Source organism: Solanum stenotomum, chromosome 7 (genome assembly GCF_019186545.1).
Source record: "Solanum stenotomum isolate F172 chromosome 7, ASM1918654v1, whole genome shotgun sequence".
Classification (NCBI taxonomy): domain Eukaryota; kingdom Viridiplantae; phylum Streptophyta; class Magnoliopsida; order Solanales; family Solanaceae; genus Solanum; species Solanum stenotomum.
Window position 1 is genome coordinate 58,016,494 of NC_064288.1, and position 64,951 is coordinate 58,081,444.

General features: G+C 33.4%; 5 protein-coding genes and 1 pseudogene across 11 annotated transcripts; 3 read left to right on the plus strand and 3 right to left on the minus strand.

The window, feature by feature from the left end:
• Nucleotides 1–3,000: 3,000 nt before the first annotated feature.
• On the plus strand, nucleotides 3,001–4,411 carry LOC125871687 (beta-D-glucosyl crocetin beta-1,6-glucosyltransferase-like; annotated as a pseudogene).
• A 1,299-nt stretch (nucleotides 4,412–5,710) lies between these two features.
• Nucleotides 5,711–12,761, minus strand: LOC125871688 (cellulose synthase-like protein G1). Its single transcript, XM_049552334.1, has 8 exons — nucleotides 12,442–12,761; nucleotides 10,956–11,042; nucleotides 10,407–10,514; nucleotides 9,047–9,259; nucleotides 8,188–8,356; nucleotides 7,557–7,735; nucleotides 6,728–7,078; nucleotides 5,711–6,239 (listed from the first exon to the last, which is right to left on the minus strand). Exons 1-8 carry the CDS (start codon nucleotides 12,697–12,699, stop codon nucleotides 5,772–5,774), a joined length of 1,833 nt encoding a protein of 610 aa, XP_049408291.1. The 5' UTR covers nucleotides 12,700–12,761; the 3' UTR covers nucleotides 5,711–5,771.
• A 2,904-nt stretch (nucleotides 12,762–15,665) lies between these two features.
• Nucleotides 15,666–29,379, minus strand: LOC125871689 (uncharacterized). The gene is made up of 8 exons (XM_049552335.1): nucleotides 29,168–29,379; nucleotides 22,429–22,564; nucleotides 20,313–20,382; nucleotides 18,809–19,029; nucleotides 18,186–18,310; nucleotides 17,720–17,763; nucleotides 15,847–16,448; nucleotides 15,666–15,710 (listed from the first exon to the last, which is right to left on the minus strand). The coding sequence occupies exons 2-7, from the start codon at nucleotides 22,522–22,524 to the stop codon at nucleotides 15,886–15,888; spliced, it is 1,119 nt and encodes a 372-aa protein (XP_049408292.1). The 5' UTR covers nucleotides 22,525–22,564; nucleotides 29,168–29,379; the 3' UTR covers nucleotides 15,666–15,710; nucleotides 15,847–15,885.
• Nucleotides 29,380–36,647: 7,268 nt separating this feature from the next.
• LOC125870628 (TNF receptor-associated factor homolog 1b) lies at nucleotides 36,648–48,365 on the plus strand. 6 transcript variants are annotated; one of them, XM_049551098.1, is made up of 13 exons: nucleotides 36,648–36,749; nucleotides 37,393–37,613; nucleotides 39,377–39,488; nucleotides 40,549–40,637; nucleotides 40,729–40,797; nucleotides 40,882–41,011; nucleotides 42,402–42,560; nucleotides 43,144–43,492; nucleotides 44,193–44,305; nucleotides 44,540–44,684; nucleotides 45,517–45,986; nucleotides 46,073–46,256; nucleotides 46,800–48,365. In XM_049551098.1, the coding sequence occupies exons 2-13, from the start codon at nucleotides 37,433–37,435 to the stop codon at nucleotides 48,225–48,227; spliced, it is 3,429 nt and encodes a 1,142-aa protein (XP_049407055.1). In that variant the 5' UTR covers nucleotides 36,648–36,749; nucleotides 37,393–37,432; the 3' UTR covers nucleotides 48,228–48,365. The 6 variants fall into 6 exon arrangements, with proteins under 6 accessions (XP_049407055.1, XP_049407060.1, XP_049407058.1 ...); XM_049551103.1 differs by lacking the exon at nucleotides 39,377–39,488 and having other exon boundaries at nucleotides 36,731–36,749; nucleotides 40,549–40,647; nucleotides 40,872–41,011; XM_049551101.1 differs by lacking the exon at nucleotides 39,377–39,488 and having other exon boundaries at nucleotides 36,731–36,749; nucleotides 40,549–40,647.
• A 2,675-nt stretch (nucleotides 48,366–51,040) lies between these two features.
• LOC125871457 (uncharacterized) lies at nucleotides 51,041–57,050 on the plus strand. Of its 2 annotated transcripts, XM_049552047.1 has the most exons (5): nucleotides 51,041–51,456; nucleotides 53,462–53,509; nucleotides 53,598–53,944; nucleotides 54,036–54,486; nucleotides 55,518–57,050. In XM_049552047.1, exons 1-5 carry the CDS (start codon nucleotides 51,076–51,078, stop codon nucleotides 56,769–56,771), a joined length of 2,481 nt encoding a protein of 826 aa, XP_049408004.1. In that variant the 5' UTR covers nucleotides 51,041–51,075; the 3' UTR covers nucleotides 56,772–57,050. The 2 variants fall into 2 exon arrangements, with proteins under 2 accessions (XP_049408004.1, XP_049408003.1); XM_049552046.1 differs by lacking the exon at nucleotides 53,462–53,509.
• Nucleotides 57,051–62,653: 5,603 nt separating this feature from the next.
• Nucleotides 62,654–63,775, minus strand: LOC125871147 (wound-induced proteinase inhibitor 1-like). The gene is made up of 3 exons (XM_049551737.1): nucleotides 63,662–63,775; nucleotides 63,369–63,458; nucleotides 62,654–62,979 (listed from the first exon to the last, which is right to left on the minus strand). The coding sequence occupies exons 1-3, from the start codon at nucleotides 63,720–63,722 to the stop codon at nucleotides 62,783–62,785; spliced, it is 348 nt and encodes a 115-aa protein (XP_049407694.1). The 5' UTR covers nucleotides 63,723–63,775; the 3' UTR covers nucleotides 62,654–62,782.
• Between the last annotated feature and the right edge of the window lie 1,176 nt (nucleotides 63,776–64,951).

Below are 64,951 nucleotides of genomic sequence, written 5' to 3' on the forward strand. Positions count from 1 at the left end.
AGAAATAGAAAATATTATATAAAAGAAAGAAATATTAATTAGTAAGATGGCAATATATATAGTATGAAGTAAATAGAAGCTAGAAATATAAAATATTATATAAAAGAAAGAAATATTAATAGAAAGAAATAGAAAATATTATATAAAAGAAAGAAATATTAATTAGTAAGATGGCAATTTTTGATTGGTTTGGTGATAGTGAGGAACCACCACTTATTAAGTATGAGATATAGTAATGTTTATAAGGTTTCATTTTAATTTTTAGTATGACGTTAAATCTGTCAAAATCCAACAGGATCCACCATATCTATTCTTTAATAAATTTGCCTGTGGTTTAGCACACAAAAGTACTTTAATTATTTTTGGTCCGGAAGAATGCGACTCCTCAAAAGATCGTAGTGGAATCAAAAATTTTATGAAGGATCTTCAAAAATTACACAAGTATTTATTTTTTGGACCAATAAGTGTACTACAAAATTTACTTTAAGGTTCATGTCTAAAAATAAATGAAGAAGGAAAAAAGGCTTAAATGAGCCAACAAGTGAGGTTTGAACTCGTGACCACCTAAAGCTTGAACTTTCCTCGCATACCAGAAATCACTAGGCTACATCATTTCATTCTTTCAAAGGCGTTCAAATATGTTATTTAACCATTTAGCGTATAATTTCACTTATATATATATAAACCACTTTTTTTAAAAAAAAAATAGGGAAAATTTCAAAAACACGAAATTTTAGCATTAAATAGGGTCATTAGCTACATTTTCAATATTTACAATAAACAGTTATACTTTAGTTTGCTATGGGTTGAATTATGTACTTTTTATTTGGTTTAACTTAACAGAATACAACTAAGAAATAACAAATTAAAAAAAATCAGGGAGAAAACCTTTCAAATTAGGTAATATTAGTGTTGAAAATTCTCATTACTTCGTTACAAAAGATTAGGAGACCAAAAAAAGTGGTTCTCTACTTTCTTCCTCAAACTCTATTATGACTGATAATTTTCATTGGTTTCAATTCTCTAGTGATAATGCTCCTTCTTAAGTTGATTGATCAACGTTTTTGCAATTTATTTTGAATACAAAAATTGAAAGTTTAATTCATATACAATTTATATTGAATACAGAAACTGAAAGGTTTATTTCGAATTCAAATTGTTTTGGAAATAGCAATTGAAAGGTTTATTTCCAATACATTTTGATTTTGATACAAAATTGAATTGATGAATGGATATGAATTTGTATGTAGAAAGTTTCGAATACACATTTGCATAGAATACATTTTAGATGACGTTATACAAATTGTATATTTAATTTAATATAATACACTTTGGAATACAATTGAGGTTCGAAATACATTTTTACTTTGTAATCTGTTTGAGATACAAATAGTCCATGGTTGAATGATTTTGATTTGTTTTTACGTTAGATGATTGGAATACAAAATAATTTAGAATACAATTTAGCTGATCTTCTATATATTCAACTTTGAACATAAACATAAACATATTTTTGGAATACAAAACAAACAAAAATTTTTGATGAAAGATTTTTATGATTTAACAATGAAGCATGGGGGGAATATGAGAACGCGAGTCTTATTTTTTGTTTTAATTTTAGTCCCAAAATGTGGTTATTAGTTGAAAAATATTACGAACTAGATTAGAATACATTTGTTATATAAATAAAATATTCTTCTTTTTAATAATTATTTTAAACTGTAACTGTTTTCAATAAATAAGTTAGAAATTTTGACTAATTTTATAATTTTTCCATAAAAGGTCATTATATAATGTTAAAAACTACCTACTCAGTGACCACGGATATTTTCTGATGACGATAAATTAAAATTTTGTATGTACGTCGTACGTTATAAATAGTGACAAAATAAAAAAAATCGTTAAAAATATTCAAGATTTAATATATACGTATAAAAAATAATTTTATATAAAAAATATAATTTTTTGACAAACGATGTTTAACTGACCACCCTCACCGCATGTAGTAATGCCACTAGTCACAAAATATCATACTTTCATCTCATGTAGTAATGCCACTAGTCACAAAATATCATACTTTCATCTAATATCTTACTGTAGGTGTTGATTTTCTAATCTCTGATTGGCTTTTCACTTAGAAATATTGTAGCATGTTTGTAAGGTTTCATTTTAGTACAGCGTTATATATCTATCAAAATCCAAAAGGATTCACCTTATCTTATCTTTAAATTTGCTTGTGGCTTAGCATACACAAGTACTTCAATCATTTTTGGTCTGGACGATTAGGTTAAAAAAGAAAAAAGAAATAGATTTGGTCCACTTATTTTTTATGAGACAGTTTTAATAGAAGATAGTGATAGAGTCATGAACTTTCCATGCGCATCAGAAATCACTAGGCTACAATACTTCATTGTTTCAGGGGAGTTCAAAATATGTTATTTAATCATTTAACGTATCATTTTACTTATATATACGGTATAATTTTTTACGAAGGATATCCACTTGGACACCCTGAATATATTGTAGCTCCGCCACTGACCGGAGAGAAGTCACGTTCTTGTGGTCGTGTGTAATAACACGTAAAACATGTTCTTAATGAACATTCAAATTTTTATTTTTTTTTAGTTAACTTTTATATATTGACAACGTAAAAGTATCTTTACAAAAAAACATAAAAGTGTTATGAGTCTAAGCATAGCTATATATAGTATATATTTTTTTTGGAATATCAATATATACAAGTTAAATTCTTTTAAATTTTTCACTTTGAATTCTTTCAATTGACAAAATTTTGTTCACGTTACATGTCGATCGAGTCGTGAACATCAAACATTAAAGAGAAAATTCATCAAATCACTCTCAAATTCACTTGAAAATTGTTAAGTGGTATTTTATATTTCTATGTAATTAAATGGTCAAAGTAAATTTCTCTCAAATTCAGAGGTGGTTTGAAAAGACCACATAGCTAAACTTTTCCTACCCTATAAAACTATGAATAATTTCAATAATTATTTCATTCATGGAGAGAACTAAGGGAAATAGTCCTAGTATCCTACTATTTCCATGGTTAGGTTTTGGCCATGTAAATCCCTTTTTGGCACTAGCCAAGAAATTATCAAAAATGAATTTTCACATATATTTTCTTTCTACACCAATTATTCTCAAATCTATCAAGGAAACCCTAGATAAAAACTCAACAAATTATAATCTCTCCATACAACTTGTTGAATTTCACTTGCCTTATTTGCATGAGTTACCTCCTCATTACCATACAACTAATGCCCTCCCTCCCCATCTTAATTCCACTCTTATTCAAGCCTTTCAAATGGCTTCTTCCAAATTTCCAAGCATAATTGAAACCCTAAAACCTAACTTGATTATATATGATGTGTTCCAACCATGGGTAGCAGCTATGGCTTCATCATGCAATATTCATGCTATTATGTTTTATGTTTCTTCAACTTCTGGTCTTGCCTACCTTTACCACCAATTTCTTCATGGGACTTCAAACCTTACATCTTTTGCCTTTTTCTTCATTGTATCTTCGTGACTATGAGATCAAGAAATTAGATATAAAACCAATAAAACCACGCGATGAGAAAGCCTTTGCATACGTGATACTTAAATCCTTTGAACAATCTCACAATATTGTTTTGTTGAACACTTGTAGGGAGATTGAGGGGAAGTATATAGATTATGTTTCTACCATAGGAAAGAAGGAGTTGATACCAATTGGACCACTTATTCGCGAGGTGACCATAGGTGAGGAGGAGAATTGGGGGACAATTCAATCCTGGCTAGATAAGAAGGATCGTTTATCATGTGTTTATGTATCATTTGGAAGTGAAGGCTTCTTGTCAAAGCAAGAAATTGAAGAGATTGCAAAAGGGCTTGAGCTAAGCAAAGTTAGCTTTATTTGGACAATCAAATTTTCAAAAGGGGTGAACACTACAATAGAAAAAATGGTTCCACAAGGTTTTCTTGAAAGTACAAAGGGAAGAGGGATGGTTATTGAAGGATGGGTACCACAAAGTCAAATTTTGAACCATTCAAGCATTGGAGGTTTCGTTACTCATTGTGGATGGAATTCGATGTTAGAAAGCATGAGTTTTGGCATACCAATAATAGCCATGCCTATGAATCATGATCAACCATTGAATTCAAGATTAGTGGAGGAACTTGGCATAGGGGTGGAGGTATTAAGAGGTGAAAATGGGGAAATAATGAAAGAAGAGGTGGCAAAAGGAATAAAGAGGGTGGTAGAGGATAAGACTAGGAAACAAGTTAATTTAAAGGCAATGGAATTGAGTGAAAAGATAAAATTCAAAGGGGAGAAAGCTATTGATGAAGGGGTTAAAAAGTTGTTGAAGCTTTTGTGTTGATTTATAAGGGAATGATGGATGATTGAATTGGATTTGGACACTACATGAGTTGAAACCTTATGTATTGTTTCATAATATTTGTATTGTATTATTTCGTATTGTATTGTTTTAATGAATACAAAGTTTGGATAGATTTACATAATATCACATCTCCATAATTTAAGCGATCAATACGATACAATAGAATTTAAGTAACAATCAAAACAAACTTTGTATTTAGACTAACAATACAATACAACATGCAACAACCATCCAAACAAGGAGTATAAGTATTTTTAGATACTAAAGATTCAAATAAAAGAATTTTATATACAACTAATATCGAATGTTGTAATTTAGCTAGAAATAATTAGCTTCTTGTATGAATTCAAACTCTAGAGAGGATTAATACCTATTATAAGTTGAAATACTTAAGAAATACATATAATGCTTAAATTATTTCAGACATGAACAAGAAACTTTAAAGTTAAAATTCACCATCAAGGAGTATTTTGAGATGAAGGAGATTATATTCCTTTTTCTTTTCCAAAGATCTCGAACTCGATTCCTGAAAAATAGAAAAACTTAATCTTTTCCCTTTATAAGTCCTACTCAACAGACATCTATATTAATCGGAGCAATATTTGGCCAAATAATGGTTAGTTATACATATATAAACATGTCACATGATGATTGATCTATTATTTCCCAAAGAGAAAGATATTAGTGGGCTAAGACAGGACATATTCATCAATAGAGCCTATTTTTTTATTTTTTTTTTATTTTTACTTTTACCCTCCCTAAGAGCTCCCATCCCTTTTGCTCCCTTAGTGACTCGAACTCGCAACCTTCGGGTTGGAAGTGAGGAGTGTTTACCATCCGAGCAACTCCCTCTCGTCCAATAGAGCCTATTAACTTTGACAGTACGTAAAAAAAAATAATATTACACACAACCAGATTGCCACTCCGACAATATTTAAAGGTATTCTTTTTAATAGTAGAATTTGTAATTTTGAAAAAGAAAAATTAAAGACAAGTTACTTTCGAAAAAAAAAAAGAGGAGGCATTTTCTCGAAAGAGAAAAGGGGACAATTTTTGGCACAGGTAAAATAAAATATGGTCTCCCCTTTCATCCACGTGGACTATATTTTTTCTCTTTATGGAAATTAAAAAGAGAGATATACTTCTACAAAACAAAAGATTGATGTCCTTCAAAATTCTAAAAAAATCAAGAAATACGTGCCTTTAATTCCTATTTTTCTTTATTATGAATCAAGATGAAAGGTCGGATGTACATGAGTTAATAATGCAAGAAATTGAAAGCATAAAACATTTGTATTATTGTACCAACATTATTTATACATGATATACACAAATTTGCTTTCTTGTATATAACCAAGAAAACATATTTTACTTGTCTTTCTTTGATACTACTAAACCCTCTAATATAGGATAACTAAGAACCAAAACATAAAAAGAAAGGAAACCTTGTCCAAACATCTCCTCAAAGTTCCTCTCTAAGACTAATCTTTTCATTCCAAATATGAAACATACCACATTAAACACCACTAAAAATGTCAAAGGAACCATAAACAACTTAGCACCTTGGAAATCAAATTTACCCTTTTCATATTTCCTTAATTTCTCTTCATCTATGGCTTTGTTTGTTAACCTGAAATTTGCCTTTGCAACACCTAGCCACTTCATTAAAACATCTAAGCATCCAAATAAGCAAGCTGTGACTGTTTTTATTATCCAAATTCTTTGTTCATTCCACCATGTCCTTAAGTTGCCACCACTAGACAAGACTTCATATAAATGTTCAGCCAAAGATGATAAGAATATGGTTGTGAATAGTGCAAACCATGGGCTTGTCACCTGTAAATAAATAAAGACAATTGAGTGAGTCATGTATATGAATTTTTCAAAAAATAATTATTTTGTGTCTCACACGACTGGCACTAATTCTAATTTAATTTCCAATTAGTATATCACCAAAGATTTGTCGGGATAGATAAAATTCATTTTAATCAAAGGTCTGGAATTCGAGTCTTAGGAATGTAAAATTTTCTTATAGGGAATGCTTCCTCCTTAATGGGCCCCTATGCAACATGATCTGACTTAAACCACACCAATAAATTTCGGATACCAGATGATTAAACAAGAAAATAAACTAGAAATTTCATTAATCACCACTATAGTTCAAGGAAATTTCCATCAAGCCTTTTGGATCGACTTTTCTTTCTCTTGTAATCAATCACTCATATGTCCATTTCGACTTGCAAAACCGGAATTTTCAAACATATTTTTAATGATATTATACTTGAAAAGATACTTGTATATAAGTGATAAAATTAAGTTTTTACCTTGGGAAACACTGGAGTGCCCATCAAGAAGCACAAAGGTGGAACAATGCCATAAAGGAAGCAAGGAATGGAGAGAAAATGTGAGAACATGAAGTATCCATAACACATATTTTGGACTAAAGGCATTTTTGACATGAGCCCATAAGTAAGTGGGCTGTATTTTGAAAGCCCAACTTGTACTAGCCCAGAAGCCCACTTCATTAGTTGGATCAAAGCATCCTTCATATCAATGGTGCTACAACCAAGAAAGCATGGCCTCTTTGGATAAAGATATACTGATTTCCACCCCTTAGAATGCAAGAGATAACCTGTGTATGAGCTCTCTAGTAAACTGTTGTATGAGTACCCTATCTGAAACAACAGTTTAAGCTTTTAGATGAAATAATCACATAATTTAACAAACACAAATACAAAAGTATTAATTGAAGTCGCAAAACAAGCTCATGAATATATGACACATCTAAACCGTCCAAGTTTGGGTTGTCTAATGACTCGTTCAGCTAATTTAGCTCTTTTGACCTACTCAATTTAGTCAATCCAAAAATTGGGCTAAGCAATTTTTTTTTTTAATTTGATGTGTTATATATGACCATAATAAAGAAAAAAAAAGTTTTGTTAGTTCTGTTTGATATAATTAAACATAAAAAGAGTTATCAGGTTTGATTATGATTCATTATTTACTCCATCTTGACTTGGCTCATTTTAATCTTGAATGAGTTAATGACTTGTTTATTTATTCTCTTAACTTAACCATCTTAATTCAGTTCAACCTGCTTATTTAACCTCCCTAAAAATATATATGGACTAGTAATAATAGGATGATACTTACTTCTTTACCCCATCTTGTATTTTCTTCAAATGTGCAAGAAGCAAGAGTTTTAGCTTCATCAATCGTCTCATCACATAGAACATTCTCCCTTCCATTTCTTTGATCATTCAAAGAGTTAATAGAATTGATGAACTTTCTGGAAGCACCAAACTTTTCTTCTGCCTCTTGAAGTGACTCCTCTATGAACCAAATATATTTGATTAATAAATAAAATGTTCATAGAATTATATGCTTAAAAAAAAGAGGAAAAAGGACAAATATATTCCGATCTATCGTAAATAGTATGTAGATACCCTCCGTCATACTTTTGGGACATTGGTGCTTCTGCCATCCAAAAACTAGAGCATATATACCCTTCATTCTAACGGAAGACTAAAAAGGGACATGTGACACAAACTTATCTGTCGATCCAATATTTAATAAATGTCGGGTCGGTGGATAAGATTATGATGTGTATGTCCGTTAGTATAAAGGGTACATATGCTCTAGTTTTTGGACGACATGGGCATCAAATGTCATCCAAAAGTATGACGAATGATATCTGCATACCATTTACGATAGTTTGGGAGTATATCCTTTTTCCCTTAAAAAAAAATAACCACAATTATGTGTAAATTAATAAGATGAAAACCTGATTGATACAATTGAGATTCCCACTTGTATTCTGATTGAGCTTTTAGAAAAAGTGTAGTCATATTATCTTGGTTAATTGGAGTACTATATAATGCTTCTTTCTTCAAATAATAGCCTGTGCCTGCACAAACTGTCCCTCCTACTCCATCCATCCCTTGATACTTATTCTATAAAGAGAGAGAAATGAGATTTTAAGAAGTATATACTGATGATTTAAAAAATATTTATACGATCAGATCATTTATAACATATTATATACAATAACTATAAGTAAACTTATATGATTAGCATTAGTGGGTGATCTAGTAAAAATGGTCACTAACAATGTTAAGCAATATAATAGTATAAAAAATCTTGTTGTAACCTTTGAATTATGAAATGAAATTTATTTTCAAATTTGTATCCACTTAAAAAGTTCTTTAAAAAAAATTAAGTTACATAGCCAAAAAAAGAAGAAGAGATAATTATAGTCCAATTATGTCGTCTTTGATGATCTAATTTACAAAATAGCCAGTAAGTATATAATTTTTTTATATATTTATGAAGTATAAATGTACATATAATATACATAACCAATATATAAGTCTGGATTAGTGCTTGTAATTAAGTTAGGCCAATGCATCAAAAATGAAAGAAACCCGAAAAGGGCCCAGCTGGCCCGGCCCACCCCAAGCCCAACAAAACCACTCTTGACCATTTTTCCCCAAAACCCGGCCCCAATCCGACCCATTGAAAACGGCCAAATGGATCAGGTTTGGCCCGGCCCCGCCCGGTACTCACCCAAAAATTGTAATTGAAAAACTTGTAATATATAGAATACAATTGTTGCAACATATATTAAGAGGATGTGTAGGTACCTTGTATGCTGATCTTGATTGAGAATCATAGATGTCATTTTTACTAACATTATAAAAGGTTTGAGGGAATTGTACATAGGAAAGAGTAGAAGAAATATTTTGATCAAGATGAAAACACATTGCTTGCTTGGCTGAAGAAGGGTCATTGCAATACATGTCACAATCCAAAACAAGCATATATGGTGCATTGCTCATTACCCCTGAAACCCTAAGCTGCATGTCACCACAAACCAATAATAACCATAAGTGATTGTTCAAAAATTGACTGATTTCTAGTAGTGATTGTTCGTGATTTTTTTAATATAGGAAAGTAGCTAGGTTAGTCATACATATTTGCCAAAATAATTTGAATTCATGTGTATGTCTCAATTAACGGGAAAGGTGCTCCTACTAGGGCTAATTCAAACCAAAATTAACCTCTGATTAAAGGATCTCATCATCACAAAGGTAGTATATATATTTTGCAGCTTACCAATCTATATCAGGGGTGGAGCTACAGCCTAGTAAGGGTGGTCAGATGAACACCCTTCGGCGGAAAATTATATAGGGTATATAGGTAAAATATAGTCTAATATCTGTATATTTATTAATTGAACACTCTTTGAAAAAGCAAAGGCAGATGGTCCAGCGGTAGGCACACTCGTCCACCTCATGAAGGTTTGGGGTTCAATTCCCACTAGCTGCATTTTTTAATACAAATCTCTTTTTAAACAAAAAAACACAGAAATTTTTGTGCAGGTTACTCATCGGTAAAAAAAAAATATTTTGTGTACTCACTACGCTAGTGTTAAAAGTGAAGATGAAATGTAAACTCAACCCTAATTATGCTATTAAAACTTTTCTTCCAAATTAAAGTTTTAATGATCAAATATTAAGTGAACGTGGGATNTCAGGGGCGGAGCTACAGCCTAGTAAGGGTGGTCAGATGAACACCCTTCGACGAAAAATTATATCGGGTATATAGGCAAAATATAGTCTAATATCTGTATATTTATTAATTGAACACTCTTTGAAAAAGTAAAGGCAGATGGTCTAGTGGTAGGCACACTCGTCCACCTCATGGAGATTTGGGGTTCAATTCCCACTAGCTGCATTTTTTAATACAAATCTCTTTTTAAACAAAAAAAAGACAGAAATTTTTGTGCAGGTTACTCATCGGTAAAAAAATATATATTTTGTGTACTCACTACGCTAGTGTTAAAAGTGAAGATGAAATGTAAACTCAACCCTAATTATGCTATTAAAACTTTTCTTCCAAATTAAAGTTTTAATGATCAAATATTAAGTGAACGTGGGATACTCTGTGCACTGCATAAACGAAAACCAAAACCTTAATTAATTAGGAGAAAATATTACTTACAAGAGCATTTAAGGCTCCAGCCTTGAAACGATGAGGGCTCGATGGTCGCCTCTCACGTGACATATAAACTAATTGTGGCAATTTGCTTTCCTTATCATCATGTATCACCTGCACCTCATAAATACTTGATTATTATTGTTAATCTCACCTTAATTACATTTTGTAACCCTAAATTTTTCTTACATTTGTGTTAACAAATCAAAAAAATTAAATAAAAAATACTATAAGTTACAATTATCGTCGTATTAATATGATGAAAAAAATATATTTAAATATTGGTTAAAGTCTATACAGTTTAACTCTCGCACTACTAAAAAAACACTATTTTTTTCATTTAAATTTTCTACTAAAAAATATTCAGTGACTCGTAGATATTTTATTTGAATCAATAAGAAAAAAAAAATATGTCTAGCGGCTATTCCTAGTCTTTAAGAATCTATTTTTCTTTATACATTTTTTCAATAATTTGAGATTGAAAAATTATATTTTATAAAATCTCTATTTTTAGTAGTATCAAAAGATAGAAACAAGTAAAAATGAACGAAGAACCTCAATATAGGGTGGTCGATCCATTCTGACGGACCCTTCAACACTACTGGCTTTCTCTACATTTTTCTTGAATACTTCGTATGCCGCCTGCACAATAAAATAATTATATTTCACTATCTTATATATGTATAATAAAAGTCCATATTACCCTTTATAAAACAATAATAATAAAAAAGTTCAACCATGGACAAAATGATTGTTGAAATCGCAATTATAAACAGATAAACTAAAAACATATATTATTTAACTATATTGCGTTTTGGGTCGATAATTTTAAAGAATAATAAAAGTCTCGATGGTTAATGAGACGAGTGGACTCCTTACAAGGTTTGCGTAATCCTTCTCTGTTTAAACTAATTTTAGAGTGTGAGTTAGATTCAAAACCGTAATTTAACATGATATCAGATCTTTTTAATGATGATTTTACTACTTAATAGTAAAAAAATATGATAGGGATCTATGCCAAACCCTATGTCACCACAAGGTGGATTAAAAAAACAAAAAAAAAGTAGGAAGAATAAAGTAATTGATAATGTCATTAAATTTGAAAGAAAAAAAAGTAATATAATTTTGGAGGTAGTTGCTAAAGATGGCGGTTGGTACCATATTATTGTTCTTAAATTAGTCCGCTAAGATTTTGTTGAACAAGGAAAAATTCAAGGTGACTATTGTATGAATATGTTTTTTTTATCCTAGTGTGTTAATTAATAATTTAATACGCTCAAATTAAAATGTTTTAGGTCTAAATCACTTCAAGAGTAGAGAGAGATTGTCAAAAGTTGTGATGGAGCATTGGGTATGTATTTTTTATTTTTTTTTAATTGATGATTTTGAGTTCGAGTCCAAGAAATTGGAGTCACTTTAGATAAGGAGTATTTATGTTTTAACCTTTGTAATGAAACTTTCTGATGCGAATAAGATTAGTTGGATTTCAATGCGATGAAGTTTTGCATCGGTGATGGGAGAAATAATTAGTTTTTTGATAATATCTTGATTAATTCTAATCTTTTGACCTAACTTTTGGAGGTGAAACGTGAGTTAGTCCCTAGATCCATTTTTTAGGGTATCAGAGTCAAGTCTATCATAATTCTTGGTTTACTTGATGTTGGACTTTCATGCTATATTATTCACGCTCTAGATATCTAGTCAAATCATATGAGGGTGTTAAAATCCCCTATCAATTATGGAAATTGGTTTATTTACTGTCATCCTTTACGTAATAACACTTTACTATATAACAATAATATATTTTCTGTGAAATCGATTTTTCATGTTATGTTTTATATATAATAACATTTCATTATAGCAACCAAAAGATAATCATAACAAACAACGTTATTATAAAGAGGTTTGTCTATATATGATTTTGGTCAATCTAATTACCTTGTATACTAACTTTTGGGATTGATTCAGACTGAACGTCTATTTCTGTAGGGTAATATTGGAACATCTTATCATCCAAATTAAAAGGGTAAAAAATAATTACCTTAATATTTTCCTCTTCATTCTTGAATTCATTTCCTCCAAGGATCAAACGTTCATCATCACCAAAAGAAGAGAAAAATGCATCTGGACAAATAGTCTTCACTCCATACTTTCTACAAAAAGGAACCCAAACCCTAGCAAATCCACATGCCTCCTTGATAGCATACAACGTCACGGTGGCACCACCGTCATCGGAGAGATAAACGGAGAGTTTTTTTGATGGATAATCGAGTGACATAGCCGATAAAACCGTGTTCATAACCTCAAGAACCGGTTCCTTAGTAGGATCAGCCGTGCATATAAACACGTCGATGCCCGGTAACTCGGAATCAGCCGGAAGATTTTCCGGCATGACGGACCGAGCTACCGGGTGCCAGCGGAAGGATTGTGTAACTAACCATATTATAGTGAAAATAACCTCAGAAATTGTGATAAGTCCCCATGAAATAATTGATACATCATCTCCTTGTAATAAATTTTTTATTCTATAGTATAGTAACCCTAATATGGCTGAAAAATGTAACAAAATATGGATTCTACTAAATATTGCACGAGGTTGTTGTAATGTGCGTGTATTTAGATTAGGTGCACCCATGACCGATTTCTTTTTTTTGCACTTTGTTTTTGAGTTGGTTTTAATTTATGGAGATGGTATATATTGCTCCTATATATAGGAATTTAAGAAAGAGGGTCTAGGCTAAAAACAAGAACTACTATAAAAAATAAAAAAAAAGGGTCAAAATCGACGGATAGAGTTGGTTGTTAAGGAAAATTGATGTTAAATTAACGGATTATATTGTACATTATCAATTTGCCTGTTTTGTGAAATTGATAAATAGGATCAATTAAAATTGAGGGACAGTTGATCGATGGATAAGGTTGATTTTTCAAAAAAATACACAAAAAATGTAGCTACTTGAAATCAAACTCAGCTATTTTCTATGACTTTATTTGGATAATCGACAATTCGATTATACGTGCTGATCTTTGATCAAATATTTCCATTGTTTTTATTTACTCTTCTTGCAATTTTTTCACTTCAAAAATCGACCATGTATGTCAGTTTTTGTAATAATAATAATAATAATTAAAAATCGAGGGACTGCGGTGATTTTCTTTTTAACATTTTTTCTAAAAGAAAAACCCGATGGACATCTGTCGGTTTTAAAAAGTTTTTTTAAAATAAAATAAAATTGATGGGTAGGGTCGATTTTTTGGACCGACCCTATCCATCATTTTTTTTTTCATTATTTTTAGTAGTGAAGTTGAGGGTTTAATTTTTATGAATTCTGAATTTTACGATAGCTACCTTAAGTAATAATAACTGGATTCGAAATTACAATTTTTATATATATCAAATAAATTCCGTAATATATCATATAAAATATGAATTAAAATTACTAAATCTATCGAATTCATATTTGACCACCTAAAAACAAGTGACAAGTATTTTGTTTTATTGGTAGTGATAAATAATGTTAAATGTTGTGAAACGGCATCCTGGTGAAAAATGACAAAATAAGATTACTTAAAAATGTATAAACGAGCTGTTTTGTGATACTTCTTTTTGTTTCATTTCACTAATAATATTCAATATTTACTATGATTAGATTAATTGAGCACCCAATTTTATAAAAATGTTAAAAAGAGAATAAATATACTTAATTATATTATGTCTTAATTAACACGCTCCTTGTGATGAAATAAGTGTGTTTTATATTTTCCAGGTGAAATAAGTAATTTTTGGATGACGATAAACTATGTGTTGATGTTGTTAAAATGTTAAAGAGTGTCACCTCTTTTATAACCTCTATCTTTCTATTTTTAAAAGACAACAACAAAAGAACGGCAAAAATATATGTATGTGTCAATTTTAAATTTAGTCGAGAGTCTATAAAAAACATTCTTTATATCTTTTATGATTGGAATTAATCTGTGTGCACACTATTATCCTCAGACTTAACTGTAAAATTGTATGTGGTATGTTATTTTCATTTTAAAAATCGAATTATATATGTAGTAGGGTGTTTTTATTATATTATTCATATGTGATGATTGATGAACTAATTCTCACGTATCTTGAATGTTAATTTGTTCGACTGAATTGTCAGCCAAATATACTGTAAATGAAATGAGATCCCTTGCTTTTATATATATATAATTTTAATAAAGGAAAATGATATTTTTAATCTTTTACGTGTAAAAATAAAATTTTCTTTAGTTGTCAGTCACCTCCTAATAGTTGACCTTGTATAAACGAAAACGACTAAAATATTATTATTATTTATTATCCTCCATTTCAAATTGAAAGCCATGTAATGCTAAGATTCTTAATTATGTCGTCTATGAGTATTTAATAGTTAATACCATTAAAGATAATGACTGCAATGTCAATTAGTCCCATTATTTGTCTAAACGTAAGCATGGGATAAGTTTTACTACTATTATTAATTAAATATATTTCCTTTATGCATTTTAGATTAAGTACTCCTTTTACTATACTTTTATGGATAAACTATCTAATTATACGAACATTCAAGTCAGATGCATCTAGATATATATTATTTGCTACCAAATAAAATCAAAATAAGGAGAGAGGCGAGAAACAACAAAAGGGAGGCGAACAAGATTTGTCTATGTATTCAGATACATTCGAATCACACTTGATATACTAGAATCTAGATACATGTACTTGTATGTATCTAGTGTGATTACATATACGGGATACAAGACACATAGGAGAGTAACGAAATACACACCAATTACACCTAATTTTGACCAACGTATCCCGAAATATGCACCAAAGTCTGATAAGATTTGTAATATTGCAGAAAATAGGAATTTTTTGAAGTTTCATCTTTACTCAAACAATGCAATTGGGGCAAATATCCAACACAGAAAGTTTTAAAAAATACATCTAGTACATAACATCAATTTTATCAGTCACAGACACTCTTTGATGAAATATAAGTTGGAAATTTCATCCACAGTTTACACAGCTTTGATGTTGACCGAAAAGATTCAGGAAAGAAGTCTGCATGAATCTCGAACAAGGACAGTATATCACCTCTATCATTTGATGAGTAATCGGAAAAGTTTCATGTAATGGAGATACAAAAAGTAAAGGAGTGACTTGCCATGGCTCCTCAAAAGGCATTCTCCAGCTGAACGTAGAACGTAGAATTTGTTGTGTAGAAAAGAAATACTAACTTGTAGTGATCGTTCTCTAAGCAAGTTCTTCAGGATGTGTTTCTCTCAATCGTATCCTAGCTGGAATCCAGAAATAAATCGCAAATATTATTGAAAACACAGCATATGAAAGGAAAAAACGAGTAAATTCTAAGCATGATCAAAGTGGATTTGAATTAGGACAGCAGCTAAAATTTCAATAGGGGTAAGGAATAACCTCAAAGACAGGAAGGATCAAGCCAAACTTCCGAAGCCATCAATTCTTTGTTGATGTTCCATAGTGTTTTACAAACTTCCATGAAGGTGTAACACCATCAGACAGAGGTCTTTTAGATTCCATAAGCTGTTTGAGCCGACTGATTTTGTTTGCAAGTTCCTCTAAATCAAGAATTGCTTCCTCCAATTCATCGGACTCCAACGAATTGAATGGAATTTCACCACTGGTTTTAAACTTGTTGAGTAGGCCCAACACTTTTTGATCCATATCAGTAGGCCCAACACTTTTTGATGCATCATCTCTAATAGAAGAAATGTTTGCAGCTTCTTTTAGTTCAGCAATGTTTGAAAATTGATCAAGTAACTCTTTGGATTCAGAGCCCCTTTTATCATCCAAGGCAGGTAAAAATTTTGCAGAGCTATGAGCAAAGGAAGATGCATAGGATGTGGTTTCTTTTAACATGTCGTTTGATCTGTTTGCAGCATCTTTTGAAATTGTGACGTCCCTTTGTAGGTAACCAGACAAACGAGTATAGAAAGATGAGTTTGACGACGATCCAGTTCTTGCCTGTCTGCCCCTTCTCCCTTTAACTATAGCATGTCCTACAATTAGAACATCAAAATAAGCTGCAATCATAGTTACAAGCCGAAATCGAGTTGGACTTTTTCAGGTAGATAATTCGTATTTAACAGAAAACAAAGATGTGATAATTTTAGTTGGAATGCATTAAAACTGCGATTCAAGTAAACACTCCTAACAATGTACGACAAGATCCAGAGATCACCAACTGTATAAGCTAAATGAGTGCAGAATGAGATTCAATTAATCAGTTTCTTCTGGGAGAAGTGCACAGAGCTGATCAAGATAAACTTACTTGCACCTAGTGTTCCACACCAAACAACATCAACTTACCCTGGTTAAGTTATTTAACGAGGTGAAAATGTATATTTATTTAATGAGTGGGGGTTAATGTTAACTGCCTATTGATGTGCAATACCACTTGCTTTTACCAGCACAACCAGGTAAGCCTAGGAGATTGAAGAGAGAGCTTTAAAGAGGAATGATAAGCATATTTCAGAATATATATTTACGTCAAAATTAATATATTGGTTTAAACGTAAATCCATCTTAATCTTTTAAAAAATATATATTTGCCTCGAAATACAAAGGTAAGGAAGCATGTTCCAAATTAAGCAATATGAGTGCACATAGTAACATTATTTAAATCATATTTACGACCTATGTCAAAGAAAGAAACAGTAACTATTCCAAAAACTACAGATTGAACCATGACTCTGTGAGAAATCTAGTGATGCAATCCTTCTAGTCAAAGAAAGACGAATTTAAATAACAGACATTCGACGAATAGCTACAGCATCACATGCTTATTGGTAAAGCACTAAAGGGGCCATTTTGGTTTAGAGACGAGTTGTGCAGAGATGAGTAATTTCTTTTTGGATGTTTAGACTGATGTATAGCAATTAGTGCACAAAATAAAGTTTGTCTACTAATATGACGGTTAGTTTTGGATTTTAGTGTAATTAATCCATGTATTACTAAGACCTACATTCATATTCTACACTAATTCCTACATAAAATAACACACAAATTCCTACATAACGTGGGCACATACTAAAGAATTCTAGATTTTATGTGGAGATTAAAACTCCTACCTAGACCAACCAACCCCTAAAGTTTCAAAAAGTTTAGGAGCAAGATCATATTTTCACTGGACCAACAGAATCTATTCATTTACATTACAAAATAAAAAACATCACTTCCCATTACGATCTCTTATGTAATTTTACCCCTATGGGTACAGCAATAAGTTCTTTAACAGTCAATTAAGAAGTTTGTATCACATAATTGCTACCTTGACTAACAAGTTTAAGTAGCTGAGGATATTGGCAAGAACTTCACCAGCCTGCAGTGGTCAAATGACAAGTATACGAAAGAAAATTAAGCACCAGAGGAAGGAGTATACAGAAGAATATAGGTCAAGTAACGTAATTCCAACATAAGAGTAAATGGTTAAAATGATTGAATGCTTCTCTTGAAAAAATTCCTTGACCAAAAAGAAGCAACCGTGCACAGAAAAGCGCCCATTCTTCAATAAACAATCATCACTCAACTATGCCTCAACGCCATATCAATTTGAGTCAGCCATAGAAATCCCCTATATCCATTCTGCTCTACTTAGGCCCATTTCATATAAATACTAAATCATTTTCCTTTCCAGTCAAATTAGGTATTCTTTAATCCCGCAATATATTTCCTTTATCCTTGAATGGATAACATTTTCTAATACTACTAACTAATTGAGATCATAAAAGTTTAAGGAAAGAACCTGTGATGTAGGCATAACCCAACCACACTCCGGAGACCAATCTAAGGATGGACGCAAATCCTTGACAAAGGCGTCATAAGTTTCACCTTCACCCAATGGAGGTGGCAACAACTTAATCTAAAAAGAAAAAAACATGAAGTATTATCATACAAATCATTAGCTAAGATACAGAGCTGTCATGCATGGTGAGTAGAGGATGGATCTTCAAGGAAAAAAATTTAAGAGCACAACTAAAGTTGCTTTTAATTATCACATCGATTTGAAGAAATAAATCTCAAGTAAAAGGCATCATGACAGTCCCCAGAAAGTAGTTGTTTTGCCTAAGGATCTCAATAATCAATCAATCGACCAACTTTCAATCCCAAATAAAGTTGTGGAATCATATGTAATCATTCAGCTCTAGCCAAGTTCATATCATTCCAATACAACGTTAATGATATTGTAAATACACCATAACAGTAAATAGCCTGTATACCTACAATATCCTTAACAACTTTTTGCAGTAATTTATTTCTGAAGGACAACTAGGGGATTCCTAATGCATATAACTGGATATCAGCAGTAAACACACCAACTTATTAATCAGCATGTGTGAAATTTAAACAATACTATTACCTTAGCTTTACCATTGTAAAGTAACTTTGTCACTTGTCCGGACCAATAACAGTCATCGTACAACCAGTCAACCAAATCGCCCTCCCTCCAAGTACCATCAACAACAACAGTTACATCCGAATTTGAGCTGACATCAGACACTATGTTTTTCAAATGGACTGGAGGATACTCAGGTCGCAGCATCAGTTGCCCCATCTGATATAGCTCTGTCCATGCCCATTCTATAATGACAATCACAATGAGTAACATTTACTTGGATATAGTCTGAAAGCAACAGTGTATCCAAATACACAAGTTTCTCAATTCACAAATCAAGAGAACTCTGAACAGTAACTTGTCATGACATATGTGGTTAACCCATACAAAATGCTCATCATTTAAAACACTGAACTCAATAGAGCAGAAATGACCAGTTACAGCTAACTGTCTCCATTTGGTATATCATAATGGTAGGTATTCAAAACTAGCTGAGTTTCGAGTTGTAAGTTAATGTAACCACAACTAGGGAATAGGTAAAAAAATGTTGGAACTGGAGATAATTATGAGAATATAATATAATAAAACAAAATTTGTGAAAGCTTGAAGTAGGAGGCAAGGAAGATGATGAGAATTAGGATTTGTAATTCAGTATTTCTGGGAAAGTGAAACACACCAGTGTACATGCTCATTGACATAAACATCAGCATCTATTGACCAAGAACGGAAGCATTAAAATACAAGTTGTAAAGAGCAAAACTCCATTGATTCCAATGGCATTAACAGAAAAGAAGGTACTAGCTGAAGTTGTTTGACGACAGAAGGCAATAGGGCTAGCAGCACAGTGACACTCTCCCTGACAAACACTAAAAGGTACCTAAAAGATAGATCCAGTAAACTAGGAGGCAGTGTTTCGGCTCACTTACTCTAGATCAATAAACCAGCTCTCAAGAATCAAAAACATGAATAAAAGAACTAATACTACTACATTACACAATTTCTCTGTGATCGGAGATTTATCAACTTTTTTTAGCCTCGGTTGGAACGAACACCAAGAGGATCTGTGTCTAGCTCCAACTCCCAAATTCTGCCGAGGGAAAGAGTAAAGACAACTTCGACATATAAAATGTTTTTCTGTCTACTTCTGATACTGTCAGATATGCCAGGTTTCCAAATGAGTGATAAGAATTTACAACTGCTACAGCCTTGAGATGGAAGTATCTTATGTAACTTTTCACAACAATATTTTGTACATGTATTTAGCAACTACAACTGCAGAACCCACTTGTGGGATTTGACTGGGTAGGTTGTTGTATTTAGTAACTACAAGATATGGCATTAGATGGTAGTCTCTGCATAAAATCTCCATGCATTGTCATTTAAAATTCAGATATCAAGAAAGTAAATTGTCCTGTAAATTAACCATAGAAAATGCACCCATGAATTTAAGATTCGAAATTCCAAGGCATAAGGCATTCTGTTAATTAGCAAGAGCAACAACTTAACCAGAACATATCAGAGAACATACTTTCATCTGGATAGTCAAAGTATTGCAATAAGGCACTCCAATGTCCTCCTCTGCAGCTTATCTCCTGTATCTGATATCATATATATACAAGAAAAGTGTAACTGCATCATAGTCTACTTCTTTAATCAATGAAAAGTCTTTTGTCTAGCAAAAAGCAATTTATTTTTATTGATTACCAGCAAAACAACAATTATTTAAATGCAAAATATGGAAAAGAGTTGAAATCTCTAAAATGAAATGAAAAAAAAAAAAACTAAAATCCTATATCACTGCTAACCCCTATCAGCCCAACAAGTAACAGCAGGCTGATGAAACATTGATTACAAATGTGACAAACTGTCTTAGTCCAAAAGGGTAAGTTCTGATACAATGACTTTAATTTGAGGAGAACTACCAAAAGGTTCAACATAGTAGTTATGGCAGAAGTTTTACAAACTGAAAACTTAAGCAGTTAGGAGTGAAGCAGTCAATGCTCTAAGAACTTGTGAATCTCATTCAAATTCAGGATATTACTGAGCAACCATAAGCGTATGTTTACAACTTTTTTCCATTCTTACTGACAGAAATAAGAAACAATAGCAGTACCCCCAACAAATAGGCGCCAAGTATATGCAGTTCACAGCAAAGCTCTGAAAGAGCGGAAAACACACACATAAAGACATAAAAGAGTTCTTCCTTTGGTTTTTTTTTTTCTGAAACAGCGAGAGGACATAAAATAAGTAAAGAATACAATTAAACTAGAACAAAAGGATGAATAACTTGAGACAAACGGATCGTGACCAAGCTATCCATCCAACAACCACCCCCACCCCCCTAGAATCCACCAAAATATCCCACTAATTCAAGTTTGTACCTTATATTGCACTTCCCACAACCACCTACTGCCTCCGAACTATTGACTAACACCAAACAAACTAAAGCATTATGCATGATAGAAAGCACAGAGCAAGTCCAGAAGATGAAACCCTTTGGTACCAAAACTTTTTTTTTTTTATGAAGATGTTATATTAGCATGGCATCAAGTGGATGCAGAGTAGTTACAGTTGGTACCAAAACTGTTTGTCATGTTTGTAATTGATATGTCATCAACAACAACAACAACAACGGCATTATAGCAACTAAAATATGTATCTTCAACAACTTCATTCTTAGTTGTAATAGAAACCCCTCCCGATAATTGAGATGACATAAGCTGTATATAACTTACTAAATAATGATAAGAAATAAGGCTACATATAATTTTGCATCCATGGAACAGTAAATAGTGGTAATGTTCATAGGATGTGTGGTATCCTGATGATAAATCTATCCTGTCTATGCAGTCCAAGGTCAAATATTTAGCGTGCTACTGTACCCTGTGGCGTATTTTTGTCTTATCATATTCACAAAACTTATACAATGCAATGCTTGTAGATAACTGATCATCATTTTTTCTTCAAGAAAATCTTTTTAGGTCATTGAAGTAGAGGAAAAATAATTCTGCACAAAGCACGGCATCAAAAGTAACAAAAACAACAACATACCCAGTATAATAACATAGGTGGGGTCTGGGGAAGGTGAGGTGTACGCAGACCTTACCACTATCGTTGAGGGGGTAGAGAGACTATTTACAATAGAACTTCGACTCGAGAACAGGTTTGAAAGAAGAAGAAGAATAAAAGGCATTAAAAGTAAGCTCTCAATAAAGTAAAATTCTGACAAGTGGACGACTTTGAATATGCTTATACTTTAGGGTAGGCATGAGCATTTCAGTACAAGTTTAAGAACACTCACTGCACTTCTATTCAAGTCATAAGGATAGCATATTCTGTAACAATTCAAACAGAATATGTCTATCTACTAAAAGAGTAGTGTAAGTTAAGAGCATTGCTAGAGAACCATGTGAAAATTAAGCTCAAAGTTGGCCAAGAAATAAATATACTCTTAGGGCAAATTAACTTGGTAAAGAGAGCAAGAAAACTACATCGAAGTGACCATGAACTTGTTCAAAAAGGACTAGATACAACTAATAAATATTTTTCAACATTTAAAATGAACCTGTTCTATATGCTTAGAATCCAAATAATATAATTTGCAAGACTGAAGCTCATGCTATACTCCTAACGTATTTTAGTACCTTACACTGAAACCACGCTCCACGATATCCATCCTCCAAACACCTTGCTTCAGCTGTTTGCCCTACCTTGAAAGGTAATTGATACTTCTGGTCCATGATATCTTTACTAAACAAGCAGCTTTATCAAACACTGATTCTGCAAAATTGTATGTAAATTTTTAGACAATCATAGTCGTATATACAAATATTGATAATATGAACCACACAACGTCAATGTTGTTTAGGAGTGTACACGGGATTATAATTCATGAATCAAGATCTCAATCATTAAGGCGTCGTTTGATAGAGTGTATAAGAATAGTACTGAATAAGATGTATTAGTAATGTTTTTTTTTTTAAACTGAAGGTGTATTAGTAATGTTGACGTTATTATGCAGGAATTATTTCTTATTCACTGTGTGGTTTGGTGTATTAAGGAGAGTTTTGTCTTTAACCATGCTTATTCATGTATTAATTGCTCTTGTATTGCTAATACCCTGATTTGCTATGTATTAGTTATACACCCTATAATGTTGAATATGGTGTATCTGAAAATCTTACCAAACAAAGGACTTAACAATACCATGACTAATAGATGTATTAGATTCTCTAATACGTCCTACTAAACAACCCCAAGTGTCTTTGATTTTAGTTCTGAATCTTAATCAAATTTTATATTTTTTGATGACTGAGAAATTCGTCTGTGACCCACCCTTTGGACCAATCACAGCCTTCTAAACTCAGTGGATAATGGGCTTGCCCCTCTACCCTTCTCCACTTAAATACCAGGCTTCGCTTTGCATGGTGTGGGGATTGAATCTGCGACCTAAGCCACNGAGAAATCCGTCTGTGACCCGCCCTTTGGACCAATCACAGCCTTCTAAACTCAGTGGATAATGGGCTTGCCCCTCTACCCTTCTCCACTTAAATACCAGGCTTCGCTTTGCATGGTGTGGGGATTGAATCTGCGACCTAAGCCACAAATTTTGATCAATAAGTACGCTTTTTATTTCAATCATTTGATAGGTCTAAATAAATTTGAATGATTAATGTAAATATGGCATTTCACCAATACTCTACTTCCACCACTAACCAGTAACCACCCTCATGGACGCCATTGCTACCGCCCATTATTATCAACTGCCATCCTCGGCCATTGCCATCAACCACTTTTGTCCATAACCACCATCCTCGACAATCACTACAGTCAATTGTCACCACCATTAGCCACCATTTTCAATCATCACCAAAAATTGCCTGTACTGCAACAACCACCATTCACTACCGATAATCACCACCATCAGTCATCATTATATATCGCCAACTATGCTATCAATCATCATCACCATTAGTTATCACTACCATCCACCACAATTATTAATTGCCACCACCATTGTCAACCATCATCACCATTACATACTGATAGTTCCAATGCTCACCTTTCATCTCATTTTTAACAATTCATTCCTAGTTATATTTGCCAACATAAACGTGCCCTTTAACTTGGCTTCAACTGACATCTATGTCTTCCAACTATGGGTGAGCACAAGACACATGCATCCTACATGGCAATTCGTGTCCAACGTGTATTATGGCATGTAATCCACGTGTGCCAAGTTCAAGTGTCTACTTATGCACACCTAAAGTTGGAGAGCATTAGATATCAATTGAGGCCAAGTTAAAGTTAAAGGGCACATTTATATATGCCTTTCTAAAAATTTGCCAATCTTGCCCTAGTATCTGCTTGAAGATCTTGATCTTGGTCACTTGGTTCTATGTTAATTCAAAGAAATCACTGATGCACCTCAATTCAATCTTTTGTCAAATAAAATGACAATTTACTTTAATATGCTTTATTAATTCATGAAAAATTAGGCTCAAAGTATTGAAACTTGATTGTCACATACCAATTTTATGGTGCATCTTTTCCACATCTAATCTTTTGGAGAAGTTGTATGTCATACAAGCTCCTTTCTTCCAATATGTCCAATACATACTTCCTTTGTGAAATGAAAATTCCATTGCTAGATTGTGTCACCTTAATACCTAGAATATAATCGAATTTACCAAGGCCTTTAGTTTGAAAGTGACTAAGATTCAGCTTAAAATGAATAATGTCTTCATTCACTTCGAATCATGTCAAAATATTGGACAATATTTTGCTTAATCGGTCAAACCATGCCCTTGGTAACCATACCCTTGGTGATTACTTGAAAGCATAAGGAGATCGAAAGCCAACATACTAATCCAAACTCCTTCTAAGAAACAAACCTTGACGATTAATCCATGCCGACCTCTTTAACAAGTTCATTGTTTTATAACTGTGGCATCCAAGCCAGCTTGCACACACCTCAACTAATTCCATGGGATACCTATTACCTCCCACTGACAACATGTACCATGTAACTTTGTTCACCAAAGCTAGGATAGACATAAAGAAATCACCTAGTGTTTTTGTCTTAACTGAGAGATGAACCTGAAACATCATGGTTCTCAACCACTTCATTGATCACTAGGTCACACACTTAGATGCATCCCTGCTCAGCAAGTTCATTCTAAAGACATTTTATATATCTAACAGATATAAGTGACCAATGACACATGGTTGCTATTTAATAAGTACACATGTCTACATTCATACACATTTAGGAGTCGTTTGGTAGGCCGCACTAGAAGAAATAGTCAATGTATTATGTAAGGTATTATTTAGTACTATGTTTGGTAGGAATTTGAGCCTGTGTAGTTAATCCGTGGATTGGTTATACCTCCTTCATGGTATTATAGGATGTATTACTAATACCTTCCATTTGGAGGTATTAGTAATACATAGGGTATAATATCATGGGATAAGTCTATGTAAAGACAAAAATATCCCTCAAATCATTTTACTTATTTTGTTTATTTTCTTGATTTTATGATTTATATTTGTACTAGTAAATTTATTTAAATAAATTAGCTTACAAATTATTTAGAGAGAGTTGTTTGTTACTAAATAAATCCAATACAAATCAATACAAATTTGAAATATGAGTTGTTTATTTGTATATGTCATTTGTGATCTTAATTGAACAATTTAAAAAATTACATACATATTAAAATTACAACTTGCATTTTTTATCTGTAAATGTAGATGGTTTATTCAATTTTACCATTGTTGACCGTCTTTTCGATTTTAAAAGTAGATGGTTTATTTTTAAAAAAATTAAAAGTGACATTTTGTGAGTGATCAATTTATTAAGCTGACAATTATTTATCCTCAAATAATTCAAGTGAAAAAATAGCAAACAGGACAACAAAATTGTTCTTCTCATAGCTAGTTAGAAAGGCCATAAAATAATAATATTGTCCGACAATTATCTACCTTGACCGAATTATATAATAATTCAAGGGTATAATTGGAAAGAAGATTCTTATAGAGTTTTAATCCAAACACAAGATGAGGTGGGAAACAATGAACCAAACACTTAATAAAAATAAACCCTGCATTATTAATCCCTGCATTACTAATCCTTGCGTTATTAATTTTTGTACCAAACGACCCCTTAGATTCATTGCAACCAAACAAGGAAAATTACACAAAATATTTTTTAGTTCTACATTTATAGAAAATGTGACGAGAGGGAGTTGCTCGGATGGTAAACACCCCTCACTTCCAACCCGAAGGTTGAGAGTTCAAGTCATCAAGGGAACAAAAGGGGTGGGAGCTCCTAGGGAGGGTAAAAGAAAGTAATAATAATAAAAAAAGAAAATGTACTTACCTTATTAGATATGGATTGATTATCTACCATAATATACACAGTCAGAAGTTTTTTCAACTAAACATACCTCCTTGTTTGGACCATTAAATAAAAAAGAGTTAAATAACATAAAGAAGATTAAAAAGCAAAACTTTGGCATCATAACCAAATGAATGGATAATATACTTGGAATAGAATCACCACAACTTTTAGTCTAGTAGTATCAATAGAGGTATTCAACAAATAAGTGTAAGTTTGATCTCGAAGAGAAATTTGGTTTTGTAATTTAGTACAAATGTTATTTAGGCATGCGACATTTTTCATAGAAATCACCAAAAGTAACCTGGGAGATCCTTATGATAGCATTTTTTTTCAAATTATAAGTAGGCATAGAAAATTACTTCATCAATTTCACTATCCCTCTATTTCCCTTCCCCACACAACAATAACAACATACCTAGTATAGTCCACATATGGGATTTGGAGATGCGTGGTGTGAACGCAGTCTTACCCCTACCTTGTAGATTGTTTCTAATAGACCATCGGCTTGAGTAAAACATAATAAAATCTTACTATCTAGGGTTATGTCCTTAATAATGGAGACCACAATGTTCGACTATCTACCAATCTTCTACCCTAATTCTCAACCTCTATATCTTACTATCTAGAGTTATGTCCTTAATAAGCTGCAAAATGTGTCATATCCATACCTGATATAGTCAACCTCTCGCACATCTGTTTTTCACATGCCTGAACCATCTCAGTCTATATATTCATATATGTCTACCACAAAAATCACTCTCATTTTTTTTTATAACTGAGAAATCCGTCTGTGACCCGCCCTTTGGACCAATCACAACCTTCTAACTCGGTGGATAATGGGCCCGCCCCTCTACACTTAAATATCGGGCTTCGCTTTGCATGGTGTGGGGCTTTAACCTGCGATCTAAGCCACAAATCCTCCACTTTTTGCCACTCGAGCTAGGCTTAGGGGCATCACTCTCATCTTATCTTGAATATCTTTATTTCTAATTTTATCCATTCTTGTATGACCCATCTCAAAGGTGTATGTTGGTATAAATTTAAAATTTTAATTTTACACATGTTTAGTTGGTGGAAACATTTTTTCTAAGAAACAAGTTCCATAAAACGAGGAAAATGATTTTCTTAATAGAAATAAAAGAAGCAAAAACAAGTTCCATAAATAAACATTTGAAGTTCACTATCTCCTACTCACCTAACCAACACCTCCAACCCTCACACCTAACAAGCAATCTTGGTCAATCCAAAATGTTCATAACGAAAATCAAAGAGATTACAAAAAGATAAGGGGATGAAAAAACATGAACAAATTAAACTACATACCTTGGAATATGCAATCAATTTAGGGATCCCAATAAAGCTTCACTCATATATATTCGGCGCAGGTATGTATACTAGTTGAATCTAATATAAGTAGCCAAAAGGTTAACCATTCAAAAGAAACCCTAAAACAAAAGTTATAATTACCATATTGTTTTTTTATACATAGAGGCCCAAGCCCAATATATCTATTAGAGGAGTTGAGAATAATCACTCATGACCTAATAAATTGAGGTTGTCACGTGTTATTAAATGCCTAATAGGTAGGCTTATCTATTTGGTAAACCGCTGATCTAAAGTATTTCAACATCAACCTTCAAGGGTCGTTTGATTGGAACAACTTATCCAGGGTTAAATTAAACTACATATCTTAGGATATGCAACCAATTTAGGGATCCCAATAAAGTTTCTTTCGTATATATTCGTGCGGGTACATCTATTAATTGAATCGAATATAAGTAGTCAAAAGGTTAACCATTGAGAAAAAACCCTAACCAAAAGTTATAATTCTCATGTTGTCCTTCTAATACATAGAGGCTCAAGTCCAATATATCTATTGGAGGATTTGAGAATAATCACTCAAGACCCAATAAATTGAGGTTGGCACGTGTTATTAAACGCTTAATAAATATTCATACATATTGGGCGTTTAATAACACGTGGCAACCTCAATTTATTGGGTCATGAGTGATTATTCTCAATTCCCCTAATAGATATATTGGGCTTGGGCCTATACGTATAATAATTAATAAGGACAAGATGAGAATTATAACTTTTGTTTTAGGTTTTCTTCTCAGTGGTTAACTTTATGCCTATTTATATTAGATTCAACTAGTATACTTATCTGCATTGAATAAATATGAAAGAAACTTTATTGGATCCCTAAATAGGTTGCATATTCCAAGGTATGTAGTTTAATTTAATCTTGAGATATAACCAAATGACCCCATAAAGTTGAAGTCAAAATACTATAGATTAGCGGTTTACCAAATAGATAAGTGTATCTATAAGGCGTTTAATAACATGTGACAACCTCAATTTATTAGGTCATTAGTGATTATCATCAACTTCTCTAATAAATATATTTGGTTTCAGACTCTATATATAAAAGGACAATATGAGAATTATAATTTTTGTTTTAGGATTTCTTCTTAATGACTAACCTTTTGGCTACTTATATCAGATTCAATTAGTATACGTACCCGGGTTGAATATATATGAGTGAAGCTTTATTTGGATTCCTAAATTGGTTGCATATTCCAATGTATATAGTTTAATTTGTTCATGTTTTTTCATCCTCCATCTTCTTGTACTTCTGAATTCTCTTTGATTTTGGTTATCAACATTATGGATTGGCCAAAATTGCTTGTTGGGTGAGATGGTTGAGGGTTGGGGGGCGTTGGTTGGTTGAGTAGAAGATACTGAACTTGAAATGTTTACTTATGAAACTTGTTTTTGCTATATTTCTATTAAGAAAATTATTTTCCTCATTTTAAGAAAATTATTTCTTAGAAAAATGTTTACACCAACTAATATATGTACCAGCATCAAATATATATGAATGAAATTTTATTGCTGCATATTCCAAACTATATACCTAACCATACCTCGAATCAAACATAGAATAAAAATAATGCTACATTTTATACTGAGAATTATACCTTATACCTCACGCCAAACGATTCTTGAATGCTTTGCATCATTCCACCTCGAATGCAAATTGCAGCCATAACTTTCCAGTTCCGGCGAGAGAAACACGAATCTGAACCTTCTCTTCTTAGAGTGAAGTCACATTTTTGCAGAGAATTGCGCGACGGAGTCAGAATTTTCATTATGAAATTGTTGGACAGAGTGCACAATAGTACCGTCGATTTGCCGCCGCCGCCTCCCAAATTAAGAATAGTCTGAAGGTAAATTAGGGGTAATTAAAAATTCGGCTTAGGGCCTGTTTGAAAGGACACCCTGGTAATTGGATTTGGTGTAATTGGTGTAATTACACTGTCTTGTCCTGTTTGGAAGGACAGGTNAGTTAGTGTCTTTTCCAACATATCCTCATCTTTTATAACTTCCCCACATAATTTTAATTGGGAAGCGATTCTAAATACAGCAGAGTTATACTCAATTACGGTTTTATGATCTTGAAACCGTAAGTGCATCCACTCATAACGAGCCCTTGGCAATACCGTTGCCTTGAGGTGGTCATACCTCCCTTTCAAACCTATCCACAATTCAAGTGGATCTTTCATTGTTAAGTATTCAACCTTCAGGCTTTCATCAAGATGATGACGAAGGAAAATCATAGCTTTCGCTTTATCCTGACTTGATGCCTTATTTTCTTCGATTATACAATCACCATGACCCTTAGCGGCAAGGTGAATTTCAGCATCAAGTACCCATGACAAATAGTTCTTTCCAGAAATGTCAAGTGCCACAAATTCAAGTTTTGATAAATTCGACATGATGAAAACTATCATAAAATAGTTGAGTTAATAACATGATTTTAATTTCTTTATGATGAAGATAAATTAATATTTCAAATGATTAAGAATTAGTATAAAATATATCATATGCATGAATATGGGATGTTACAAAAGCATGTAAACTCATAAAGTATGAAACGGTAAATTTAATATGTATTCTAATTATTTTACTATATTTATTACTAGTTCAATAGTTATTAACGCCAAAGCTACCGTAAGATTTTAAGTCATATTTAATATAATACTATTATTCTTTATGACACACCAATATCTATCATAAATTTATGACAAGAAATTAAAATACTTACGATTATTCTAACTAGCATGTTATCATATATCCTGGTATTTAATTTAGAGTTATAAGTTACTAGCATATAAACAACATAAAAATATAAACCTGAAACGTATTGATTATTATGCCTAGTAAAGTATCATACAAATACCTAAAGCAAGTTATATATGCAGTAATTAAATCGTTGATCAAAGACTTATGTAAGTCCTATTAGATATGTTATAAACATATAAATGTATACCTGACTCGAAAAGAAAATTGATTAACTTTTTAGGGAAAAAGATAATTCCGAATTAGGTCTTAATTGNTAATTACAGTGTAATTACACTGTGGCAACCAAACAGGTCAGTGTAATTACTAGACAGTGTAATTACTAGGATGGTAATTACTACCCTAGTAATTACACCAATTCCAATTACCAGGTGGCTTTCCAAACAGACCCTTAATGTTTAAGGGGGTAATTTTTGGATTTTCTCAAAATATATGTATTAACTATTAAGTACACTTCTATTTCTGATGTATAAAAATGACAAAAGAATTTTTTTCAATTAAATGGTATTTTTCATTAAAGATGTCAATTTTAGAGAAATATTTTCATTAAAGATGTCAATTTAGAGAAATAATGTCAAGACCTATTTACTTTTTCTATTTTTTTTAAAAAAAATAAGATTTCCCTCAAGTATTGTAATTGTTACAATTCTATAAATAATAAACATTCCTTTAAGATTAATTAAGAGTTTGCGATTTTTGTTTTATGTAGAAATTAACTTAAATTTCATGTAAACAAGGCGTTATAAGTTATTTTCTTGACGTTTTAAATGCATATATTTAGAAGATTATTAAGTTTTTATATTACTTTTTGACTTATTAATAATGTAAGTATGTGTGAGTATATTTACATACATAAACACAAAACACACGCAGGACTATAACATCTATAGCTTTGTGCATAATTCATAACTTAATTTTGATATTCATCTAGTTCAAATAAATGATATTTGGATAGAAATGAATTATTTGTTGTAATAGAATGTCCAAAGGTTTAAATATGTATAATTATTAAATATAAAAAGTAAATATATGAGTCGTCAAATAGATCTTGAGGGGTTAACAATGATTGTGATGGAATTGATAATATATCTACACCTTTAATTAGTTAGAGATCTCAAAGCATTGCGTATGAAACTTCTTATGATAATATTAGAAAAATACTATATTTCAACATGATTATTTATCATTATTTATTAAAATTCAAAGACACATGTTATTTCACTTTGCATCTTTCCTTTCTCTTTGACTTATTAGCTTCTTCATATTGACTTCTCACTTTATGTTTAAACCACATTTCTTCTCCCTTTCCATCATCCTTTTCCTTTGTTGAGCTTGATTTCAAAAAGACAAAACATTCCAAGTGCATAAAAAAGAAATAGCAAATATATGATAATAGTCGATCGAGAGATAATTCTATATCTAAAGAATTTTACCAATGCAATCTTTCTTGTCTTCGATGATTATAGATATCTTTCGGTGCCTATTAATTACATAATTCAACATCAAGTGTATCAGGAATAACATATTGTTGTAGATTGATTTGCACATTTTTCGTAAGATCCTACATGAAAACAGTATCATTATGTTGTATCCTTCTTTTCTGCTATCAATCTCCCACAAGTGGTTCAAAGAGGCACCATAACTCCAAGAAGAATCTTCAAAGCTTCAACGCATAGCCACAATGACACTCGGTCTTTTCATAACAATGTAACAACATATAATGATATCACTTATTAATCACCTTTTTTTACGCCTAACAACATAATAGCTCACGATAAAAATATGTATTTTAATAGAGTCACTCAGCATTCCTTTATACGCCAAGTTTAAATTAATGTAATCATCTTTTCTCGACAAAAAATAATACTAATAATATACTAACTATAAATGGACAAAGGCTAAAAATATCAGTAAAAAAAGGAAAAAAATAATTGTATAAGGAATGGATTATTTATTTATGGGAAAAGGGCCTGATATACCCCTCTACTTTGTTATTTGGAGCTGATATGCCCCTCGTTATGAAAGTGGCTCATATATACCCTTACCGTCCTACCGTTACAAAATGAGCTCACATATATCATTCATGTAACGGAAGTGAAAAAAATTAGTTTTAAATTTATATTTTTGACTTTTGATTCTTTTTTAAAAAATATTTAGGGGTATATATGATTTTTCTAGAAAATTTCAAGGTATATTTTAATTTTTTTTTGACACAATTTTTTTTTTGATTTTTTGATTATCATTATTTGAGTTTCCTATTCTTATTCTTATTTTATTTTTTCTTTCATTCCTTAGTATAAAGAAAAAAAATTAAAACTATTTTTTTTGTGGCTATATTATAATGTAATTTAGTTTTTGTATTTGAAGAAAAAAATTGGGTCATCTATAATAAATTTTACAAGAATATTAACAAAACTTAAATAAATTTGACCATCAAAGTAATTGTCACGACCCGAGTCTACACCCTGGACGTGGCCGACACTCAAGAACCATTGTTGGTCCCCAAGCGAACCCTCATCCTGGTTGACTACAAGCGGAAGACTAACTTAAGCATGCAAAAGCTTAAAAGCTGAATAAATATTCATGAAACTGGAATACAAAACTTTAACTCAAATGAACAACTTAGAATAAAAATAATATATTTGACTCGCCATAAAATAGGCAACTTAAGTCTTTAAAACATTTAATAAAATAAATGAATAATACAGACTTCTCAACTATATTGACTATCTATGAAACCTCTAACTGATAAAGATGGAAGTCGGGACAAGACTCACGACATCCTAACAACTGATATAACTGAAACGTAAATAGAATCCTCCGGAAACAAGGAGGCTCACCATAGCTAACTCGAACTCTCGGATGTATCAACGAAGCTCCTGTTGATGATCCTGAATACATGTGTCTGCATCATGAGAAGATGCAGGCCAAATGGCTCAGTACGTGGAATGTACGAGCATGTAAGAGGAATTCTAAAGCATAAACATAAGCTTGAACTTTAATGAAAAAGAGACATACTTACCTCTTTTCAAACTTACTCAACTCAAGGAATACTCAAGGATACTCACAACTACTCAAACTTACTCAACTTAGAAGTACTCAAGGATAAGATACTCAACTCAAAGATATGATACTGAACTTTGGATACTCAACTCAATATAAAGCAACAATACACATGCAATATATAGAAAGCCTTTAAAACAGTAGAAAACAACTTAGTTCGTTAAATAAAATGCAATAACAAACTCAACTTTACTCATATAATAAAGTAATATAGTTTTTGTGGGAGATTCTCTAACTGACAACCACCACTATAAGCCTAAGTGGTGATACAACATCTTGCCCACGCTATCAGAACCGTCCTATACTTTTCCATCATATAGAACGCTTAACTTAGTGGATCCACTAGCTTAACTTATGTGATCATCTAAAAAGTATGACCCATTAATACCCATGATGGCTACATGGTTTATGGAGACTTGAGTTAATATGAACTTGCATCCCCATATCGGTGCTCAATACTACTCCCAAAAATGTACTTAGCTCATATGTTTTAAAAACAAACTTCTTTGTTTGGTTTGAGATAATTACTCAAAACTTAACTTAAAAGTTCTCTTGGAAACCATAGTTTCCTCTTTACTGAAAAACTAGCTCAAAGGCTCTTTTGAAATCTCAGTTTCCTTTCTTGTTTAAATGTGAAAACATTTACTCTTTGGGAATACATAGTCCCGATATACTTTTTTGAAAAAATGAACTCAACTCTTTACTCTTTACTCTTTGCTTAACTCAAAACTTGAGTCTTAACACAAAGTTAAAACATTTGTAAAAGACTTCTTAGAATATGGTTCATGCCGAATTATGGACGTGAACGACTCAATGCAAGGTTCTTCAATAGCCGAAGATAGAACTCAATACTTGGAACTCAAGAACTTCAATAATACTACTCACTTCAAAAATGCTCAACTCGGAGGGTTCATGCGGAATTTATGAGCATGAACTACTCAACTCAAGGACTCAAAGATACTTCTCGTCTCAAGACTGCTCGACTTATAGGGTTCATGCGGAAATATGGACATGAATAACCCAACTCAACGACTTCATGGGTAACATGTAATAGTCCCATGATTAGGAATGAAATCTCAAATGGGTTAGAAACTCAATACTTAAGACTTAGGACATGAAGATATTACTCCTCTCAAAGATACTAAACTGATAGAGTACATGCAGAATTAATGGGCATGAACGACTTGACTCGTAAGTCTACATAACATTATGGAACTCATGATACAACTCTTCTCATTCTCATACTTACTTCCTCACAACTTAGTTCAAACCAATAGTTGATCTCAAAGGGTTCACAATCGAACTCAAAGGCTTTCTTGAACTCTACTCTTAACTCTTTTTTGAATGTGAATTATGATTTCAAGAGTTATATTTCATGATATGAAGAATCTAGGTGATAGTGTAGACTCATAAATACATTATCCTCACTCTCATTCTTACTTACTTGAGTTTTGAAACAAGTTACTAGAAGTTATAGAAGACTCCTCAAAAGGGCTCAAACGGACTTTCTTAGAATGTTCGAATGAATGCTCAAAACTTAACTCTTTAACTCTACCTTGAATATGAATTATGGAATCAATGTTATGATCATGTTAGGAATGATGTTAGGTGTTTAGAAGTAGCTTAGAGTAGTTAGAATCGAAAAGGAGTGAATGTGCACTTTAAACGAACTCAAACGGGGCAAACCGTCGACAAACTAGAGGGGCAGGAGACCTTGGGGCTATGGGTGGCGCGGAGCGCCAGCCCCTAACATTCAGATGAGGGTTTGGGGCACTCTGGCAGGCGCATCACGCTAGGCCCCCAACCCAAAAAATTTGACTAACTTCTTTGCTCGTTTTCTCACCCTAACTTGCCTAGAATCGAACGATTTCTTCCCAAATCACTTAGAATCAATTACTTAACATAAGTACTCTCTAATCTACTCAATACATCCCTTAAAACACTCACTTTGATCTGAAGAAATCATCCAAAACCCAACACAACAAGATTTAGAATGAACTTCAAGAACACCTATCAATAACTTATTAAGAACTCTAATCTTTCAACTTCAAGAATGAAATTTGCGCTGAAAATAACATGTTTGGCGTGTGGGTGAACAAACCCAACACTATGGAAGCTTACATACCTCTTAGGGATCAAACCCATGGCGAAAATCTGCAACAACACGCAAGAATCTCGACGAACGCTTGATCCTCTCCTCTTTTCTCTTCTTTTCTCTTCTTGAACTCTCAACTAAAACCCTAGGTGTAAACTAGGATTATAAAACTGAACCTAATCATATTAGACCCCTAAAATATTACTAAAAACTAATTAAATCTGATTGGGTAAGGAAAAGACCAAAATACCCCTCTAAAATTCGGTTTTGACTTTCCTTGACTGACAACCTAACTTCAAAAGGCCATATCTCACTCATCTGACCTCAAAACTTAGCAAACTCGGCGGCGTTGGAAAGATAATTCAAAGGTCTTTCTTACGGTATCTGGTATCACACCTAACTCATCTTAAGTTGGAAGTTATGGTCGTTTGAAGTAACTCATACTTAGCTTAACTTGCAAAATTTCAGATTTTACTATTTCCAATTTAATTCTTTTTGGAACTCAAGGTGCTACATCTAGTGACCTTAACACTTAAGAAATTTTTAATTCCTCGGTAAAATCCTACTCACAACGAAGGATGGTTCAAGTCTTAGCTCAAAAATTTTCTGGGGTGTTACAATAATAAATCTAAATTAGTCATTGAAACAAAAAAAAGTTTTTTAAAAAATAATATATGTTTGAGGAGGATTAAATATACCCATATGGGATTATATATATTTTTAAATAATTAAAAAAATTAAACTAAAATTAATTTTTTCACTTCCGTTAGAGGAAAAGGGTACATGTGAGTCATTTATATAACAGTAGGGGTATATATAAGCCCTTTTTATAACGAGCAGTATATCAGTTCTAAATGACAAAGTTGAGGATTTCCCTTTATTTATTGTAAAAAGAGAAACCCCTAAAAATTGTTATAGACAAAAAAGGAGAAAAGGATGAAATTGTCATAAAAGGGAAAAATTTGAAAATAACAAAAAAGAAAAGAAAAGGAAATGAAAACCTAAATATGTTAAAGAAGGAGCCGAAAAACGAAAGAAATATTTATTTATTTTTATAGTATATAAGAAATATAGAAATACACAAATGTCACTAATTCTGTGAATTATAAAAGAGTTTAATTTAATATATATATATATATATATATATATATATATATATATATATTTCCGCCTTTGTTCAGCAGGTTTCTTCCACCTCTCAAATCTCTCTCTACACAGCTTCCATTTTTCACCATTGACAAAAGCTTTGTTCTTTGCTTCAGGTTTGCTTCTTTTCTTCGATCTACTCTTGTTGTTGTCATTTTATTAATTTAGTTATGATTTTTAACCAATTCTTTTTCTTAATTCTAGCTCCCCTTTACTTTTTCTTGTGTTTTAGGGTCTATTTTGTGCAATTCGTTTTTTTTGATCGTTCTTGATATCTGGGTTGTTGATTTTTGTACTTGCCTTGATGGGTTTTGGTCCAATTGGGTTTTGGTAAATTAGTAAAAAAGAATCTTTTTTGTGTTTTGGTGAATTTGCTGATTGGGTTTGGAGTATAATTCTATTTTTGTTTTTGGGGTTCTTTTTTATTTTGTGGAAGGTAGTTTGAATTAGGGTTTATTGGGAGTTATCCTAATGTGGGTTTTCAGGAATTGTAATAATTGTGAATTAGAATTGTCATTTTATTTGGAATATGTACCAATTTTTGTTGTTGCATTGCTTTCTATGAAAGAAATCCTTGTCGTTTCTTTGAATTATTAATTTATTATCTATGCATATGGATAAACTGGAGTTTACAATCCAAGGATATTGGTTCAGCGTTTTGTGTTGGGTTTACCTTTTGTGTTTAAGTCTGTGAAAGTGGGAAAATGAAGATTTTTGTGTTTATATTAAATGTGGTTTAATCTTTTTTGGATGGAAAAGGCGAAGCTTTTAATAGTTTGGTGGGAGTTGTGGGGTGAGAATGGCTTCAAGTGCATCTGAGGAAGCAGGTAGTGCAAGGTCTTTGGAGGGACTGTCAAATGGGCATCAGAGATGCCAATCTAGTGAAGCGTTGGCTGAATGGAGGTCTTCGGAGCAGGTGGAAAATGGGATTCCATCAACTTCGCCTCCTTACTGGGATAGTGATGACAATGAAGATGCGGGTAAGCTGCTTGCCATTTTCTATGCTTTATTTTTCTTTCTTTTGAAGTCTTGTTTTGATTCTTGAAAGACGCTGCTTGCCATTTTTGATGTTTGCTCCATACTTTTTATTCTTTTAAGATCTTTTGAAGTTCTGTTGGTTTCTTGAAGTTGCATAGTTGAGGAATGAGTTTCAGGAGACTAGTATTTAGTTGAGGGAAGTTGCACCATTCATAAGATAGATTGGCAGTTGCTTGCAGTTCTTTAATTTTGGACTTACCTGCATCCACTGTTTTTCTTTTCTACAAAAGATTGTGTGGAATCATTGTATACTTATTTTTGGATTGATATCTCCTTTCCGTTTTGGTGTCAGAGCTCTGAATATGAACGCTTAGAGTTTGAGTCTTGTTAATAGTGGTTTAATTATTTTAATTTTTTGTTCAGATTTACTAAACTGCTCACTTTGAAGATGAACTCTTAGAATATCAATTAAATTGATTGCTTATGAACTATACCTGTCATTGGTGGGTGGACTTTCTCTTGGTTTGCATGCTAGACTATATCAGCTTTCTACAGGAATAGGATTTTACATAGGGGATCCTTTGTTTTTGTTTTTGTATCGAGGGATCCCAGATAATGTAATCTACAAAACTATCTCAGTGCTTGCTCTGTTTCAAAGCTATACTTATCATTGGTGGCCCTTATGGGAATTTCTCGGTGATGTGAATTAATTATCCGGTTCTAAGTTTGACAGGGTGTTCAGTAATCTGTTGTTTGATAGAAAACTTGATTGATTTTTGGTTTTAAAAATCCTTTATTTATGGGAGATTTTAAATCTTATTACAGGATTGAGGTGGTGGTTATTTTGTTTTTAAATCAATGTATAAATTTTCTTCTTGAAGAAAGTAGCTTGTTGATTGGTGTCTATAACTCTATATATATTGTTTCGAAATATGCTACAGGCAGGCTGTTATAATTTATAATGAGTCCTCATCTCAAAGTGTGTTCTTCGTATTCATGTTGTATCAACAAGAATAGTTTTTGGGACAGGCTTCACCATCTCATTTCAAAACTTGTCTAAAACTGCCTGCTATTTGATAGTAGACCAAACCCATGTACATGCTTCCTTCTCCTAAATCAGTTCCATAATTCTCTATCCAACCTCGTCTACATCTATACGCTTTTATATTGTCACCAAGTCTGCTGATAATGCATTCCAACCTCTTTTTGATGTCCTCTTTCAAGTTAGTAAATGTAAAGTGAACAAGACTAGTGTCTCAATGTATAAGTTGTAGGAGGTTTCAAGAGGTTTCGTGACCATTGGTAGTGCTACTGCTATCTCAGACCTAAGAAATAATGTGAAGTAGATACTACCTGAAGTAACTTCTTCTCCATGGTGGAATATGGTGTTTCACAATTGTTATCTCATGAGATTCAATTACACTATAATTGAAGAGTAGTTTGCTAGTACAGCTCCTTTATTCCGTCTTATATTTGATTTCTTCATTTTGGGGTGGGGGCTGATGCCGTACTGTTGATAAAAAGAAGTAGAAGTAACTAACCATAACTGTTTATCAACCTGATTTCGATTATGCATGTGTTTCTTAATTGGCATAACTGAGACTGTGAGTTGCGTGTGCTTCTAGGTTGTGAGACTACTACTGATATTTCTTCAGAAGTTTCTTCCTTACACTTCACCATCTCTGTCCTTCTGTATCCTTTTATGTGCTTATTGTGGAAGCCCCTTTGTATTATTTATTCAGTTATCCTCGTTTATTGTTCTTAGGACCTAAACCTTCCGAGCTTTATGGGAAATATACCTGGAAGATTGATAAGTTTTCACAAATAAACAAGAGAGAACTTCGGAGTAATGCATTTGAGGTTGGAGGCTACAAATGGTATGATATCCTTGGGAAGAATTATTTTGACACATACTTGTTTGGTGGCCCTTGCATGTGTTCTCATCCTTCTTTTTGACTGGAAAGGATTTTATGCATTCTCATCTTCTTGTAGAACGAGATATGTATTGTCCAATGAGGCAAATTCTGCATGTCCAGTGTGTATCAATTTCAAAAACTATCTGCTGATGCTTTTGATATGTCTATGGTTTCCTACCTGGATAAAGTTAATTATAGTGGGAAGAATTGGACTTCCCTATTTTCTACCGATAGAGTTAGGCAATAAGAAGTTTGCGGAGAGTTATTTATGTGCGTACTTTTAAGTAGTTTGGATCATGTTACGTTGGTTTAGAAGAGGAGCCAGGACATAAGAAAGAGAAGAGAAAAGGGTTATTCCCGGTGCTCTCTTTGAAAATAAAATCAGATGAGCACATAACTCATCTATGTAATAGAAAATTGCGGAGTATGTTGTTTATATGTGCATATTTTGTTTTTGGTTCGGACCATGTTAGGTTTGGATAGATAAGGAACCAGGAGTAGGATGTAACAAAAGAGAAGAGGAAAGGGTTTTGCGGTGCTCTTGTTTGGAAGTAAAAGCAGAGGAATGCGCACCTTGTGCAGTCATCTTTACAATCCTATTTGAAGTTGTATGAACGTAAGGAATTAAATCCATTTTTACTTCCTGGTGCATACTTAATAGGTGACGTGTGAAAAGTTAGGAGCCTTGTCCCTGCATCCCTGCACTACCTGTATTTAGAGAGAGATTGCATGACTCCTTACACTGTTAGTTTACTCTTAGAAAATAGGCTGACTACTGCTGGAGTTTGATCATTAGGTTATCCATTTCATTGATGTAGAGGTAATCATAGACACTGTTATCTTGCTTTCTGTGAAGTTTTGTAGTTTGGGTTGTACCAAGTTTGATATTCTTACACCCTTATTGCACGTTTACTATAATCTTGTATGCTTGTTTATTCCTCTTATTATTGAATGATAATTACCAGTTCAGGAATTGTAAAATTACTGACAAATGCTTGATGTGATTAACTGATTGTGGCAGGTATATTTTGATTTACCCTCAAGGATGTGATGTCTGCAATCATCTCTCTTTGTTTCTGTGTGTGGCTAATCATGACAAGCTCCTTCCAGGTGTGATAATGTTGGTAATTCACTCCAAACTGTCTTCAAAGTGTTATTGTAGAGGTGATGTTGATATTTTCTTGTCTTTTGATAAGAACAGGTTGGAGTCATTTTGCCCAATTCACTATTGCTGTGGTGAACAAAGATCCTAAGAAGTCCAAGTATTCGGGTGGGTAAACTACATTTGATCTTTTGCAATGGATCTTGAAAAATCTTTGCATGTTCTTGTTAACACAATTGCAGATTTCTGCAGATACACTACATCGATTCTGGAAGAAAGAGCATGATTGGGGTTGGAAAAAGTTTATGGAGCTTTCAAAAGTTTTAGAAGGGTTTATTGATGCTGATACCCTCATAATTAAAGCTCAAGTTCAAGTTATCAGGTATTTTATCATTTTAATTTGTCTATATTTCATTTTTATATCAATTTATGTATCTTACATTACCTATGGCATGGTTGGCTATAGCCTAATAGCATGAAATTCCACCACCATTTGCTAGTCTATTTACGCGTTTGGTAAACACCAAAGTCCAAAAGTGTTCATATGCCAAAATCAGTCAAAAGCCATAAGTTGGTCACCCCAACTTGACTTTTCAACTTATAGGCACTTTTGGTTTGCCTAAGCCTTTTACTATTTTCTCTCTCTCCATTTTATTTCTTTCATTCATCCTATTCCAAATAAAAGTATGTTCAAATAAATTCATTGGAAATCGCTTTAATGACATTTTAGTTATTTTAATAGAGAAGTGCGTATCAACACTTCTTTCACCAAACACATTAACGATTTATTATCAGTTTCAATACTTTTATCCAAACACACAAGTATTTATTTATAAAATCGGTTTCACCACTTTAAAGTGTTTTTCAGCACTTGATATTTATTTTTAATCATCTAACCTACATGGACTTAAGTTAATGTGATTCCTCTTCGTGCTTGGAAGCTTTAAAAGGACTAGTTGGTTCAACTTTTTCATTCAACATAGGTTCACATATAAAAATTGTATCAGACAGAATGAGGTCAACATGGATCTGAACATGCCATAGATGTTTGACATGGACACACTGACATAGATTTTCTATCAGGTGTTTGACACAACACAATGGATTTTTGGTTTTCAATATTTTCCTCTTATAGCATGTATGGGTTTGAATGGAACTGAAACACATTCTTGTATCAAAATTTATGATTATAGCCCGTTAACTTTATAACAAATTATCTTTTCCTCGCATAGATAGTTTCAGTGGTGTTACTAGGATTTGTATATCTCAGGAAGAATGAGACGCAAAATAGGAGTTTCAAACATGCTGATTTCATAGGTATTTGTTGGTCAAACCATGAAAAGAAAAGAAAAGTTGGGAGATCAATGATTTGTGGAACCTGTTTGTTGTGTATGTCTGGATGGGTCATGTTAAACATTGTTCTTATTTCTTAACATGGACATGATGATGTGTAGAAATGTCGCTATTTTGTATATATTAGAGTTTGAACCCCATAGCCACTTGCACGTAGGTAGACCTAGGAGACATGTTAGTCTTTTTATATGAAGAGTCAAAGACAACATTATTTTGTAAGTTTTGTCTATCTTTTAAGTTATCGGATTAACTTTTTATTCAGTTTATCCATCATCCCATTATTCTTGAGCATAAAGTGCTCCTTTCTTTAGAATAATCTGTCTTCTATAGTATTGAGTATACTAAGCTATTTCGTGGATGTCATGATGGATCTCAAATGGTGATCCTGACCCCATTCTGCCTACGCTCTTTGTTTGTAGGGAGAGAGCTGATCGGCCCTTCCGTTGTCTTGACTGTCAATACAGGAGGGAGCTTGTTAGAGTATATTTAACCAATGTTGAACAGATCTGCCGCCGTTTCGTGGAAGAGCATCGAGGAAAACTTGGAAAGTTGATAGAGGATAAAGCTAGATGGTCGAGGTAAGGTGTAAAGTTTCTCAATTGTTTATCTGGTTTTTGATGTGATTCTAGATGCAAGAACAATAAGTTGAACCACAATCAAACAAGCAATACAAGATAACAAGTATATGATTAAGAAATAGAAAGAGAGGGGGAAGAGATTTAGAAGAAAGAAAGGATAGTCTAGCAAATAAAAGACATAAATTACTAGAACAAATCCTCCATAAATTCACACAAAGAGTATTTCTCTATCTTCAAACTTAGCTCACCCTAATATGAAGACTTAAAGACTATTTATACTAGTCTTGTAAAAAGAGGTAAACTACAAGAATGATCCAACATCCTTGATGACCTATGTGGTTGTCATCACTTCCTTGATTTGCATCTGGTTTTAGAGACTGTTAGATACTAATATCTATGTTTTGTTGTGTCTTATTTAGATACTTCAGTTGTGGTTATGAATATGGGTAATATTTTATATTGAATGACATATTTGTTCCCCTTAATCCTCATGTAGGTAATGCAATATATGTTTGCTTTGGATTTGTGATTTTTTAGCATTTTGACATAACATTCTGACTTCTCACTTGACATGGAAATTCAGTTTCTGTGCTTTTTGGCTGGGAATGGACCCAAATTCTAGGCGCCGAATGACCCGGGAGAAATCGCATTCGATTTTGAAAGTGGTGGTCAAACACTTCTTCATTGAAAAAGAGGTTACATCTACTGTCGTGATGGACTCTTTGTACAGTGGGCTTAAGGCAATTGAAGGCCAGACTAAAGGAAAGAAAGGGAAGGGGAAATATTTGGATGCAGAAGAACAGCTGGTTCCTATTGTTCGTTTGGACAACGACATGTTTGTCTTGGTGGATGACGTCTTGCTATTGCTTGAGAGGGCTGCCTTGGAACCGCTGCCTCCTAAGGATGAGAAAGGTCCCCAAAACCGTACAAAGGTAAGTCACAGAATTCCATGGTTGAAGCCGTATTAAGAAATGCTACAAAATTATGGCTTCAATTGCACCGCCTACTGCAGTTATGTTTTCCTTCATTGCTGAAACTATGGGACTCACGATTGATACTGTTGTTAGCAAGCTTCTATTTGTCTTTTCTATTATTGGACTAGGGTGTCTTGTTATTGCCACCCACAGATTTGTTTCCTTGTTTTAGCAAAATCTAGACTTAGCCCTTCTCTCAAGGTTTTATAATAGACAAATTTGCTTCAGTAATATTCCCTATATGTGGACAAACATTTCTTATGATTAATTGACATGTTCGGTTACATCTGAAGCTGCTTTTGTGGATAAGTTACTGAATGTGAGTAAGAATGAGATTGAGCTTTTGGCTAGTGGTAGAAGGAATTATCAAGTGATCAGGCAACAAGGCTAATAATTGTGAGTGTACTTTGGTTGTTATGGATGATATTTGAACTGGATCCTATTTCAATGCCTATGATAACTGAAAGAATCGTGTATATGGCTAAGAATCAGTCTAGTCAGAGTCACTTCTCTTACTTCCACTTCTTTTTCGTATCACGTACTCCTCGTTCTCTCTCTCTTGAGGAAAAGAAGGGAAAGAAAGACAAGCACTTGTTCTTTTCTTCGTAGTGTATATCTATCCATTCTTATTTACTTATTGTACTATTCTTTGTTTTAGGATGGTGCTTCTGGAGAGGACTTTAACAAAGATTCCATTGAGCGTGACGAGAGGTGCCTAACTGAACTAGGTCGTCGAACCATTGAAATATTTGTCCTTGCACATATTTTCAGGTAACCATCATCACTGTTGCTATTGAAATGGCTATCCACGGCTCATCTAGTTAATCTATTCTCGTCATTTAAAGTTAGAAGGTCAAAATAGGTTCTTTTACCTCAAATTCGGAAGCAGCTGCATTTGCTGCATTTATGTGGAATGATGTTGTACATTATGTCAAGATTTGTGTTAGTTTTTGATGGTTAACAATGACCTGATTATACTGATAAAACAAAATTTACCTTCTGTAGTAAAATAGAGGTTTCGTATCAGGAAGCTGTTGCTTTAAAGAGGCAAGAGGAGCTCATCCGTGAAGAGGAGGCTGCTTGGCTGGCTGAAACTGAGCAGAAAGCTAAAAAAACATCTGACAAGGAAAAGAAGTTGAAGAAAAAGCAGGTACATGTCCTTCTGCATATGTTTATAGTATTTGATTACACAGGTGAGATATGGGAACTATATTTATTTTTAATATGCTGGAACATCTGTTTAAGTGAGGCTACCAGATCAGTGTTAAAAAGACTCCTGTATCTTTTACATTGTCTTTGTTACCTGGTACACATTGCTGAGTCCTTGCATGGTATGGAAAATTAAAAATTACTTTGCCAGCTAAGAGATGCTGGGCTTTAGGTATTAAAGTTTGAGTTTCTGTTATCAGCTATTTAACTTTAGGGGACGAGAGGCAAAGTTATCCTTTGCTTGGAGTTCTTTTTATGCACAAATTGTGGTTATAGGTAATGCTGAAGCAAGGACCTCTGTTGTGTCAGCTCAAGTATTTATCTTTAGTTTGAAAGAAAAGTCTTGGCTTTCAATTATTGACATCATTAATGTAGTTTCTATGCTGTATTAGATTAGATGATTGCATATTCTTCCTTTGCACCACCTAAATTTTGTTTTCTTTAGAGATATCATCATCGAGCTTGTCTGATTAAAGCTGCTTATGAAGAAAGACAATATTCTCCATGAAAATGAGAAGAAAACATGTGTATAATAGCAGGAAAAAGAAAAGAAAGGAATAACAGAAAATAAACAAAATGAAAAAAGATTAAGGAGAAACTAACAAGAATGTGCTGAGGCAGATTAAAAGTTGTAGATTTTGCCAACTAGTTTGTGCGCAACTCTTAACTGTCCATTGAGGTTTAGTGAACATATTATCCATTTCGCCACCTGAAGAAAGTGCTTTGTGTAGAATATTGTAGATACACTTTATCATTCTTACCTTGTATTTCAGGGTAAACAGAAAAAGAATATTCGCAAAACGAAGGATAAGGGAAGGGATGAAAAAACTTGTATAATTGAGCAAGAGAAGGCTGAACAAGATGGGTGTATTCTAGATGGAAATGATTACGAGATTGAGAAGTCAGAGACAGAGCTGGAGAAACCAGATATGCTGGAAAATGGTTCAGATGTTTCTGATTCAGTCGATTGTGTCCCAGAAGTAAACCACCTTGATTTTGAAGACAGAGGTGCATGTCCTGTCAACTGGGATACTGACACCTCTGAAATGCATCCTTCCACAGAAATTAACTGCTGTGGGTTAAATGGCCTTTCAGCTGCACAGAATGGTATTTCAGGAAGAAGTCTTTCTGTTATTGATGATAGTTCGTCAACGTGTTCTACAGACTCAGTTCCTTCAGTGGCTATGAATGCGCCTTACAGAGGGACTTCTTCGAACCATAAAAACCAGAAATCACCTAGCAGGTAACCTTCTTAAAATTTTTGGGCATCGATAAATATCTTTTATGTTGTCTCTGGTTTTTCTAATTGTTGGTGTCTCAACTTTTCAGAGTGGTTAACCACAGAAGCAAGTCAACCAGTAGTACGACTGACTGGGCTAGTGAAATACATAGGCAGCCATTAGATGCTCTTCCAGATATAGGGAAGCTAACTAATACAACTGTAAGTCGTAGGGCAACTAGATCCGAGTCCCAGGCTATAGCGCATTCGCACGAGTGGGAAGTGCTGAAGAAGGTTTGTCATTTTCTCCCATTATGCATTCATCTCTTACTCCACGGAATTGACTGGGTTTCATCCTAGTAAAAAAGCTTTACTAAGGAATGCGTGTTGTGACACTTAAAAGCATATTCATGGATCTTTTTCTTCTTTATTTTTTTGGGTGGGGGTGGGGGTGGGGTGGCCTGTCCCTATCTTTCAGTGTTTCCTTCATGTTTCTTTATATAGTTAACAGAAAGAGGATGAAAGAAACTGAATAATCTCAGAAGCTGAGTGTCCGGTTCTTCTTCCTATTTTTGGAGTAAAACCCCATGTATTCCTGAAATATTGATGAACTGACTAGTTCTTTTGCTCTAAGCTGTTTACCTTGTAAACGGAGGAGATATAGAAAGTGTGCCATGCTTGATTTATAAGATTCTATAATCCATATGCTCAATTATTCTTTCTGCTAGTTGTCATTTTTGGATTTTAGAGGCAACTTCTTTACTGTGGATGCCATGATTCTGCTTATGTTGTTTCACAGTGAATTCCAACTTTCATGCCACACTTTCTTGTATGCAGGAAGTAATAGTTTCACAGCAGAGAAAGCTGAGTGAGCCTGATTCAGAGAGACCTCCCTTGGAGAAGCCACATGTCATATCTCATCCTAGTAGCCCTTTAAAAGGTGCAGCGTCTGCCATTCAGTTGAAATCAGAGCTGAAGGTCTTGGCCACAAGTGATCCAAACTCTTTAAAAAAATTGTCCTTGAACAGTTCTAAGCTGACTCATAAATCAACTACTTCGACTAATTTAGCCGAAACTGCTGTGTCCTTTAAGGCTGATCCTAATAAAGGTATAGAACGGCAAGTGGCGGAGAAGCCCTCAGTGCATTCAGTATCCATTACACCTCAGAACTTCCAATCTCATCAAGTGACTGCCTCTGCGACAATGGAGAAGCCCAAACCTCAAGTTCCTGCCCTGTCCAGACCCTTGAATGGTCCTGTAGTACCTGGGCCTAGGCCTGCTGCCTCTGTTGTTTCTATGGTTCCAACGTCACCAATACTGGCCCGTTCAGTGAGTGCAGCAGGTCAATTGGGCTCTGACCCTTCACCAGCAACCCACAGTTATGTTCCTCAGTCCTATCGAAATGCAATTGTGGGTAATCCTGTTTCTGGAAATGCGACTGGTTTTAGTCAACCCTATTCTCCAAGTTCAATGGTTAACTGTTCGCAGCCATACCCTCAATCACCTTCGCGGATTTCTGGGCCGTTATTCTTACCACAGGGATCAGAAAGAACAGAACCTAGTTGTATCAGACCAAGTTATCCATATGGAATAAGTCATGATACCCTGCTGAATGGAGTTCAATGGCAGAGTTCCCAGAGGGATAGCAGGAGTATATCTCGGGATCATCCTTCTATACTAAACGAGTTTCAAAACTTTGATGTGTTCCAGCCTGTAAGTAGAACCCATGATCCCATCCCATCCGAGTTTCCAGCCTGCACGTCTGGACGCCAGTCCCAGAGTGCACTGGCTGATGAATTTCCACATCTTGATATCATTAATGACTTGCTGGATGATGAGCAAGGAATTGGAAGGACTTCGATGCCCGCCATAGGCTTTCAAAGTTATAGCAATGGGTCACACAATCTAAATCGGCATTTCTCTTTCCCTGGTGATATAATGTCCACTGACTTAGGTCCTTCAACAAGTTCCAATAGGTTTGAGCGAACACGGAGTTATCATGATGACATCCAGCATAATTTTTATGAAGGCCCTTTAGACAGTGCAAGGGATATGATTCGTCAGCCTAATCTGCGATTTATAAGTGGGCAGATTGATGGGTTAGTACCAAACCAGTGGCAAATGATGGGTTCTGATCCATCTTTTCTTGGAATGGGGACTGCAGAAAACGATCCCAGTTACCGGTATAACGTCCCTGACTACTCAAACATGTCTTCTGGTGGTGTAAATGGCTATAGAGTATATAGGCCTCCAAATGGTCTTTGACAACAAGCTATGGTTGGCTGTATTAAGTTGTAATAATGTACTAGAGGAAAGCATTTGGTATTGGGATAGTGGAGTGTGAGGTTGTAAGTTGTAACCCTCTGGCAAGTGAAATATTTTGTAAAGAGTGATTCTGCCCTTGATGGTTTTTCTATATTGATTAGCTTTAAAAAAATTGGCTTTTCCTATAACTCCAATTGGAGGTTTGATGTTTTATAAGTTTGGCCTTCTCTTTCTTTTTAGTTTCCCATTCGATGTCCGCTATCCGCATTAGAGCCCGATTATTTTGAATTCGCACTGTGTAGGGCTCATTTGGGGGAAGCACTCCCTACCAATGATTTTTCATATTCAGGGCTTGAACTCGAGATTTTTGGTTAAGGGAGGAGAAATTCCATCTGCTGCACGACATCCATTGGGGGTGTTTGGCCTTCTCTTTTATGATGATACTAAACCTTGATTGGAAACTGTCAATGGGGTAATATGGTAGCACAGTTCAATAACTAGGCCTATCGATCGTTTCTAAACATAGCTAGGTGAAATTTCACGAGATATATAACAATAATATAATATAATTAGAACTTGTTGTCAAACATTTCGTCATGATTCTATATTAAAGTACTACAAATTTTCTTCTATAAGTTTAAGCTATTAAAAGAGTAATTTTTTTTTACTTAATTATACTTTCTCCTTAATTACATCTAGGCTTATATCTTTTTCACGAGTCACACATGTGTAGAAATCTTCTTTAATAATGGGGTGCCGCTAATGTGGCGGTGAGACTCGAACCTTGTGAGTTGTGACCTACTTCAATATACCATATTGAATTATATGATTAACTCATCTAAATTTTTATTTAATTAAGTACATATTCATTCAAAGCCAATAGCTAATAATGTATATAACTTAAAACTCTATTTTAGTACTACATTTTCCAACCTAACCTTCTTTAAAGTGTCCATGTATTTGGATTTGTAACAAATTTAAGGAATACCAACCTTCTAATTACTTCGTTATTCTTACCACGTAACATTGCCAAATCAACACTTAATAACAAATTTTGCTAAAGTCAAATATAGAATAACAAAAATATAATAATAATATTATTTTTAATAAAAATAAAACATAGTAGTAAGTCATTAGTCATTAAAACACGTTATGTTTTATAGAAATCCCTTGCCTATAAATACACTCAATGACATCCCATAATCACAAAAAAACATTAACAAGAATTATGAATTCCAAGAGAAGATTCATTTCGTTACTTCTTATTGTCTTTATTATTTTAACTACAAATACCATATTATTATTATTATTAGCAGAAGGTGCAAGGCCTAATTTGGATATGGCTGAATTTATAGAGAAAGAAGCTATTCTACTCAAGGCATCGTTGCCACGAGGTCGAGTTCCACGATCTCGTTCTTCCCCTTGCACCAACATTCCCGGGCGTGGTCGTAGTGGCTCTTGCTATTGAAAAAAAACGAATTCAGAATTTAAATTTTAAAATTTTGAGGTCGAGTTTCACAATCTCGTTTTTCTCCTTGCTCCAACATGTCTATCCACCGCCGCAGTGAGTGACTCTTGTCATTTGAACATGTGAATGTTATCGTGCATCGACAATGTCTTGAGACAAATTCAGAATTTGAATATTAGAATTATTGTATTTATTTAATGAATTTGTTAAGTACAAGGTTTAAGTAGTGACTAGAATAGGGTAAACCAATTTTATCTTGTCCGAGATAAGTTTAGAATTTTTTATCTTGTCCGACTAATTTTTGTCTTGTCCGGACAAAATTATGTAGGAAAAAAAATATGTCTATGAGTTCTGAAATTGAACTTATGTCTCTATCGACATAAGTTAGGTAGAAACTAAGACATAACTTGTGTTATGAATTTTTTTAGTTGTAACATTTTAATAAAGTGGAACTTGTGCTTTTATCAACTTAAGTTCCGTAGGAACTTGTTGGCTTTGAACTAAACTTATACTTTTAACGACATAAATTCTATAGGAATTAAGAGACATAATTTGCTATGTTTTATAAAGTATAACTTGTGTTATATTACGATATGAAAAATATAATCATTTACTTAGCAAGTTTCTTTTTGTTTTTTAAAAACATCAAAGATATTTTCGATTACCTTTTTATTATTTAGTGAACAAAAATTAAAGATCACTGCAAAACTTAAAGACCAACTCAAAATAGTAGTTCATCTGTCATAATTTATGTGACGTTATTTATCCAATCACAAAGAACTTTATTATAATTATCAAATTACCCTTATTAAAATCACACTTGATTTTTCTTCAACATAAGTAGGATCCAACAAGGTTAAAATAGAGATGACACTGTATAATAATTGTTCACTATTGACTTGACACACACCTTAGGAAACAATAAGTAATATTACTATATTACCCTTTGAATATATTCAATTTAATGTTTTGAGAAATGTATTCGATATTGAATAGTATTGGGAAAAAGGACAAATATACCCCCGAACTATCGTAAATGATACGCAGATACTCTTTGTCATACTTTTGGGACATTAGTGTCCCTATCGTCCGTTAGTATAAAAGGTATATCTACTCTAGTTTTTGGACGTCAGGGGTACCAATGTCCCAAAAATATGACGGAGGATATCTGTATAACATTTACGATAGTTTGGTCCTTTTTCCCAATAATATTTAATACCAAGAATAACATTGATACAAAAGTAATGGACAAGTAAAAATGACCGGATGGACGGATGGTCAAATAAGAAAACGTAATATTGACTTGTATATATAGATGTACGTTTTCTCTTCCCACTCTAGCACAAAGTGCAAACTCAATTCTGCACAGTAGAGCCCCAAATGGCGGCACCCCAAATCGATTTCAACAGTGAAAATCAAGAACCAAAATCAAAGGTTGTGTATTTAAACTACAGGCGAATGCCAGCAGCAATCTTTCGGAAGAAGTACTGGGATTGGAATAGCATGGTGGCGGTATGTAAACTTACAATGGTTGGAAAATTCTTTATACCTAAACCAAAGATGACTAAAATTCGTGTTAGTTTCCAGGCGAAACTCTCTCTTAAAGGGGTAGTGAAAATTAGGTCTTATGATTCTTACCATGTGCTTCTTGATTTCACTGCTGACGAGGACTATCAGTCTGTTTTGTTGAAAGAGAGGGTTGTTGTTGCTGGTGCAATGATGGAGGTTTTTCGGTGGACTCCTGAGTTTCATGATCAATTTGTGAGTTTTGTTGCTCCTGCTGCTTTAATTTTATTGATGATGGTAAATCATTTATTTCTGATATTTGATGAGTCGGACAGGATATAAATTGAAAATATTTATATGTAATCTGGAGAAACACTATAGGGTAAGTGGCGTCGAGGGAGAAGGGGCGATGAAGTGGGGCACGGGAAGGGCGAGTAGGGGGTGGGGTGAGTGGGCAAGGTGGATGTGGGTGGAGGCACTATGGCCTGGGGGAGTGAGAGGTGGTGTTAGGGGTAGGGATAGGGATAGGGAGTGAGTGTAATGTCGAAGTCAGAATTTTCACTAAGGGGTTCAAAATATGAGCTGGTTAACACACGAAGAAGTCGAATGCAGTTCAACATCTACTATATATCTATAAAAATAATTTTAGTTATGTATAAACAATATAGTTTTCGAGGGTTCGGATGAATCCCTCGACCTTACTTGGCTCTGCTCCAGAATGGGTGGGAGGTGGTGTGTGTGTGTGGGGGGGGGTGAGGGGTTGGGTTTGGACGAGAGGTAGGGATAATGGGGGTGAGAACTGAGGAAGGAGAGTAGATAATCAACATTATCTTGAATTTTGAAGAACTTGTTTTCTTGACAATAATATTTATCAAAGACCAACCAAACATGAGGAAGTTGGAACTCCTCCTCCATCCAAATACACCTTCCATTGAACCTATTTGATTAGACGAGATGTTAGACATGTCACTATATTTGTGTGGTTATGTTACAAGACTTCTGAAACTTGTTGTATTACATATGACAACATAACACATGTGTTGTTATAGAAAAATGTCATTCAACGTAAAATGAGAAGCTTAAGTTAAATTCTTTTCATAGTTAGAAAGGGTTATTCTTTGTTGAACAAACTAAAAAGGAAATATGATTACATAAACTTGAAAGGATGGAGTAAAATATTTGTTTTAAGCAAGGAAGGGTGAAGTATTGTTGGTCCCAAGTAATGTAAAGGAGGTGGGATGTGTAATTTGGCACCGGTCAAAAGTAATATATATATATATATATATATTTTTATTTTTTTTTGGATGACCGTGGTGTTTGGGCTAGCTTTTGCTCACCTCTACTAATTCCAAGGAAACCTGTCACCTGCCACCGGCAACAGGTAGCAACAAGTACCAGATAATTTTATCCACCAAGGGTAGGACAAATGGGAAGAATCACCTAGTGTATTTTGTCTCCGCTGAGTTTTTAACCTGTGACCTCAGGCTTCTCAATCACTTCATTAACCACTAGGCCACACCCTTGTGTGCTTGAAAATAATTAAATTTTGATGAAACAGTTTGATTGCCTTAGTTATTTTTATTTCAAGTAAGGAACTCTACCTGGATGAGTATGATTTCACTACGTATAGTCCGTCTCTAGCTGTGGCGGAACCAGGAATTTTATAGAAGCAAATTCCTAAAAAAATATGTCACACGTGAGATAAGAACCTATGACCTAAAGCAATTTTTGAACCCTCTTTGCCACTTTTTCCTTATATGAAAGAGCAATTATACCTTTGCTTGGAAGTGTTGTATTGCAATTATAGGAGATGATGGACCAAAAAACTTTTTATGTGTGCGCTTTAGTATTTACAATTGTTCTACTATCTTTGGAGTGAAAACTGAAGTTTTGGTTTTTAGTTATTGGCACCATTAGTGTAGTTTCTATTATGTATTAGACAATAGCATATATTGCTATTGTACTGCCTAGCTTTTGCTTTCTTTGGAGGTTTCATCGTTGAGCTTGACTGTAAAAGGTTTGCTTATGCAGAAATGTGCTGATCATTGAGAAAATATGTTGTAGTAATGCAATATAGAAATCTATCAACAAAATAAGTTAATGCAATATAAAAGTAGTAAATGTTGTTTAATCATCTGTCATTCTTGGGTACCTGCCTAAAAACAAAGATCTAAAAATTGAAGAATCAAATGAAAGAGGGGTAAAGAGAAAAATGACTGTTCTGGGATAAATTTTAACGTTGTAGCCTTTTGTCAGCTAGTTTGTGCTGAAGCTCTCAGTTGACAGTTTTTGTTTGAGTTCCAAGAAGGTTAGTGAAAATTCTTAAATTCATTTTGCCTCCTGAAAAAAGTAAATAGTGAATTGATGTAATTTTTCATGGTTACCTCGGAATGTAGAGAGAAGCATTTGGTGTGGTGGAGCTAGATAATACCAAAAGAGATGAACATATTGGTGGTGGAAATGAGTACGGGACAGAGGAGTCTAATTCAGTAGATTGTGTCCCAGAAGTAATTCATTCTGATTCCGAGGACAGAGTTGCAAGTCCTATCCAGTGTGAAAACTCTAAATTACCTTCTTCCGTGGGAATTAGTTGCAGTGGGTTTAGTGGGCTTTCATCTGCTCCATACAGAATTTCTGGAAGAATTCCTTCTGTTACATATGAAAGTTCATCGATGTGTTCCACAGACTTAGTTCCTTTAAGGGGGACTTATTTGAACCACAATAATCTAAAGTCATATAGCAGGTAACCTTTTCTGCCATTCATTTTTTGCATCCGGATTTGAATATCTGTTGTGTGTATGATGGTTCTAATTCCTGGTGCTTTGACTTTTCAGAGAGTGGAATTATGGAAGTAAGCCAATTAGTGAAGCAACTGATTTGGCTTGTGAAACACTTAGTCAGCCATTATATGCTCTTTCAATTGTCGAGCGCCATGAGAATCAGAAATCAAGACCTCCAATCAAAGTGCAACATTCGACCTATATGGGATACCCAACAGTAACCTTTCCAAGGAGCTATGGTGAAAGCTTAGTATCCGATTATAAGCTCACTTTGCTTGGGAATTTCTCCTATAGGAGGCCAAAAATGAACGAAATTCGGGCTGATTTCAAAGCACAGAACCCTCTGAATGGCCAAGTAAAGATTAGGAATTGTTCTTCTCGGCAAGTATTGATTTTATTCACCAATGAAGAGGATTACTACACTGTTTTGTACAAGAAAGCGTTCATTGTTGCTGGTGCCCTCATGCAGATTTCCTGGTCGTCTCCAGATTTCCACCATGAAGTAGTGAGTACTTTGAATCCTGTTTGAGTACATCTATCATTTTTAGCATGGCACCTCTTCTAATGGGAAGCTCTGTCATAACCGGTGGCTCCCATTAGAAAAGCTTTAGCCATAGTCTTTTGCATGTCTATGGTTTTTTATTTTGCATGGGTATGATATCTGAACTTCCTTTTATGTACAATTTATCACATATTGTATGTGATGATACCAAGACAATGTTCGGCAAGAGGTTTTGTCTAGTAGAAGACTTACTACTAAACCAGACCAAGGAGATCTTAGTTGTCTGTGCTCTAGTATTTACTTTTGGTGTGATATTCTTGGTTTAGATATTTTGTTTCAGTTTTTTTCTAAAGCTAGCATACCACCAGGCATAGTTCCTTGGCGGCTTATTTTATTAATGTTAATATAATAATAATAACAAAAGCTCCAATAAGAAGCACAAGTAAGGGAGGCTAGGCCTAACCTTACTGTAGTGGTGTCAAAGGTGCGCTTAAAGCGCACTTAAGCCCTGAAGTTAGGTGCAAAGCCTGTTGAGCGCTTCGCCTCACTTTAAGGCTCAAGAGATACTTTTCCTTGCCTATGAGTGCAACGTTAAAGATGTGACATTAAACAATTGATATTTCTTTGTCCATATATTTGTTGTTCATGCTTATGATTATTAATCTTGGACTACACAATATCTTTAGTATTTTTTCACCATTTGCAGATTTTTTCAGTAAAGCCCCACTTTAATTGCGTGTTGTGCTTAAAGCTCCAAAGGACCTTGTAGCTCTTTTGCCCTTAAAGCTCCAAAGGACCTTGTAGCTCTTTTGTGCTTAAAGCTCCAAAGGACCTTATAGCTCTTTTACGCTTTTGATAACACTGCGGGAATCATAGTTAGCTTGGTGGCTTATTAGCTTTAGTTGTTGGCATCATATTGTAATTTCTGTGAGGTTTTCGACAATTGCATATGTTGCTGCTGTACTTCCTAGCTATTGCTTTTTTATAAATTTTATATCATTGAGCTTGACTGATAAAAAGAACTGCTTATGCAGAAACAGAATATTTATCCTGATTTCAGATTAAGTGATGCAAAATCTGTTAATTGGAATACAGACACCTCTAAGCTGCATCCTTCTATAAATGGCCTTTCAGCCCCTGCTACAGATGAAAAGGCCATGTCACTACAAGTGCCTGCCGTGTCCCAATGCTTGAATGTTCCTTCAATACGTCCACCATTACCATTATTGGCTCATTCAGTAAGTGTTGCTGGTCAATTGTGTGCTGATCGTTTAACAACTCCAGGTATTTATGTTCCTCAGTCTTATCCGAAAGGAATTGTGGCCAGTCCTTTTTTTGGAAGAAACGAACAAGCTGGCCGTGGAAGCACCTTTCCCAGCCCTAGCCAAGCCCTGGATCAGAGCAGTCTTACTCAGCAGCATAACCAACTCAATTCATATAAGGAACCAAAAATGACTGTCAGGATAGCACAATTACAACCACCATCAACAACCTCAGTAAGTGACACTACCAGCTCAATCCGATACCGAGAATGTCTCAAGAATCATGCTGCAAGCATGGGAGGACATGCTCTCGATGGATGTGGAGAATTCATGCCTAGTGGAGAAGAAGGGACCCCAGGAGCTCTGAAATGTGCAGCTTGTAATTGCCACCAAAATTTTCACAGGAAAGAGATTGACGATTACCAACAGATGGATGATGTTGGGTCACATTCTAGGTTCAGTCAACCGAGAAATAATAGCAGTAGTGGCAGTATACAAAACCAAGCCCCGATTTCTCTTCCTACACAGCAGCTGCAGCAGTATCATCATGGTTACAGTAATAGCTGTTCACCTAGATCATTGGTTGACTCTTTGCAGCCTTATACTCAACCACCCTCGCCTACATCTGGTCCCGTATTTTCACAACAGGCCTTGGAAAGAATAGAACCTAGTTCTATTCGACCAAGCTATTCATATGAAATGGTGAATCACAATACCACGCAGAATGGAAAGCAACGGGAATATTCGTGGAGTGACAGCAGTAGTAATACATCACGATCACGAGATCATCCTTCCATACGAAATGAAAATTGGAATTTTGATATGTTCAAGCCTTTAAACAACAGAACCCCTGATCACATTCCATTGGAGTTTCCAGCCTACCCGTCTAGGTGCCAGCCCCAGACTGTATTCGCTGATGAATTTCCGCATCTGGACATCATTAACAACTTGCTACATGAAGAGCATGGAACTGGACGGACTTTGATGTCCAACTCAGGCTTTCAGAGGTTGAACAATGGATCATAACACCATCAGAATGCGCATTTCACTTATCCGAGTGATATTGGTATGTTTACTGGTCTAGGTCCCTCAGTAAGTTCTTGTAGGCATCGCTCTGGTCTTTAGATTTGCAGTGATTTTGCACTTCTTTGTTACCTTTGCCATCATCCTTGATATGGGTTGGCATTTCATTAGATCTGAAGTATGATAACTCCTTTTTGTGCAAATGTTATTTAGATGGCAATACTATTTTGTCATTTTGATTGGGAAGTGGTAATGGTAATACTAGTTTTTATGCATTTTATTTAGAGTTAATATTTGCATACAGCTTACTATGGTAAAACAAGAGCAGGGGCAGATCCACAATATCAATAGTGGGTTCTCAAGAATCCAATAACTTTTGCTCAGACCTCGTATCTACATTGTGAAACCCATTGAAACCTGTTGGTACTGGTTCCAATACCAAAAAACTGTCTATTTGACAAATGACTCTTGTTTAAGTGGTCGAGTACCTCCACCATCAAATGACGATCTCATATAAGAACTTCAGTGGTTATGATGTGACACTTTTTATTTACTTAATTACAATGAGAATATACATATCTTTATGTCTGCCACTGAGATTGAACTTAGGATATTTGCCTATTGATATCAATATTTTTTTTTTGTTTTTCCTGCTCGGTATTTAATATTCATATTGGAGCTCGATTAATTCAGATTTACGCCAGATAAAGATTCAAAAGGTAACATTCTCTACCAAAGATCTTTCATACCAAAGACTCATTTAAATATTAAAGATAAGATCGATATGATTATTTACTTAATTATATTTTCAACGCGCTTTGTCATAACTTTTCTTTTTTGTTTTGAGTCAAACACATTACCATAAATTTCAAAATTGGAAAAGACTACAACATAAAAGAAAATAATAAGGGTAGATAATTACATTACAATACAAATAAGGAACATTAGTTTTATTTATCTTGAAATAGTAGAGTACATGAAGACACTATATTTAATATCTCCACTTTGTTTAATTTTCATAACATAATGTTCCCATAGAATTACTAACCCATACTGGGAGTAATTTTCCTCAAGTACTCGAGGTTATGGAATATACCCTCTTAGGATAAAATGACTTATTTCATTGGAATAGTGGTACCTTATATTTCACTAAACTTTGAACTCACTCAACGACAATAAATTACACAAAAAGAATTAAAATGCAAGAAGAAGAGTAGAAGATTAGAAAAAATTGTGGTTGGAAAATGAGAGGAAGTCCCTCTATTTATAGTCAACAAAGGGTAGTAGGAACATTTTTTTTTGTGTCTAGTCTGAAAAATCATGACCTTTTTGAGAAGTCACAACACTTTGGAAAAATCACAACTTATTGAAAATGTCACAACTCTTTGGAAAAGTCACAACTTATGGAAAAAGTCACAACTCTTTGAAAAAGTCACAACTATTTGGAAATGTCACAACTCATCGAAAAATCACAACCCTTTGAAAAAAGTCACAGCTTATCGGAAAAGTCACAACTCATCGAAAAAGTCACAACCTAAGTTAGGGATATTATAGTAATTTAACATTCAAGTTAGGAGTTCATGCTTTTAAGGTAAAATATAGATTTATATATATATATGAAAGTCGTAACGGTCCAGCTGACTAGTGTATTATTTGCTTTTGGCTTATGTCCGCACGACTTTAAAACACATCTTTAATTGGTAAGAACTGCTTACTTATAAGTTATATACCCAACATCTTTCCTATGTTTTTATCGTTGTGAGACCTTTTGTCTTAAGCTTAGTGTCTCAAAAATGGTGTATATATATAATTTTATCTAATGATGGATTATCGTAAGAAATATTTACTATGAATAATTTAATGAAAAAGTAATAATAATTTCATAGCTGAATTTTTGAATTTTATAGTGACGGGTGGAAGGAAACATAAAGAAAAAACAAAAAAAGAAATGATACCAAAAGTAAAAAAGTTGTGGTCCCCTAATGTAATGTTCTTATAGTTATGAGTCATTTTGTCATATATAGAACACATAAAAAAATGTGTTATAATTGTAAGTATTTTTTATATTGATATATTGCTCCTAATTATTTGCCTTTCAATTTATTAAGTTGTGTGAATTCAATATTTTCTATCAATCATGCATTTGCTCTTTAAATATCTCTGATATTTTTATAAGAAATGGACAAAATTATTTCTTTATTTTTGTATTCTTATAAGAAATTAATAAGAGGAATGTGGGTAAAAAGAACGTTTTTATATATACAAGGACTAAAATAGAGCAACTCTCAAACTTAATGGCCACCAATTGGGTAATAAATCAGATACTAGTATTTAAATTTTATGAATTATATTTCAGAGTTTTCGGTATCGATTGAAAGTGAACCTATTTTGTAAACTTTGTTAGATAATGAAAAAGGATCAAACATATCTCTATTTTATATAGAATAATTTTATCCTTCATTTGAAAAGTTTTCCACTCATAACTCTATCGTTAGTCAAATGGTCCAAATATGCAATTATTGGCTAACGACCACCAATTCCCTTTTGGAAATTTTATTCTCCTTTTCAAACAAACACAACCTAATCAACTACTATTTAATTCCTCTCTTTATTTTTATTTGTCCATCTCTTTATTTTTATTTGTCAATCCATATTCGTCGATACATCTACGAGTTAGAAGTGTTTGTTGAATTTTATTCTCGACTGTTTTAAAATACCAATCTTGCATATTGTACACATTTTTGTATTTGTTGATACATGTTGTATTTTAAATAATAAATACAGTCGAGGGCATATGTAATATCTAAAAAATTTCTAAGCGAAGGTCTGAATCATTCTTTATTTACATGTAAGGTCGTATCGGGTGATTCTTAAATTGCTCATATGTGTAGAGGTCAATTCTTTAGTGTCAAAATTAATTTGGATATGAATTAAGGTGACAAGAACTCCCTAGCACAAAGTTGAGTTTCAATCTTCATTACCGATTAAGTTTTGACATAAGATTCTACTTAGGTCAAACATCAAATGATCATATCTCTCAGCACAAAATGAATTAGGTGACCCATGACCTATGAAATTGAAGGTCTATGAGTCCTATTTGCAATGTCACCAAGTTTGCCTCATTTCGAGTTCAGAGTAAAAAGTTATGGCTGTTTTACCAGAAACTATCACATCAGAGTTTCCTGAAGTCAATTCCTACGAGTTGCTTCTATGGGTTGTAGAAATTTCGACGACCCATATTATCAACTCGTTGAAAACTTCAGAGAAGTCGAATTTTGGGGTCCAATTCCTATGGATCCATTCTACAGGCCGTAGAAACTTCTACTGGTAGATTGGACCAGTAGAATGAAATTTTGAGCCGTAAAATTCAATATAAATTCCACAGATGAAATCTATGGTCCGTAGAATAAATCAGGAACCGTAGATGGACAGGTAGAAGGTTTTCACCAACTTTCAAGAGGGATATTTTAGTCTTTTCTCACCCCATCTAAGCCTAAATTACGATGTTTTTAAACCTTGTAAAGGGTTTAAACAATGTTAGTCAATTATTTTACGTTCATTAACGTCTCTAAGTCTTAGAGAAAGGATCCAAGAGGAAAAGGCTAGGGTTTTCAAGCGTTCTTTCAACTGTTTCGCCAAGAACTTTGTTCTTCCATGTATGTAATTAGGTTATCATAGTGATGGATTGATTTCGTCCTCATGCCCTATATCTATCTATAAAATGTTTTTACTCACGAGTCATTTTGTCAGTACATAGAGCACACAAAAAATGTGGTTTATAATTATTGGTACTTGATATTGATATACTGCTCCTAATTATTATGCCTTCCAACCATGCATGCATTTACGTACTGTACTCTTTATGTTACTCCCTTTGTTTCTATTTATATGTCATCATTTTAAATTTTACGTTCCTTAAGAAACTAGGCAAGCTTACTATTGTATCCTTATTTAGTACTCCCTCCATTTCATATTAATTAAATTTTTGAGGCATTTTACATTTTTCAAATTAACTTGTTCAGTTTTCAAAACTACTTTCAGAGTGTTCTTCCAATTTTACCCTTCATTTGGATTTTCAATGTGATGACTTCAATAAATTTGACAATAATTAATAAGGGTAAAAATGGAAAACTATGTTCAATTTATGTCTTAATCTACTTTTCTTAAAGGGTGTGAAACACCTCAAAAAATTAATTAATATGGAATGGAGGGAGTATGCTTTTGAAGTCTAGTTTTCAATAAATGAACATAAATTAATTTATTTTAATTAATAATTGACCAATGAACATAAAATAATCATTAATTAGTTTTCCTATGTTGGTCAAATTCATACTTTCAAGACTAATAACTCTCAAGGGTATAGAAAAAAATAGTGTTATTTATGTATTGATTTTGTAAGATGACAAGTATTCAAGAACATGTGTTTTTAGTAAGGATGACAAATAAATAGGAAGAAAGAGAGTATAATTTTCACTCATCGAGAATCAATTGTATTATTTTCTTCGCTCCAAAATAAGTTCTATTTAAGTAAAAACCACATTTATTAACTTATTAATAAATACAATATGTAGTTTACAACTCCGGCCTCTAGCCTTTTTCAATGTTCAAAAAGTATTGTATAATGTGATTCTTCTGATGTCAATATAAAATATTCTTTAAAATGTAAATTAAAGTTCACGTAATTTGAATCTCGAATAACTAAAATATCACTTGAGACGGAGAATGTTTTGATGTATTACATGACTACCTGAGTGTATATAGATTTATTAATATATGAAAGTTGTAACGACCCAGCTCGCTAGGGATGTTGTCTACTTTGAGCCTAGGCCCGCACGGTTTAAAACGTACCTCTAGTTGGTAAAGTCTGCTTACTTATATACCAAACATCTCTCCTGTGTTTTTGTCGATGTGGGACTTCTTGTCTTAAACTGAGGTGTCACATACACCCCCTCTATGGACTCAACGCCCTCGCTGAGGTTTGCCCCATCGTATGAGATTTGCCTATACTCAGTACTGAGGTTTGCTCTGCCTTATCGAGATTTGCCTAAAGCCAATTGAACTCCAATTCACATCGACAATGCTGATACATGAATGACCCTTATACCATTTTGTAACGGTCTATGCATTTACTCTTTAGATATCTATGATATTTTATTAAGTAATTGACAAAATTGTTTCTTCTTTTTTATTTTTATAAGAAATTATAATAATAAGAATTTGGGTGAAAAAAACTTTTTTTTTTATGTATACGAGGAATAAAATAAAGCAACCCTCAAACTTAATGATTATTTGGGTAAATAAAACATCATAGTATTTAGATTTTATGAATTATATTTGGAATTTTTCAGTTCCGATGAAAAGTGAACTTATTTTGTAAACTTTGTAAGGAAATGAAAAAATGATCAAATATATCTCTATTTTATGTGAGTAATTTTATCCTTTAATTTCAAAATTTTATTCTCCTTCTTGAAGAAACACAGCCAACTCATATCAATTTTTTTTGGATGTTTTCACTTGGTGTTTGTATTCGCATTGGAGCTCGATTAATTCGAATTTGCGCTGGATAAGGCCACATTCGAGGGTTAGCGCTTCCTACCAAGGATTTTTCCATACCCAAAATTCATTTAAATATTAAATATGAGATTGATATAATTATTTACTTAATAATTATATTCATAACCCACTTCGCCATAATTTATTTATTTTTTAAGTCAAACACATTACCATACATTTCATGGATGGATGATATAACAGGTACCCACTATAATATATCACGTTTAGCTATATATGATCATCTCATTTGTAAACTTTAACGATTCATCAATCCATAACAAGAAAATCAAAATTGGAAAAGACTACAACATAAAAGAAAATAAGGGTAGATATAAAATCACAATAAAAATAAGGAACATTAGTTTTATTTATCTTGAAATAGTAAAGTACATGAAGACACTATATTTAGTATCTCCACTTTATTTATTTTTCATAACATAATGTTCCCATATAATAATTAATTAACCCATTATGGGAGTAATTTTAACAATGGCCTCCCAGTCAACAACCAGAAAAACTCTACCACAAACATAATTAGATGGCCTAAGCATACCAGGAAATAAAACACTAATATCATGAGCTATGGGATTTTCCTTCTCAATTATTTTCTTAGCATATTCTGCTGGCTTCCCAACAAGTTCAGGCCATGATTGCTTACCTAAAATAATTACAAATATATATAAATATAATGACATAGTAATAAAAAAAGTAAAATATTATAATGGACATCATCATATCAGTCATTATTTCTTAAGGAGCGTGCAAAATTCAAAGAAGAGAAGTACAAGTGAAGTGAATAGAGAGAGTATAATATAACTCGAATCACCTTACTCTTTAGTCTTTTCACTACTTATCAATTTAGAAAAATGTAAATTTAATTTTTAGGAATAAGTTTTTTTACTATGTTAGTAAGGTAAATATTTTTTTGTTAGAAATTATAATTATGTGATATTAGTGGAAAAAATCATAATTATGTGACCATTTGTGAAATTTACCTGTTTTTGAAACTATAAGAAGAAGAAATTAAAAAGTATAAGAGCAAATTACCTGGGCACAATACATCTTGGATTTCATTTTCCAGAATTTGCAGTACTTCTATGCCATCACTCAAATCTCTTGCCATCAGTGATTGAAAAACTGTAATTAAAATAAATAATTTACTTACTTACTAATTTGAGAGATAAAAAAAATTTATATACACGAGCATTGACAGAGTTAGTAGTTTTACTAAGAGGGTTCAAAATCCTGTTAGGGAGGCTTGCCGGGTTATATAAGCCTTACTAATTAGTATAAATTTGAATTAGTCGGACCAAAAAAGAATTAAGGGGCTAATTACATACGTGATGCAAGAAGCAAGAAAGCAAGCACATGAGATAACTTGAGCATACTCTTTCCCTCCATTTTGCTTTTATTTTATTTTCTTTCAAATAATTGTGAGATGTGTAAGACTCATTGGTTACACATGGATATTTATAGGGAGTTAGTAAGGGGTCGGGTCAATTTTATAATAAATGTTACGGTAGGTATTGAGTAACTCAATCATCAATAATTAATGGTATATTTTCAAAATATTTGATTAAAAATATTGGAAAGTATTTTTTATCTAGTAAAAAGTGGGGAAATTTCAGAAAATGACATGACACGTTTTTAAAAAAGATTTACTAGCAAAAGTAGAGATGTTATGGTCCCTAGCTATGAAATGTTTTTATTGATGAAATTTTGTCTAATGAATTCAAGTAATAATGCATGAGTCCCAAATTAAAATTTAAACATATATATATATTTAATGAATTTCAAAACAAAATAAAATTTATGATAAATCTATTGAATTTGATTTTGGGTTAAACATTAAAAAATCGGATAAATTATTGTGATGAAGCCATATGTACATTCGTTAGTTTTATGAGTATACATAATACACTATACACAATTTAAAAAATTAACAGTTAGAGTATATACAATCTTAAAGTATAACAACAAAATTAAATATATCTCTATTTCATATAGAACAATTTATTCTTCATTTGAAAAGTTTTCGACTCATAACTCAATTGTTAGTCAAATGGTCCGAATATGCAATTATTGGCTAACGATTCCAATTACCTTTTGGAAATTTTATTCTCCTTTTTGAAAAAACATATCTAACATTAAAGCAGAAATTTACACAATCCTCAACTTCAAACTAAGGATCTACACGTGATGTCTTATTCCTTCACATCTCTTAACTTATATCCAACGCGCAAGACTCTTGTTCTTCCCGTAAATCATTTATCATTATAGTTTCTTGGCCAAACATCCACCGCATATTACCTTTTACCTTAAGTCAAACTTCTCAAATGAAACTTCATCGAACTCTTCTACAATCACAAGTATTTAACTACTACAACTCAAACCATGCAAAAGTCCTTCCAATGGCTAAAAAGTTGATACAACCAATCATCTCTTACCTTGCCAACCCACATCTTGACAAAACCAACCCGATTCCTTTTTAATCGTACCTTCTCGCTAAAATCCTTAATTGCCTTTACACGAGTATACTTGTTAAAACTTTCTTCATCCATGGCTTATTGTTGCCCATTTCTTTTGACTCATCATGAAGTCATTAGTTCCCAATATAATCATGACCACCC

What these genes read in the sequence shown, in the direction of transcription:
- LOC125871688 (XM_049552334.1), bottom strand. Translation starts at nt 12,699, where the DNA reads ATGAACACGGTTTTATCGGCTATGTCACTCGATTATCCATCAAAAAAA. An exon ending in ATGAAGAGGAAAATATTAAG is followed by an intron (nt 11,043 to 12,441) that starts GTAATTATTTTT and finishes TTTATTGTGCAG; the next exon opens with GCGGCATACGAAGTATTCAA. An exon ending in ATCGACCACCCTATATTGAG is followed by an intron (nt 10,515 to 10,955) that starts GTTCTTCGTTCA and finishes TATGAGGTGCAG; the next exon opens with GTGATACATGATGATAAGGA.
- LOC125870628 (XM_049551098.1), top strand. Translation starts at nt 37,433, where the DNA reads ATGGCTTCAAGTGCATCTGAGGAAGCAGGTAGTGCAAGGTCTTTGGAG. An exon ending in TGATGACAATGAAGATGCGG is followed by an intron (nt 37,614 to 39,376) that starts GTAAGCTGCTTG and finishes TATTGTTCTTAG; the next exon opens with GACCTAAACCTTCCGAGCTT. An exon ending in GCTCAAGTTCAAGTTATCAG is followed by an intron (nt 41,012 to 42,401) that starts GTATTTTATCAT and finishes CTTTGTTTGTAG; the next exon opens with GGAGAGAGCTGATCGGCCCT.
- LOC125871457 (XM_049552047.1), top strand. Translation starts at nt 51,076, where the DNA reads ATGGCGGCACCCCAAATCGATTTCAACAGTGAAAATCAAGAACCAAAA. An exon ending in CTGAGTTTCATGATCAATTT is followed by an intron (nt 51,457 to 53,461) that starts GTGAGTTTTGTT and finishes TTTGTCAGCTAG; the next exon opens with TTTGTGCTGAAGCTCTCAGT. An exon ending in CAGATTTCCACCATGAAGTA is followed by an intron (nt 54,487 to 55,517) that starts GTGAGTACTTTG and finishes CTGCTTATGCAG; the next exon opens with AAACAGAATATTTATCCTGA.
- LOC125871147 (XM_049551737.1), bottom strand. Translation starts at nt 63,722, where the DNA reads ATGGAGGGAAAGAGTATGCTCAAGTTATCTCATGTGCTTGCTTTCTTG. An exon ending in TTTCTTGCTTCTTGCATCAC is followed by an intron (nt 63,459 to 63,661) that starts GTATGTAATTAG and finishes TTTTAATTACAG; the next exon opens with TTTTTCAATCACTGATGGCA. An exon ending in CCAAGATGTATTGTGCCCAG is followed by an intron (nt 62,980 to 63,368) that starts GTAATTTGCTCT and finishes TAATTATTTTAG; the next exon opens with GTAAGCAATCATGGCCTGAA.
- LOC125871689 (XM_049552335.1), bottom strand. Translation starts at nt 22,524, where the DNA reads ATGGACCAGAAGTATCAATTACCTTTCAAGGTAGGGCAAACAGCTGAA. An exon ending in TTTACAATGGTAAAGCTAAG is followed by an intron (nt 18,311 to 18,808) that starts GTAATAGTATTG and finishes TTTTCTTTTTAG; the next exon opens with ATTAAGTTGTTGCCACCTCC. An exon ending in CCTACATCACAGGTTCTTTC is followed by an intron (nt 17,764 to 18,185) that starts CTTAAACTTTTA and finishes TGCAGGCTGGTG; the next exon opens with AAGTTCTTGCCAATATCCTC.